A 72089-nucleotide genomic window follows, 5' to 3' on the forward strand; every position below is an offset into this window, starting at 1 on the left:
GTCCTCTAGCCTGTCAGTGTTATCTATACCCATGTGGTAGCTGTGGTGGTCCTGTTGGTTGGTCTCTAGCCTGTCAGTGTTATCTATACCCATGTGGTAGCTGTTGGTCCTCTAGCCTGTCAGTGTTATCTATACCCATGTGGTAGCTGTTGGTCCTCTAGCCTGTCAGTGTTATCTATACCCATGTGGTAGCTGTTGGTCCTCTAGCCTGTCAGTGTTATCTATACCCATGTGGTAGCTGTCCGTGTTGGTCCTCTAGCCTGTCAGTGTTATCTATACCCATGTGGTAGCTGTTGGTCCTCTAGCCTGTCAGTGTTATCTATACCCATGTGGTAGCTGTTGGTCCTCTAGCCTGTCAGTGTTATCTATACCCATGTGGTAGCTGTTGGTCCTCTAGCCTGTCAGTGTTATCTATACCCATGTGGTAGCTGTTGGTCCTCTAGCCTGTCAGTGTTATCTATACCCATGTGGTAGCTGTTGGTCCTCTAGCCTGTCAGTGTTATCTATACCCATGTGGTAGCTGTCCGTGTTGGTCCTCTAGCCTGTCAGTGTTATCTATACCCATGTGGTAGCTGTTGGTCCTCTAGCTTGTCAGTGTTATCTATACCCATGTGGTAGCTGTTGGTCCTCTAGCCTGTCAGTGTTATCTATACCCATGTGGTAGCTGTTGGTCCTCTAGCCTGTCAGTGTTATCTATACCCATGTGGTAGCTGTTGGTCCTCTAGCCTGTCAGTGTTATCTATACCCATGTGGTAGCTGTTGGTCCTCTAGCCTGTCAGTGTTATCTATACCCATGTGGTAGCTGTTGGTCCTCTAGCCTGTCAGTGTTATCTATACCCATGTGGTAGCTGTTGGTCCTCTAGCCTGTCAGTGTTATCTATACCCATGTGGTAGCTGTTGGTCCTCTAGCCTGTCAGTGTTATCTATACCCATGTGGTATCTGTTGGTCCTCCAGCCTGTCAGTGTTATCTATACCCATGTGGTAGCTGTTGGTCCTCTAGCTTGTCAGTGTTATCTATACCCATGTGGTGGCTGTTGGTCCTCTGGCCTGTCGGTGTTATCTATACCCATGTGGTGGTGGCTGTTGGTCCTCTATCCTGTCGGTGTTATCTATCTATACCCATGTGGTGGCTGTTGGTCCTCTAGCCTGTCAGTGTTATCTATACCCATGTGGTAGCTGTTGGTCCTCTAGCCTGTCAGTGTTATCTATACCCATGTGGTGGCTGTTGGTCCTCTAGCCTGTCAGTGTTATCTATACCCATGTGGTAGCTGTTGGTCCTCTAGCCTGTCAGTGTTATCTATACCCATGTGGTGGCTGTTGTTGGTCCTCTGGCCTGTCAGTGTTATCTATACCCATGTGGTGGCTGTTGGTCCTCTAGCCTGTCAGTGTTATCTATACCCATGTGGTAGTGCTGTTGGTCCTCTAGCCTGTCAGTGTTATCTATACCCATGTGGTAGCTGTTGGTCCTCTAGCCTGTCAGTGTTATCTATATGGTAGCCCCTCATGTGTGTAGCTGTTGGTCCTCTAGTGGTGGCCTGTCAGTGTTATCTATACCCATGTGGTGGCTGTTGGTCCTCTAGCCTGTCAGTGTTATCTATACCCATGTGGTAGCTGTTGGTCCTCTAGCCTGTCAGTGTTATCTATACCCATGTGGTGGCTGTTGGTCCTCTAGCCTGTCAGTGTTATCTATACCCATGTGGTAGCTGTTGGTCCTCTAGCCTGTCAGTGTTATCTATACCCATGTGGTAGCTGTTGGTCCTCTAGCCTGTCAGTGTTATCTATACCCATGTGGTAGCTGTTGGTCATCTAGCCTGTCAGTGTTATCTATACCCATGTGGTAGCTGTTTGGTCCTCTACCCCTGTCAGTGTTATCTATACCCATGTGGTAGCTGTTGGTCCTCTAGCCTGTCAGTGTTATCTATACCCATGTGGTAGCTGTTGGTCCTCTAGCCTGTCAGTGTTATCTATACCCATGTGGTAGCTGTTGGTCCTCTAGCCTGTCAGTGTTATCTATACCCATGTGGTAGCTGTTGGTCCTCTAGCCTGTCAGTGTTATCTATACCCATGTGGTAGCTGTTGGTCCTCTAGCCTGTCAGTGTTATCTATACCCATGTGGTAGCTGTTGGTCCTCTAGCCTGTCAGTGTTATCTATACCCATGTGGTAGCTGTTGGTCCTCTAGCCTGTCAGTGTTATCTATACCCATGTGGTAGCTGTTGGTCCTCTAGCCTGTCAGTGTTATCTATACCCATGTGGTGGCTGTTGGTCCTCTAGCCTGTCAGTGTTATCTATACCCATGTGGTAGCTGTTGGTCCTCTAGCCTGTCAGTGTTATCTATACCCATGTGGTAGCTGTTGGTCCTCTGGTCCTGTCAGTGTTATCGGTGTTATCTATACCCATGTGGTAGCTGTTGGTCCTCTAGCCTGTCAGTGTTATCTATACCCATGTGGTAGCTGTTGGTCCTCTAGCCTGTCAGTGTTATCTATACCCATGTGGTGGCTGTTGGTCCTCTAGCCTGTCAGTGTTATCTATACCCATGTGGTAGCTGTTGGTCCTCTAGCCTGTCAGTGTTATCTATACCCATGTGGTAGCTGTTGGTCCTCTAGCCTGTCAGTGTTATCTATACCCATGTGGTAGCTGTTGGTCCTCTAGCCTGTCAGTGTTATCTATACCCATGTGGTAGCTGTTGGTCCTCTAGCCTGTCAGTGTTATCTATACCCATGTGGTAGCTGTTGGTCCTCTAGCCTGTCAGTGTTATCTATACCCATGTGGTAGCTGTTGGTCCTCTAGCCTGTCAGTGTTATCTATACCCATGTGGTAGCTGTTGGTCTCTCTAGCCTGTCAGTGTTATCTATACCCATGTGGTAGCTGTTGGTCCTCTAGCCTGTCAGTGTTATCTATACCCATGTGGTAGCTGTTGGTCCTCTAGCCTGTCAGTGTTATCTATACCCATGTGGTTGGTCCTCTGCTGTTGGTCCTCTAGCCTGTCAGTGTTATCTATACCCATGTGGTAGCTGTTGGTCCTCTAGCCTGTCAGTGTTATCTATACCCATGTGGTAGCTGTTGGTGTTGGTCCTCTAGCCTGTCAGTGTTATCTATACCCATGTGGTAGCTGTTGGTCCTCTAGCCTGTCAGTGTTATCTATACCCATGTGGTAGCTGTTGGTGGTCCTCTAGCCTGTCAGTGTTATCTATACCCATGTGGTAGCTGTTGGTCCTCTAGCCTGTCAGTGTTATCTATACCCATGTGGTAGCTGTTGGTCCTCTAGCCTGTCAGTGTTATCTATACCCATGTGGTAGCTGTTGGTCCTCTAGCCTGTCAGTGTTATCTATACCCATGTGGTAGCTGTTGGTCCTCTAGCCTGTCAGTGTTATCTATACCCATGTGGTAGCTGTTGGTCCTCTAGCCTGTCAGTGTTATCTATACCCATGTGGTAGCTGTTGGTCCTCTAGCCTGTCAGTGTTATCTATACCCATGTGGTACCCATGTTGGTCCTCTAGCCTGTCAGTGTTATCTATACCCATGTGGTAGCTGTTGGTCCTCTAGCCTGTCAGTGTTATCTATACCCATGTGGTAGCTGTTGGTCCTCTAGCCTGTCAGTGTTATCTATACCCATGTGGTAGCTGTTGGTCCTCTAGCCTGTCAGTGTTATCTATACCCATGTGGTAGCTGTTGGTCCTCTAGCCTGTCAGTGTTATCTATACCCATGTGGTGGTAGCTGTTGGTCCTCTAGCCTGTCAGTGTTATCTATACCCATGTGGTAGCTGTTGGTCCTCTAGCCTGTCAGTGTTATCTATACCCATGTGGTAGCTGTTGGTCCTCTAGCCTGTCAGTGTTATCTATACCCATGTGGTAGCTGTTGGTCCTCTAGCCTGTCAGTGTTATCTATACCCATGTGGTAGCTGTTGGTCCTCTAGCCTGTCAGTGTTATCTATACCCATGTGGTAGCTGTTGGTCCTCTAGCCTGTCAGTGTTATCTATACCCATGTGGTAGCTGTTGGTCCTCTAGCCTGTCAGTGTTATCTATACCCATGTGGTAGCTGTTGGTCCTCTAGCCTGTCAGTGTTATCTATACCCATGTGGTAGCTGTTGGTCCTCTAGCCTGTCAGTGTTATCTATACCCATGTGGTAGCTGTTGGTCCTCTAGCCTGTCAGTGTTATCTATACCTATACCATGTGGTAGCTGTCCTGTTGGTCCTCTAGCCTGTCAGTGTTATCTATACCCATGTGGTAGCTGTTGGTCCTCTAGCCTGTCAGTGTTATCTATACCCATGTGGTAGCTGTTGGTCCTCTAGCCTGTCAGTGTTATCTATACCCATGTGGTAGCTGTTGGTCCTCTAGCCTGTCAGTGTTATCTATACCCATGTGGTAGCTGTTGGTCAGTGTCTCTAGCCTGTCAGTGTTATCTATACCCATGTGGTAGCTGTTGGTCCTCTAGCCTGTCAGTGTTATCTATACCCATGTGGTAGCTGTTGGTCCTCTAGCCTGTCAGTGTTATCTATACCCATGTGGTAGCTGTTGGTCCTCTAGCCTGTCAGTGTTATCTATACCCATGTGGTAGCTGTTGGTCCTCTAGCTTGTCAGTGTTATCTATACCCATGTGGTAGCTGTTGGTCCTCTAGCCTGTCAGTGTTATCTATACCCATGTGGTAGCTGTTGGTCCTCTAGCCTGTCAGTGTTATCTATACCCATGTGGTAACTGTTGGTCCTCTAGCTTGTCAGTGTTATCTATACCCATGTGGTAGCTGTTGGTCCTCTAGCCTGTCAGTGTTATCTATACCCATGTGGTAGCTGTTGGTCCTCTAGCCTGTCAGTGTTATCTATACCCATGTGGTAGCTGTCCGTGTTGGTCCTCTAGCCTGTCAGTGTTATCTATACCCATGTGGTAGCTGTTGGTTCCTCTACCGCTACGGAGTCCAGAAAGTGTTACTTCTATATCACCATGTGGTCCAGACTTTTCCCTGTTTCAATATATACTCTCCCAAAAAAGAAACGCATCATGAAAATAGCAATTTAATGTAGCAATGAATTAAAACGTGATTCATTTTACAAAAGCTTTTGCTCTGTTTATGAGTCCTATGGTGTTTATGTTTTGAAACATCACAACAAAACGCACCATCCGTAAAATACCCGTATTTAACAGCATGATTTTCAATTTAGGCGTGTAGTGTCACAGAATACACAATTCACATGCAATGCACGTGAAAATTGGGGATCAGATAGTCTCAATGATGGGTATAAAAGGTTGATCGCTGTCTGTCGATTATTCACTGTATTTGGAATATTGTTGACGAACGCAAAATGCCACGTCGAAGTGAAGCCAACCGTCATATCGCCATTGGTTTGCTTGAAGCTGGCCAGTCTCAACGTGCAGTTGCCCGACGCATGAATGTTCACCAAAGCACCATTTCACGGCTCTGGGAGAGATATCGCCGACAGAATGCGGTAGCAGATACCCCTCGTAGTGGGCGACCTCGAGCGACCACTGCGGCGCAGGATCGATACACCCGGGTACATCACCTGCGTCATCGAACAGCTACGTATACGGCGACCAGTACCGCTCGACAAATACCCGGATTGAGGAGGCTTTCTGCACAGACCGACAGAGTCGATAGACGGAGTCAACGCGACACAGACCAAAGCCAACGTAACGCAGATCAAAGAGAACGTGACACCGATCAAAGAGAACGTGACACAGATCAAAGAGAACGTTACACAGATCAAAGAGAACGTGATACAGACCAAAGCCAACGTGACACAGACCAAAGAGAACGTGACGCAGATCAAAGAGAACGTGACACAGATCAAAGAGAACGTGACACAGACCAAAGCCAACGTGACACAGACCAAAGCTAACGTGACGCAGGTCAAAGAGAACGTGGCACAGGCCAGCGTGACACAGACCAAAGCCAAGGCGACGTGACGCAGGTCCCTACGTGGTCTCTGACAGATGAAGCATTTGAACCACGGAATGGAGCCCGACTGACTTTACTGCTTCATCCGACCCAGAAATCAACGTCTAGCATCCGTGGAACCTCCTGGCCAGATGTTCAGTACCTTCTGTACCTCCAGTATGGAGCCGGGACTGAGGAAGTCCCCTCTATACCTCTCCACCCTCACTTCTATTCATAATATCGCCAGATATATATGGACATATCTCTAATTTCCCTCCATGAGGGAGACATGCACGGGTTACAGAAGACCTGTGCTAACCCGGGTCATCCTGTGGTGGGCTGTGGGTGGTGGACCTGCATTTCTGAAGTTCTTACCCGGATCTTCATGGGGAAACAAGCAATGGGTTATTGAAGACCAATCAGTGGTTCATGGGTTGCTGAAGATGAATAATATTCTGGATCCTCACATTGGGAGACCTGCATTTATTACAGAAGACCAATTGACGGGTTGCTGAAGACCTCTAATCCGGATCTTAAAGGTAACGGTGATGTATGTCCCATTTACTATGATCCTGACAACAAATGGGTGAACGTCTGATAACATCTGTTGCACCTTTTCAAAGAATTTATTCATGTTTTATAATCTCAGCAGTTTCAGATTAATAATCAGCTGATGAAAGAACGCCCTACTTCAAAGTGCGTGTCTGTGACTATTTTCCAATCAAGTATGGCAATCATTCCCTTCAGGTAAAGGTATCAACACCCCATACATAATGCAGTCGGCCTAATTGTGTCTGAACAAAGCCTAACTACAAAGCAATTAACGACAAGGTCTACCACACGATTGCGAGACGTTGCCGATATCCAGATACGCGGGATTTGTTTGGCCGCTGGCTTGCTGTACACCTGTACATCTGCACACCTGTACGCCTGTACACCTGTACGCCTGTACATCTGTACACCTGTACATCTGCACACCTGTACACCAGTACATCTGTACACCTGTACGCCTGTTCTCTGTAGTGAACGACATATGAGTACACGAAAACAACTCATACACAGTCCCGTAGTATTGGCTGACATGTCGTAAACGACCTCGCCTTTTTCTCCTGTCTAATTGCACACTTGATGGAATAATAAAATTGGTTTTAGGCGTTCTGTTGCCAGTACTTGTGTATAGGTGATGGATGAGCATACCACACATGTTCTCTCTACAAACGTCCGTAAATATCAGAAACATTTCCAACCACACCTGTGTACACTGATATGGGACACTCGATATGTCTGCAGAGACTCACAATCAAACTCCACATATCCCCAAACTCCACACAAACAGCGAACTATAAAACCATGTATTAAAAACCACGTACACAGACCGACGCCCAGTCTTAGCCGGTTGCGTGCTGACCCCGCGTTAAGGGAAGCAGGGATCATCAAGGCTTGCCACAATATGGCTGCATCAATAACAGGCGGGTCACCTGGTGTTTGTACAGACACCGGGGATACCCTAGAGGAGGTAACATCGATTATGTAGAGTGTGTCAGCTGTGCATGTTACGTTATATAATGTATTCAGTATGCACGCGACAAACGGACCCGATGACCGGGTATCTTGAACCAATCGAACAGTATCACTCTAACATCAGCCAGAATGTCTATTAAACCGTAATTCGGCAGTCCCTGAAGAAGAATGGCCTTCACCAATTGTACCTTATAGATTCTGTCAAAAGGCTCAAATTTGTTGAGCAGCCAGGGTAACGACACAGATGCTGAAGGGTTGTTCTGGAATGGGGGACCCACGCTGACTGGGGGAGACTAGATTAGATCGGGCTGCCCTGGTTTACTAGTTAGGTCATTGTAGCCCACAGTATGACAAAAGTAACTAGCCAACCAACCATCCAACCAACCAACGTACTAACCATCCAACCAACCATCCAACCAACCAACATACTTACCATCCAACCAACCAGCCAACATACCAACATACTAACCATCCAACCAACCAACATACTAACCATCCAACCAACCATCCAACCAACCAACATACTAACCATCCAACCAACCAACCAACGTACTAACCATCCAACCAACCATCCAACCAACCAACATACTAACCATCCAACCAACCAACCAACCAACCAACCAACATACTAACCATCCAACCAACCAACCAACCAACCAACATACTAACCATCCAACCAACCAGCCAACTAACCAACCAAACAAAGATACCTTGCAACCTACCAACCAACATATTAACTTAGCAACCAACCAACCAATATACTAACCAACCACCCTTCCAACGTACCTGACAAACAGAGGATAGTCCTCAGTAAAACATATTTCCTGCCTCTGATGCACTGTGACATGAGATACCCACCCACACTGTCTGAAGACCATGAGGACGGAGGTTTGAACCAAGAATTCTTGCCGATTTGCCGTGGTATGTCAGCGTCATGCTGGAACATTGTGTTTCCTGTCGCTGTTTAAAGCGGTACTCACCCATATTCAAGTAACTGGCGACAGTTTGGAAACTATCGAGACTTGGCAAGCCTGGCATGTGCGTGAAATCGCCACTAATTAACGCAAGTGGGAAACGATGACAATCTTGAACTTTGCCTGACCGCCGGAATATTTTATCGCCCTTCATGACAAGGTTACTGAGGACCCGGAGCGGCGGTATGTACAGCGAAGTTGTGAAAGCGTTCACTGACGTCACGTTAAAGGCCCGTGTTCCTTCCCAAATGGGTTCAATGTGTGAAGCCAATTTCCAGTGTCTCGCATCGTGATATTGCTGGAATATATCTAAAGTCGGTGTAAAACAATACTCACTCACTGTATGGGACCCATATCCTTACCCGGAGTCTGGGTTGTCTCTACCATACCAATGTGACATTCTTTGTTTAACTGAAATCCTGACTGTGGGGGATGGCTCCCCCTCACTAACCCGTCACTGTTTGCCCCCGTCTGGAGCTCCCCCTCACTAACCCGTCACTGTTTGCCCCCGTCTGGAGCTCCCCCTCACTAACCCGTCACTGTTTGCCCCCGTCTGGAGCTCCACCTCACTAACCCGTCACAATTTCGTCTGGAGCGTCTCGCACTGTTTCGTGATATCCCTGGAATCACTGTTTGCCCCGTCTGGAGGTCACTAACCCGTCACTGTTTGCCCCGTCTGGAGCTCCCCTCACTAACTCCGTCACTGTTTGGGACCCCCCTCACTAACCCACTGTTTGGATCTGGGCTCCACCTCACTAACCCGTCACTGTTTGCCCCGTCTGGAGTCACTAACCCGTCACTGTTTGCCCCTTTGTTCTAGCCTCACTAACTGAAATGCCCCCGTCCTGACTGTTGGTGATGGCTCACTAACCCGTCACTGTTTGCCCCCGTCTGGAGCTCCCCCTCACTAACCCGTCACTGTTTGTCCCCGTCTGGAGCTCTACCCGACGACGCACTGCCCGAGTCAGTGTTGCATGTCTGTGTTGAAGCAATAGGGTCCTTAAGTGGATTTAACCATACATCATATCAACTGACAGCTACTCGACAGTCTATTTTTAAACCGGTTAGACGTGGCTGTTTCTGTCCAGTGTTGTCTGGTAGAGAGGCACCAATCAGGACAACCTCACGTGACGTCACAGACATTTCAAGTGAAGCCAGTTTAATGGTTTGTTTAGACACTCTAGTTTCACTGAGTACTTAGTAAAAAAAACTACAACAAGTCGACCTCATACACCCGCTGTCATAAATATGCACATTGTAACTAAGGTAGACATTTGACGGCGTGGTGAAGGCTACTTTATTTAGAACATAACAGAAAGAAGTTAAGAGAAATTCTCCATTTTGAGGCTGGAGAAATAATGACTTGCCGAAAATGTGCAACTTGTTGTTGAAATCTGAAGTAACCTATACATATAGAGGTCTTTCCTGTTTACTGATCTATTAGTGAGCCAAAAATAACTACCTCACTCACTCAACCACCCTCCCAACCACCCACTCACTCACTCATTCACTCACTCACTCACTCACTCACTCTTTAAAGGAATAGGTATTCCCTGTCCCTTGGCGTGACCAATATGGTCGATACTGTGTCTGTTTGGGAAGCACAACTTTACCATCCACAGTTCCATTTGGTAATAGTTCATTTTATTACTCTCTTTTTTTTAAATCAATAATTTGCAATGTTCTTGTTTATGGTCAGCTTCATACAGAATTTGATGACACGTGTATTGTGTTGCTAAACAGGCTCTCATATCAGTGTATACCGTTGAAGTGTTTGAAATAAAATGCTTGAGTGCTGTTGACAGGCTCCAAGTGACACCCCAGGCAGGTGAAACACGATATGAACAGATGAGTGAGTGATCGTAAAACACTTTGTCCACGATCGTATCACTCTGAAAGCCCACTCAACTCGGATGACCTTCCAGATCACGTAACATTGAACTGAAGTCGGATCACCTGGAGCGGGAGGTATTTGACGAACATGGCCCGACACGCGAGGTGGTATCCACGCGAAAGTTAGCTGGGTCGTATACACGGGAGCAGTCATTAACAATAGGTGATCACACAAGGAATAAAGCTTATTGATTACCGCCGTTCGATTGTAAAGTTGCGCATAATCACCGCTCCCTAACAACAGCAATTAGTCCTAGAATTGCCTACCTGGATACGCTGAGAACTGCGGCAGGGGGTCGCTACACAGACATACCTGTACAGATGTTGTCAGAATAAGTCAGTATATGTACATTTCCATACATTTAATTTGTCGAGTTACATCAGAGCTCCAAGAATGGGCTTAAATGGACTATTGGAATGTAATGAATGCGCTTAAAAACAACCTTGGGTGATGTCTGTACTAAACGGCCTGTGATCAAAGACGACATCAACGGCTGCTGAGACGACCCCTTCGTCTACGACGGACATCCCTGAACGTCGTTGAGGAAGATGCGGTGGAATTATCTAAATACTGTGAGTACATACATTGTACCTTCCATGTTCCTAGTGAACAGAATCACAGGTAGCAACACTGCGATATAGTTGGTGATGTTTGTAACAACATTCTATCATTAAAGAAATTCAGTGTAGTTTAAACGATAGATCGATAGATCGATAGATCGATAGACCCCTTCTGTCAAATCTTCTTAACCTTCATGTGCCTATGCACTCAATCCACGAAAGCATCCTAATCGATAATCCTAACATTGCAAGTATTACATCGCTCTCCTCTCAAGTGACCCTTGACCTTTCACGTGGCGCCAGAAAAAGAAACTTTCATTCTCTCAAAGGTAAACTACCTGGTAAACGACAGTTTGTGATCATTTTGGTTGGTGCCACGGGTATTGTACAGGAATATACAGCCATATAGTACAAATTGTCATACTCTTGAAAATGCTCTTTGAAATGGATTTTTTTTATCTATCTCACATTCTAATTAAAAGTGAGAAATATTAATTGTGTTATTAATATGTAAATTTAAAATGATGTGAGTCCAGTGTGTAGTATAATAGACTTGGGTGAGAGTCCCGCCTGTCCGGGACTACGGTCACCGCTACGTGGGATTAGGATTCAAGGGTGGTTGTTTGAGGTCAATCGTTGAATCAATCAACGAGAGATGCTTTCTTACGTCGCCGTTTAGGAAACCCAAAATGGCCTCATACATTATACCTGTAATCGAACGCTTCCACCGCTGTGCCTCCATAGAGGCCACTTCCTTAATGTAATCCATTTCATGCTGAAGTTGAAGAGTTGCGTCCCGTGGAAGTGGTATAAGCGAGGGTTCGAATCTCTGACCATTCTTCTAGGGTTGTCAGCACTGTGCCCGAACTTTCTGACAAATGTATAAAGGAGTAATTTGTCACCATGTGTGCGAGACTCACAGCTGGTTGACACTTCGCGTCAATAGACATCGGAGGGTCACCATTTAACAGCGGCCGGGTACGCGCTGAGGGAACAGTACTAATTTAAACCACTCGTCATCCGAGGCAGATATCGACACACAAATACCTGTGATTGATTACACGGGTCTGATTACCCCCAATCGACTGATCGATCACATAACGCATGCGCAGTGATCCGTTGCTGATTGAGGATGATTGACAAGAACTCGGGGGCGGCTGTCCCCACAATTCAGTTCCTGGGAATTACGCCACTGAATCTGTAACTCCACACCGCCAGCCCGCCGTGTACAGATAACAGATCCACCCCCTGCTTGGCCCCCCTCTACTGGCAGATCACAGCTGATGATACCCCCAGATTACCTGTTCTTTATCACACATACAGGTACACTTCAACACAGGTAGATATTATCCTATTAATATTTAGAGATTATTATACCTGTAAGAATGCAGCCCCACACGCTACCCGTATCATTAATGAAGGTAATTTGCCATGTACATAATCTAAGTTAGGGAAGAAGTTAGTTCACTGTGAATAGACAACTGCCTAACGACATGCGAAACCCTGGGTGTACTCTCATTGTAGTAATACAGGCACACACGTGCACGCACACACACACGAAATACAAGCACAAGCACCCCGACACATTACACGACTTATTCAATTTACTAACAAGTGTTTATTGTTCATATTTTTCTCTCCCAGAATGGTTAGTGTTTAGGAGTTCGATTCCCACGAATTGATCAAATTACGACCCATGATATGTTAGCATCACACCCGTGGTTGGTTGCACCTTCATGTGAGACATGTTCCCCATCACGTGACAACGGACAGGTGGGTGTGTCAGGTATCCTTGCAGTGATGCTGTGCTGTTGTTGAACTATGAATCCATTTATCCCCAAATGTGATAATCTGAAACCAATAACACACTGTCGACAAATCGGAGGATCCAAAGGAACGTGTCTATCCATATAAATGGACATTTGATTGTGCAGTCAGCAGAGCATGTCCCAATCGTCAGCGTGAAGACGGTAACAACAGCATCATCAGCATCAACAACCTTGAGTAGTCAAAACGGAGCAAACTCTGAGCCCGCTTGTGTCTCATGTCACCAATTGTTTATCTATATCACGGGTGAAAGGTTCTATCGACTCTGCGTTGTCAACGATCCTGATTACCACAGTTAACCTCTATTGTGATAAGCGGGTACTTTGTGTAAGAACGGCTTCGATGTTTTTTAGGTTAATCTGTATATGACCACGTTTGTTCCACATCAAATGGTGTTCTCTGATTTACCACTGATCAGGGATTATTGATAACCCCTGATAATCCCCGACTTGCCGACTATAAGTCTATTATATCCCCTCACCAGCGTACAGTCTTATCACCCAGCTATCGAGCGAGATAACACTGCATTCCCCAGTGATTCAAACACCTGGGACTTGTATACTGAAGCAGTTCACGACAACGGTAATATACAAATGTACTGTGTAGTCATTGTGTACTTGTGGGGCGGGTGGCCATGTTGTCAAAGGCCCAGTTGCTGGGGACTCTGTGATTGTTGGTTCGAGTCTCAGATTCTCCATGATCATTATCTTCAGTGTATTCTCTCTTGCACGAGAGTGTGGGTTCGAATCCCGGATGGGACTCAATCTTACAAAAGTACCAGAATCTTTACTGAAAAAGGTTAATCCCAAATATTACATGTGTTACTTTTGACCACTTTCTAAATTACATTGTGTATTCTTTGTAATAGTGGGAAAAAACTTCACAAACAAATGTGCACCCACCTGTTAGGCAGAAATAAACGAGTGTGAGAAGGTTAACGTGTGGTTAACGTATGCATCGTCCGCTTGTGCGTAAGCGTGCGTGCGTTCATGCGTGTCTACCTGAAGTAGTCAGTTTTACAGTGCTAGTCCAGTTAGACACCACGCCACAGATTCATGTGAATACACCACCGACCATCACCCCCCAGACCCTCCATCCGCTAGCCAGAGGTGGCTTTCAGGAGGATGCAGGCGTTCTCAGCAATGTCAGATTAGCATAACCCCTCAAGTAAAAGTAGATTAGTACTCTGATCTGCTGGATAGATGTATATTTCAAAGATCCATTTAATGTTTAATGTTGTGTTTGCTTTCAGCCATCGCGAGACTATCGATGAACGCCACACCTTCAGGGAGCCACAACAGGACGCCCGGATATCGACGCCCCACGTCATGGAAGGCCCATCCATTATTCAGCAGGAAGTAGACCACACACGTGGAAGGACACACGTTTGTATGTTAGGTAACAGCGTGTTCTAACACGGCCAACCACGACACATCTCCACCACAGCCGACACAGACATCTACATCTGCAACACTGTAATCATATGGGCAGCGTCTGGATGAAAACACTGTGGACAAGAACCCTCTCTGTATAAACCGTTGTAGTTCTGTAATCACAAACTTTGGAACATAGCGGGAAAGAAAACACACAAGCTTGTTGCTCGCAAGAATACCGGAAAGAGGATCCACTACATTGATTTCTGTCGAATCATTCGGTTGGGAAACGGGAAATATGCCTGTGAAGTACGAGAGACGTACCCCATATTGAGACCGCACAGGAAGCGTGCCAAGAAAGTAGTAAAGGATCTCGTTTTGGAGAATTTGAAAAGTGATCACCATGCCCAAAGCCACCGGTCTTCAGTTTTTCAGGAAGCGCCAATCTTTGGCCAACTTAGACTTCGAGAGGCCACAGAGTCTGCCGGCGGTGTACGAAGCTGTCAAAGAAGCCGTGCTAGGCATTGAGGAGCGTCTGGCCATGTTGGAGATGTCGTTCTACGGTCCTGGAAAGACAATAGAGGAGGAGGTGAAGAAGTGGCTACCTCAGATAGAAGCCGTCATCAAGCCTGCCCGCTACACAGAGCTTAGCTGTCGTCGGCAGGTGGTGGAGATCACGGAGAGGGTGCACAACGCGGCGGACAAACTGATGGTGGACATGCACTGTCTGTCCGCTGTGCATGAGTGTGTCAGGAAGATTCTTACTACTTTAAGACTTGCATTCTCGGACATGATTCTCGTCACACAGAAACTGCAGTCGTACATGAATAAATACATGCTGAGCTTCAGTGCCTCTCTCGGTGACTCCTACATGGAGACCGCCACAAACTACGAAAAACAACGTCAGGAACTGACACAGGCCATTCAGATGAATGTGGACAATATCACAGATATGGCAGACAAGTTTGAGCGGGAAGAATTGCACATCAGTCACTTCGACTACTGGGTAAAGACGGTGGCGGAGAGGTGTGACTGTATGCATGCGTCCATACTCATGGCATTTCCGGCGGCCTGTGCGAACATTAGGAACGTGTGCACGGACATCCGGAAGTGGCTGGAGGCCGATAGCTCGTACTCATCCTATCTGACCTTTGACATCGAGGCTCTGGAATCACAGCGCGAGACTCACATTCGGAAGGTGCGTGACCTGCAGGTGAAGGTGTGCAATGCCGAGTACAAGGTGAAGGTCATCAAGAAGGACATTACTGACGCTGATGAGGAGTTGGTTCGCGTCAGCAGCAAGGAGAAGGAGCTGCAACAGGAGGAGAGTTATCTGATGGTCGCACACCATGACGTGCTGTTCGACCTCGAGATCAAGGACTTCAGGTGAGCGGTAGGGTGTTTACTGCCTTAGTTTCACGCACTGTTATCTGCATCCCGCCAACCCGCCATAATGATAACGGTGTGAACCAAGTATCTGTAGCTGGATGGTGTTCTGAATCCCATACATCTCCAACCTTTCGGAATGAGTTTGACAGATTATCAGAGATGTCATTGTCATTTAAACTCAGTAGTGTTAAAACGCCACCGTCAGAAAATATCCAGTCTCCATTGGAAGAAAAAGAGTAAGTTTTACTGCCAAATAGCGATGAAAGTGATAAAGATGAAAACATCGAGTTCCGAGACATGCCTGTTTGTACCAAGTCCCAGTACAGTTTCAGGGATTTATTTGTAGCATGAGCACGTTGTTACCCAAGTTTCTCATGAGAGGTTGTAACACTTTTTAGTTTTGTCAACACGTAATGTCTACAGGGGACAACAGTTCAGAATTAAGTCGAAGGGTACGTTGAATCTTTAGTTGGTTTTCGAATACACAGTTTCAACCACAGGGTGTTTCTTCCGGGCGATACCCGTGAAGATCCAGGTTAGAATTGGTCTCCAGCAACCCGTGCTTGCCGTAAGTGGCGACTAACGGGATCGGGTGGTCAGGCTCGCTGACTTGGTTGACACTTATCCCAATTGCGTCATCCCAATTATCCCAGTCCCATGCTGTTGATCACTGGATTGTTTGGTCCAGACTCGATTACTTACAGACCGCCGCCACATGGCTGGAATATTGCGGAGTGCGGCGTAAACCACACCCTACGAGCGGTACGCCATGCTCATGGTCGTATTTACACAGGCAGTCGGGGTACCGGACTCACAACAGTGTAATAGTATAGAAATGGACAACAAAGGACAGATGAAGAAGCAATGACGTAGCTGGATACTGGGGCTTGTGGGCGTGATCACCGACAGAGCTCAGGGGATATCCGATTAAGGCTGTACATGTAATAAACAAGATTCTGTTCTGTCAGAATATACATAAATAACAGTAATTAATGGAAGAGACCGAGTGGCGCGGGTTGGCTGACATGTCAATAGACAATTAGCATCATATGGATAATGACATGTGCTGGCTATATATGGCCTTTGAAATTTGTCAGTGTATTAGGACAATGGCGGCCCTGAATCAGTCGCTATAACATTATCTTGTGTTACACATAAATATATCCACACAAAAACACCCCCCACAAAAACACACACAGCACATACTCACGTAGGGACAACACAACCGTCGATCTATCCATGTATAACATGGCGGTTTGATACATTTAGACAACATTGACATATAAGACTTAGACTCTTACTTAAGTGTGATATAATTTTCAGTGTAACTTTTCTTAGCAAAGATGTAAATATTTATGTTTGGATGAACATTTGCTTGATGTGTCTAATTCTTAAAGTTGTACAAGCCGGACATACAAGAAGATGCTGATCTTCTACTACATCACAATTACACAGTAGTTAGTTACATATTATACGCTGTGCAGGATAGAGGACATGAAGCGACAGTCCACGAAGAACAACAGCCGTGAGTTCAACGAGGCCTATGAGCGTTTGCTGAGTGAGATCAACGCACTGAAAGACAAGAAGCCCGCCATTGACCGGAAGTTGGGTGATATCAACAAGAAGATGGCGTGGATCCGCGAGAAGCAGGAGAAAGGGAGACAGAGGTCCATTCAGCTTGAAGAGGCCAAGACCGGCCTGAGACATGCCAAGAAGGTAAGAAGCCGAATGACGCGCCACCTGGTGGGACACATTGGAATGAGGACATGTCAATGCTATTCTGGAACCATTTGCACAAAACGGTCTCAGCGCTCCGACTCTCATAAGTCTCTGTCAGAGTATGGGAGCTACAATCAGCGTAACACTAAAGTCGCTTTGTGCACGCGTGGGCCAAGGGCTGGTTCCAGAAATAGGTTTAATGAGGACAGTAAATTAGTATAAACGATAGCACTTTCAATAGTCAAAAAGAAATATTAAAAGCAGTTGGTTGTAATATTTTGACTATTTCATTAACATTTGTGTATCAAATAGTGCTGGTACGATGCATTCACTAAAAGAAGGGCTTAACCATGTTCAAAACGCCAAGCGATTGTATAGGAGTACACAACGAGTACACAACACAACAAGTCAAAACAGGGAGATGCCCCATATAGTGTTCTAGTATTAGATGCGTCATCCTCATCTCGATTATATAACGCCGTCGTACCATAACTGGAATAGTGCCCTGTGCAACACACACGCAACCACGCACATGCTCACACACAGTTGTTGTCCCAGTAAATATATAAACATGTGTTTGTGTCTGTGTCAGACGGCGCGTAAGGCGGAGGTGGAGTTGGAGAGGGTAGAAGCATGTGTAACAAAGCTGAAGGACATTCACCGCATCAAAACTAGCCCGGAAACTCTCAAGAAAATCTTCCACAAGCTGCCCTTCACTCCTCGGAAGTTCAATGCCACAAAGAAAGCGGGTATGTAGATAATTGTATATGTACGCTGCCAGGAAAGCGACATGTAGATAGGAATATACGGGAGAGGACATACGTTAAACATGCTTAATACAATATACAATGTGTAATACAATATTTAATACAATACAATCCCCATGTGCAATGAGTCTGTGATATGCCTCGCTGTCTCCAGTAGCCCTGCACCGCCTCCTAGGTGTGGTGGGTGCAGTGTCTGCCAGGAGAGACTGAGGTCGGTGGTCCTACTACAAGATAGGATAACCCTGGTTGTTTCTCTTTCTTCCGACTGCGGGGCGGTGGGGTAGCCTAGTGGTTAAAGCGTTGGCTCGTCACGCCGAAAACCCGGGTTCGAATCCCCACATGGGTACAATGTGTGAAGCCCATTTCTGGTGTCCCCCGCCGTGATGTTGCTGGAATATTGCTAAAAGCGGCGTAAAACCAAAACTCAGTCAGTCAGTCAGTCTACTGACTGCACTATTTACTATACTGTGTTTATGTTGAGTGCATACTGTTAAACTGTGGCGTGGCATCTCAGTGGGATAGCATTAGAATACCCACATTAGTCCGGATTAGTACAAGCAGACAAATGCACACACGCAGACACACACACACACACACACACACACACACACACAGAGAGAGAGAGAGAGAGAGAGAGAGAGAGAGAGAGACACAGAGAGAGAGACAGAGAGAGACAGACAGACAGACACACACAGACAGACACATGCACACAGACACACAGAGACGACAGCACGCAGACACAGATACGAAGAGACGCAGACACACGCAGACACAGACACGCACGCAGATGCATGCGCGCGCGCACGCACGCACGCACGCACACACACACACACACACACACACACACACGTGTAACCCTCTCTATGACCTCTGTACCTTGTGTGTACATCCCCAGATAAGCTGGAGCGAGCCTGCCGCATCACTGCTGCCTGGGTGGAGGGAGACTGGGTAAAGTTGTACCGGACCCTCCCCTTCTACCCCGCGCGGGGGGAGGAGACCGTCGGAGCCGATATTGACAACATCTTCAAGAACTACATGAGACACACGGTAGAGGAACAAGCCAAGCAGGCACTATGTCGCTGGCGGCGGATGCACACACGGGCCAAACTGGATGACCTTGTGGGCACTTTACATGACATTCGGCGGAAGGATATTGTTGACAAAATTGAGGAAGACTTCAATGCGAGGAAGAAGCCCCATATTCAGACGCCTCTTGTAAGGACTGTCCACTTCCCTAAACTTCCGGTAAGGTAAATTCAGACTGAGTGTATGCCTGACGTGTCGACACTGTGTTGAGCACATGCGCATGAAGCAGTCGGTGATGTCACTTCCGGAAAAAAGTTTCCTCTAATTCTTGAACCCTTTTAAAGGATGTGCGTTTTCGAAAAGATGTCTCACGGTTTCAGCATTTTCGAAACCTACTCAGTAGTGTTTTTTTTTGTTGTGAGAAGAAAGTTCAGGTGTCTTGATGTTACCACGGCCTCGAACAGTATGTCAGCAATGATATTGTGAATAATGGGGAGCCCGAGCACAGTGCTGACAAACGCTAACATTCTCCACACTTCAAGGACGTCCCACTGATGTCGGCCCATTGACTGTCAAACTAAACTGTGTACGATTAAAGTGTTTGATGGAGAGCCAGACTCCTCTGTCAAACTAGACTGTGTAGGTGTGAAGTGTTTGATGGAGAGCCATATTACCCTCTGTCAAACAAGACTGTGTAGGTGTGAAGTGTTTGATCGAGAGCCATATTACCCTCTGTCAAACTAGACTGTGTAGGTGTGAAGTGTTTGATGGAGAGCCAGATTCCTCTGTCAAACTAGACTGTGTATGATTAAAGTGTTTGATGGAGAGCCAGACTCCTCTGTCACACTAGACTGTGTAGGTGTGAAGTGTTTGATGGAGAGCCATATTACCCTGTCACACTAGACCGTGTAGGTGTGAAGTGTTTGATGGAGAGCCATATTACCCTCTGTCAAACTAGGCTGTGTAGGTGTGAAGTGTTTGATGGAGAGCCAGATTCCTCTGTCACACTAGACTGAGTAGGTGTGAAGTGTTTGATGGAGAGCCATATTACCCTCTGTCAAACTAGACTGTGTAGGAATGAAGAGTTTGATGGAGAGCCAGACTCCTCTGTCACACTAGACTGAGTAGGTGTGAAGTGTTTGATGGAGAGCCAGACTCCTCTGTCACACTAGACTGTGTAAGTGTGAAGTGTTTGATGGAGAGTCAGATTCCTCTGTCACACTAGACTGTGTAAGTGTGAAGTGTTTGATAGAGAGGCAGACTCCTCTGTCACACTAGACTCTGTATGTGTGAAGTGTTTGATGGAGAGCCAGACTCCTCTGTCACACTAGACTGTGTAGGTGTGAAGTGTTTGATGGAGAGCCAGATTCCTCTGTCACACTAGACTGTGTAAGTGTGAAGTGTTTGATAGAGAGGCAGACTCCTCTGTCACACTAGACTCTGTATGTGTGAAGTGTTTGATGGAGAGCCAGACTCCTCTGTCACACTAGACTGTGTAGGTGTGAAGTGTTTGATCGAGAGCCACATTACCCTCTGTCAAACTAGACTGTGTAGGTGTGAAGTGTTTGATGGAGAGCCAGACTCCTCTGTCACACTAGACTGTGTAGGTGTGAAGTGTTTGATGGAGAGCCATATTACCCTCTGTCAAACAAGACTGTGTAGGTGTGAAGTGTTTGATCGAGAGCCATATTACCCTCTGTCAAACAAAACTGTGTAGGTGTGAAGTGTTTGATGGAGAGCCAGATTCCTTTGTCACACTAGACTGTGTAGGTGTGAAGTGTTTGATGGAGAGCCATATTACCCTCTGTCACACTAGACTGTGTAGGTGTGAAGTGTTTGATGGAGAGCCAGATTCCTCTGTCAAACTAGACTGTGTAGGTGTGAAGTCGATCGAGATCGAGAGGCAGATTCCTATGTGGTCATGGTATAGCTGCATGAAGAAGCCGCCGGGAGTGCAGACAAAACCGGGAACTGGGGAACGCAATTCGCCACTACAAATGTCGGCGCTCTCGACTGGATCAACCGGGAACAATAGGAATGATCGGCACGTGATTATTATTACATTCAGCACCGATCTGTCTCCGGTTTGGAGTGGTGGGGGTAAAATACTTCACCATTCTTACAATAAACCGATGGAAATACAAAAAAAACCCCACATCTTTACGAGCCCTACATTTTGAGTTCACAGACCAGCGAGTGACAACTAACTCTGTGTGTGTATTATACATTATTCAGGTATCAGAATCAGAAAAACGTTTGACCTCCGCAACTGAGGTTTGTTTCTGTTAGTAGAGATAAGACTTCACATTCTATATATTGACCAGTCAGAGAACTGTGTGCTGTCATCGCAAGTGTCTACCTCTTTCAATGAATCACGCGTTGCATGTGTTTGAATAAAGTACCACCAGGTTAAAAACATCTACACTTGAAACTTTTGTTTTCAAGCCGTCAATGGTTACATTGTTGTGATTAGATAGAGACTGGCCACATATGCTGCTTAAAGATGTTCTTTACATACATGCAGTATGTGCGTGTGCGCGCTTATGTGTGTTTCCGGTCTGTTCATATGAGTGCGCATGTGTGTATGTGTGTGCATTTGTGTATATGGGCGTGTGCATGTGCATTAAAGTGTGCGTATGTGTGTATGTTTATGCATGTGTACCTACATTTGTTTTGCGTGTATGTCAACGTGTGTGTGCGTGCGTGCATGCATGTGTTTATGTATGTGTACCTGCATGTGTTTTGCGTGTATGTAAAAGGGGGTGTATACGTGTGCGCGCGTGTGTGTATCGTCCCCCTGGCATATACTGAAATCTGTTTGAGTGTTCTTATATCTCTGTGTAGATACCATTAGAATGGTGAAACTATTTCATGGCGGCCTTCAGAAACGGAATTGTCGCTACAGAATAATCCACCGAGATAGTCCTTCTGCAGGTCCTTCTGACTTTGGATGGGGGGTAATTTGTCACAATGCATGGTACACATGGTTGAGCTCCCTGATAGAACACGTGCTTATACATCCAGATACTAGTAGTCGAAACGATAGTACACAGCCCAGAGGGTAAACATAACAGTACACCCTGAAGATACACATTCAGTTACTCTCTTAGAATGGTAAGTACACTCAAGCAGTAAACGGGACAGCACTTTTGGATGGTAGATTTTTCAGCAGTCTCTGGAGGTATACTTGAGAGTACAGTTTGGTGGTAGGCCTGACAGTACACCCTGATGATAGGCCTGAAAGTACATCTTGGCCTTAGGTGTGACGGTACACTCTGATGATAGACCTGACTGCACACCTTGGTCTTAAGTGTGACAGTACACCCTGATGATAGACCAGACAGTACACCTTGGTGGTAGGCCTGAGAGTACACCCTGGTGACAGACTTGAAAGTACGCCTTGGTGGTAGGCCTGACAGTACACCCTGATGATAGACCTGACACTACAACTTGGCCTTAGGTGTGACAGTACAATCTGATGATAGACGTGACAGTACACCCTGATGATAGACCTGACAGTACACCTTGGTCTTAGCTGTGACAGTACACCCTGATGATAGACCTGACAGTAAATCTTGGCCTTAGGTGTGACAGTACACCCTGATGATAGACCTAACCGTACATCTTGGCCTTAGGTGTGACAGTACACCCTGATGATAGACCTGACAGTCAAACTTGGTCTTAGGTATGACAGTACACTCTGATGATAGACCTGACAGTACATCTTGGCCTTAGGTGTGACAGTACACTCTGATGATAGACCTGACAGTCAACCTTGGTCTTAGGTGTGACAGTACACTCTGATGATAGACCTGACAGTCAACCTTGGCCTTAGGTGTGACAGTACACCCTGATGATAGACCTGACAGTCAACCTTGGTCTTGGGTGTGACAGTACAATCTGATGATAGACCTGAGAGTACACCTTGGTCTTAGGTGTGACAGTACACCCTGATGATAGACCTGACAGTCAACCTTGGCCTTAGGTGTGACAGTACAATCTGATGATAGACGTGACAGTCAACCTTGGCCTTAGGTGTGACAGTACACCCTGATGATAGACCTGACAGTACACCTTGGCATTTGGTGTGACAGTACACTCTGATGATAGACCTGACAGTACACCTTGGCCTAAGGTGTGACAGTACACCCTGATGATAGACCTGAAGTCAACCTTGTTCTTGGGTGTGACAGTACACCCTAATGATAGACCTGACAGTCAACCTTGGCCTTAGGTGTGACAGTACACCCTGATGATAGACCTGACAGTCAACCTTGGTCTTAGGTGTCACAGTACAATCTGATGATAGACCTGACAGTACATCTTGGCCTTAGGTGTGACAGTACACCCTGATGATAGACCTAACGGTACATCTTGGCCTTAGGTGTGACAGTACACCCTGATGATAGACCTGACAGTCAACCTTGGCCTTAGGTGTGACAGTACACTCTGATGATAGACCTGACAGTACACCTTAGCCTTAGGTGTGACAGTACCCTCTGATGATAGACCTGACAGTACACCTTGGCCTTAGGTGTGACAGTACACTCTGATGATAGACCTGACAGTCAACCTTGGCCTTAGGTGTGACAGTACACCCTGATGATAGACCTGACAGTCAACCTTGGTCTTGGGTGTGACAGTACACTCTGATGATAGACCTGAGAGTACACCTTGGCCTTAGGTGTGACAGTACACCCTGATGATAGACCTGACAGTCAACCTTGGTCTTGGGTGTGACAGTACAATCTGATGATAGACCTGAGAGTACACCTTGGTCTTAGGTGTGACAGTACACCCTGATGATAGACCTGACAGTCAACCTTGGCCTTAGGTGTGACAGTACAATCTGATGATAGACGTGACAGTCAACCTTGGCCTTAGGTGTGACAGTACACCCTGATGATAGACCTGACAGTACACCTTGGCATTTGGTGTGACAGTACACTCTGATGATAGACCTGACAGTACACCTTGGCCTAAGGTGTGACAGTACACCCTGATGATAGACCTGAAGTCAACCTTGTTCTTGGGTGTGACAGTACACCCTAATGATAGACCTGACAGTCAACCTTGGCCTTAGGTGTGACAGTACACCCTGATGATAGACCTGACAGTACATCTTGGCCTTAGGTGTGACAGTACACCCTGATGATAGACCTAACGGTACATCTTGGCCTTAGGTGTGACAGTACACCCTGATGATAGACCTGACAGTCAACCTTGGCCTTAGGTGTGACAGTACACTCTGATGATAGACCTGACAGTACACCTTAGCCTTAGGTGTGACAGTACCCTCTGATGATAGACCTGACAGTACACCTTGGCCTTAGGTGTGACAGTACACTCTGATGATAGACCTGACAGTCAACCTTCGCCTTAGGTGTGACAGTACACCCTGATGATAGACCTGACAGTCAACCTTGGTCTTGGGTGTGACAGTACACTCTGATGATAGACCTGAGAGTACACCTTGGTCTTAGGTGTGACAGTACACCCTGAAGATAGACCTGACAGTCAACCTTGGCCTTAGGTGTGACAGTACACCCTGATGATAGACCTGACAGTCAACCTTGGTCTTGGGTGTGACAGTACACTCTGATGATAGACCTGAGAGTACACCTTGGTCTTAGGTGTGACAGTACACTTTAATGATAGACCTGACAGTCAACCTTGGTCTTAGGTGTGACAGTACACTCTGATGATAGACCTGAGAGTATACCTTTGTCTTAGGGGTAACAGTAGGCCCTGATGATAGACCTGACAGTACACCTTGGCATTTGGTGTTACAGTACACTCTGATGATAGGTGTAACAGTACACTCTAATGATAGACCTGACAGTACACCTTAGCCTTAGGTGTGACAGTACACTCTGATGTTAGGTGTGACAGTACACCCTGATGCTAGACCTGACAGTTCACCTTGGCGTTAGGTGTGACAGTACACTTTGATGATAGACGTGGCAGTACATCTTGGTCTTAGGTGTGACAGTATACTCTCATGATAGCTGTGACAGTACTCTCTGATGATAGACCTGACAGTACACCTTGGCCTTAGGTGTGACAGTACATCCTGATGGTAGACCTGACAGTACATCTTGGCCTTAGGTGTGACAGTACTTTCTGATGACAGACGTGACAGTACACCTTGGCCTTAGGGGTAACAGTACGCCCTGATGATAGACGTGACGGTACACCTTGGTCTTAGCTGTGACAGTACACTCTGTTGATAGACCTGACAGTACACCGAGAAGGTTTACCTGACAGTACATCCTGATGGTTAACCTGACAGTACACCCTGATGGTTTACCTGGCAGTACACCCTGTTAGATTACCTGACTGTAGACCCTGATGGTTTACATGGGAGTACACACCCTGATGGTTTACGTGAGAGTTCACACCCTGATGGTTTACCTGACAGTTCACCCTGATAGTTTACCTGACTGTACACTCTGATGGTTTACCTGGCAGTACACTCTGATGGTATACCTGGCAGTACACCCTGATGGTTTACCTGACAGTACTCCCTGATGGTTTATCTGATAGTACACCATGTTAGATTACCTGACAGTACACCGTGATGGTTTACCTGACAGTACACCCTGATGGTTTACCTGACTGTACACTCAGATGGTATACGTGATAAAACACCCTGATGGTTTACCTGACAGTACACCCTGTTAGATTACCTCACAGTACACCCTGGTGGTTTACCTGAGAGTACACCCAGGTGGTTTACCTGACAGTACAATCTGATGGTTTACCTGACAGTACACCCTGTTAGATTACCTGACAGTGCACCCTGGTGGTTTACCTGACAGTACACCCTGATGGTTTACCTGACAGTACACCCTGATGGCTTACCTGACAGTACACCCTTATGGCTTACCTGACAGTACACCCTGATGGTTTACCTGTCAGTACACCCTGATGGTTTACCTGACAGTACACTCTGCTGGTTTACCGGACAGTACACCCTGATGGTTTACCTGACAGTACACCCTGATGGTTTACCAGACAGTACACCCTGATGGTTTACCTGACAGTACACCCTGATGGTTTACCTGACAGTACACCCTGGTGGTTTACCTGACAGTACACCCTGGTGGTTTACCTGACAGTACACCCTGATGGTTTACCTGACAGTACACTCTGCTGGTTTACCTGACAGTACACCCTGATGGTTTACCTGACAGTACACTCTGCTGGTTTACCTTACAGTACACCCTGATGGTTTACCTGACAGTACACCCTGGTGGTTTACCTGACAGTACACCCTGCTGGTTTACCTGACAGTACACCCTGATGGTTTACCTGACAGTACACCCTGATGGTTTACCTGACAGTACACCCTGATGGTTTACCTGACAGTACACCCTGATGGTTTACCTGACAGTACACCCTGATGGTTTACCTGACAGTACACCCTGGTGGTTTACCTGACAGTACACCCTGATGGTTTACCTGACAGTACACTCTGCTGGTTTACCTGACAGTACACCCTGATGGTTTACCTGACAGTACACTCTGCTGGTTTACCTTACAGTACACCCTGATGGTTTACCTGACAGTACACCCTGATGGTTTACCTGACTGTACACTCAGATGGTATACGTGATAAAACACGCTGATGGTTTACCTGACAGTACACCCTGTTAGATTACCTCACAGTACACCCTGGTGGTTTACCTGAGAGAACACCCAGGTGGTTTACCTGACAGTACAATCTGATGGTTTACCTGACAGTACACCCTGTTAGATTACCTGACAGTGCACCCTGGTGGTTTACCTGACAGTACACCCTGATGGTTTACCTGAGAGTACACCCTGATGGTTTACCTGACAGTACACCCTGGTGGTTTACCTGACAGTACACCCTGATGGTTTATCTGACAGTACACTCTGCTGGTTTACCTGACAGTACACCCTGATGGTTTACCTGACAGTACACCCTGATGGTTTACCAGACAGTACACCCTGATGGTTTACCTGACAGTAGACCCTGGTGGTTTACCTGACAGTACACCCTGTTAGATTACCTGACAGTACACCCTGATGGTTTACCTGACAGTACACCCCCATAATATACACAATGCTTCTCCCTAGTTCAAAATATTAACTAATGTCACTTCGGTAATAAATATATGTCATGGCAACTTGTATTCCATTGTTTATCTCTGTCATCTTGCTCTACTCACTACGCTATCTTAGGCCAGGCTAATCGTACACCTATTTTAGGTTCAGCTGACGCATGTTTGGATGACTGCCCTGTGATTCTCACCGTCCAATCTGGTTCAGCTGTTAGTCGTGTCCTTAAACTCATCAGTGTGTAGTTCACATTAATAAACATGGCCACCAGTCTCACGTGACATTGTGGACATGGGTATGGATGAAGAGAGAACGAAAGACGAAGCCGCTGCGAATTCATCAACAAACATCCTCACTTGCAATCTCACTCACCCTATCCACTACCACACCATCACGACCACTCGTCACACCATCACGACCACTCGTCACACCATCACGACCGCTCGTCACACCATCACGACCACTCGTCACACCATCACGACCACTCGTCACACCATCACGACCACTCGTCACACCATCACGACCACTCGTCACACCATCACGACCGCTCGTCACAGACTCGTCACACCATCACGACCACTCGTCACACCATCACGACCGCTCGTCACACCATCACGACCGCTCGTCACAGACTCGTCACACCATCACGACCGCTCGTCACAGACTCGTCACACCATCACGACCACTCGTCACACCATCACGACCACTCGTCACACCATCACGACCACTCGTCACACCATCACGACCACTCGTCACACCATCACGACCGCTCGTCACACCATCACGACCACTCGTCACAGACTCGTCACACCATCACGACCGCTCGTCACAGACTCGTCACACCATCACGACCGCTCGTCACACCATCACGACCGCTCGTCACAGACTCGTCACACCATCACGACCGCTCGTCACACCATCACGACCGCTCGTCACAGAATCGTCACACCATCACGACCACTCGTCACACCATCACGACCGCTCGTCACACCATCACGACCGCTCGTCACAGACTCGTCACCATCACGACCGCTCGTCACAGACTCGTCATCACCATCACGACCGCTCGTCACACCATCACGACCGCTCGTCACACCATCACGACCACTCGTCACACCATCACGACCGCTCGTCACACCATCACGACCGCTCGTCACACCATCACGACCGCTCGTCACAGACTCGTCACACCATCACGACCGCTCGTCACAGACTCGTCACACCATCACGACCGCTCGTCACACCATCACGACCGCTCGTCACACCATCACGACCGCTCGTCACACCATCACGACCGCTCGTCACACCATCACGACCGCTCGTCACACCATCACGACCGCTCGTCACACCATCACGACCGCTCGTCACACCATCACGACTATCAAGACCACTCGTCACAGACTCGTCACACCATCACGACCATCACGACCACTCGTCACACCATCACGACCGCTCGTCACACCATCACGACCGCTCGTCACACCATCACGACCGCTCGTCACACCATCACGACCGCTCGTCACACCATCACGACCGCTCGTCACACCATCACGACCACTCGTCACAGACTCGTCACACCATCACGACCACTCGTCACACCATCACGACCACTCGTCACACCATCACGACCACTCGTCACACCATCACGACCACTCGTCACACCATCACGACCGCTCGTCACACCATCACGACCGCTCGTCACACCATCACGACCGCTCGTCACACCATCACGACCGCTCGTCACACCATCACGACCGCTCGTCACACCATCACGACCGCTCGTCACAGACTCGTCACACCATCACGACCGCTCGTCACACCATCACGACCACTCGTCACACCTTCACGACCACTCGTCACACCATCACGACCACTCGTCACACCATCACCACCACTCGTCACACCATCACGACCGCTCGTCACACCATCACGACCACTCGTCACACCATCACGACCGCTCGTCACACCATCACGACCACTCGTCACACCATCACGACCGCTCGTCACACCATCACGACCACTCGTCACACCATCACGACTATCAAGACCACTCGTCACAGACTCGTCACACCATCACGACCGCTCGTCACAGACTCGTCACACCATCACGACCACTCGTCACACCATCACGACCGCTCGTCACACTCGTCACACCTTCACGATCACTCGTCACACCATCACGACCACTCGTCTCACCATCACATCCACTATCACACCCATCACCCATCACCACACCACCACGACCTATCGTTTTATCCGAAACCACCCCTGATTTACTTTTTCGATTGAATAATAGGGGGAGGCCAGATTTCAAATTAACAATTATTTGCTTTGTATATCCCCTTGACAGGGTCAAACGTGGCCAACAATCTCCGAGTTTTCCTTTACATATTCTAATGTAAGGCAGCCATATTGGAATATTTATTTGCAGCTTAATTTACAGTTCGTCCCATTCTGCAGTCTGTCCTCGGCTGATAAACGAGAATCACTAGTCTGTAGAGTGGACGTGTTACATTAAGATGCAGGTTTTGTGGAGAATTTCTTGAGTATTTACGGTATCTTGTGTTCGTAGATTGAAAGAAGCGTACACCACATGCTAGTTTGAAGGACTGAAAACATTCGGAGAAACTGTTAACTGTGATGACGAAATCGAGGCCGGTGTCGCTATCTATGTAGTGTGTGTACGCCAGCACATGGCCTTGGTCAAGATAACACTCGCGTCACCTATGCGGTACCATTTCTTGATTGCAGGTGTGTCTTTGATAGGACCAACTTCAGGACTCTACCGGTGCACATCGACCACAATGTTGACATATACACTTGCTGCTTTCTGTGCCACTGTTCTGGTGTCAGGTAATTATACAACCAAGCACATTAGACATTAACTCTATATGTCCTATGCTACACTCTTACAGCGTTCAGTCCAGGTTCCATTCCCTACATGGGTACATTGAGTGAAGCCCATTTCTGGTGTCCGCCGCCGTGATATTGCTGAAATATTGCGGTACATTACGCTGTAAAACTAAACTCACTCACTCACACATACATTACGGGGAACCATATGTCTTTAATGAGTTTGGTAAATTCCACGACCACAGTGGTGAAAGTCATCTAAAGATCACAGCATTGCACAGTGATTTACGGCGCATTTTGTGAACCTGTAATGTATTGTCGTTTGTAAACACGTTGATCAAAGTCTCGTCCATATGTTCTTTCTCACTCGTGAACCAGCCGAATTGCGACTATGGAAAACAATAATGCAAATTTAATGACTGGACGTCAGTGATATCAAAAGTTAAAGATTTTAACATATCTCTGTAATCCTGTAACATATCCTTGTAATCCTGTAACATATCCTTGTAATCCTGTAACATATCCTTGTAATCCTGTAACATATCCCTGTAATCCTGTAACATATCCTTGTAATAATGTAACATATCCTTGTAATCCTGTAACATATCCTTGTAATCCTGTAACATATCCTTGTAATAATGTAACATATCCCTGTAATCCTGTAACATATCCTTGTAATCCTGTAACATGTCATTGTAATAATGTAACATATCCCTGTAATCCTGAAACATATCCTTGTAATCCTGTAACATATCCTTGTAATCCTGTAACACATCCTTGTAATAATGTAACATATCCCTGTAATCCTGCAACATATCCTGTAATCCTAAAACATATCCTTGTAATCCTGTAACATATCCTTGTAATAATGTAACATATCCCCGTAATCCTGTAACATATCCCTGTAATCCTGAAACATATCCTTGCAATCCTGTAACATATCCTTGTAGAAATGTAACATATCCTTGTAATCCTGTAACATATCCTTGTAATCCTGAAACATATCCCTGTAATCCTGTAACATATCCCTGTAATCCTGTCACATATCCTTGTAATCCTGCAACATATCCTTGTAATCTTGCAACATATCCTTGTAATCCTGTAACATATCCTTGTAATCCTGTAACATATCCTTGTAATCCTGCAACATATCCCTGTAATCCTGCAACATATCCCTGTAATCCTGTAACATATCCTTGTAATCCTGCAACATATCCTTGTAATCCTGCAACATATCCTTGTAATCCTGTAACATATCCTTGTAATCCTGCAACATATCCTTGTAATCCTGCAACATATCCTTGTAATCCTGTAACATATCCTTGTCATCCTGTAACATATCCTTGTAATCCTGTAACATATCCTTGTAATCCTGCAACATATCCTTGTAATCTTGCAACATATCCTTGTAATCCTGTAACATATCCTTGTAATCCTGTAACATATCCTTGTAATCCTGCAACATATCCCTGTAATCCTGTAACATATCCTTGTAATCCTGTAACATATCCTTGTAATCCTGCAACATATCCCTGTAATCCTGTCACATATCCTTGTAATCCTGCAACATATCCTTGTAATCCTGCAACATATCCTTGTAATCCTGCAACACATCCTTGTAATCCTGTAACATATCCTTGTAATCCTGTAACATATCCTTGTAATCCTGCAACATATCCCTGTAATCCTGCAACATATCCTTGTAATCCTGCAACATATCCCTGTAATCCTGCAACATATCCTTGTAATCCTGCAAGATATCCCTGTAATCCTGCAACATATCCCTGCATTCCTGTAACATATCCCCGGAATCCTGTAACGTATCCTTGCAATCCTGTAACATACACAATGCCAATATAACATGTTTTACCTGGTGTCAGATGAATACACAATACCAATACAACATGATTTACCCGTTGTCAGATGAATACACAATGTCAATATAACATGATTTACCTGGTGTCAGATGAATACACAATGCCAATATAACATGATTTACCCGTTGTCAGATGAATACACAATGCCAATATAACATGTTTTACCTGCTGTCAGATGAATACACAATGCCAATATAACATGATTTACCTGGTGTCAGATGAATACACAATGCCAATATACCATGATTTACCCGTTGTCAGATGAATACACAATGTCAATATAACATGATTTACCTGGTGTCAGATGAATACACAATGTCAATATAACATGATTTACCTGCTGTCAGATGAATACACAATACCAATAAAACATGATTTACCTTATGTCACATGAATACACAATGCCGATGTAACATGATTCACCTGCTGTCAGATATATACACAATGTCAATATAACATGATTTACCTGATGTCAGATGAATACACAATGCCAATATAACATGATTTACCTGGTGTCAGATGAATACACAATGCCAATATAACATGTTTTACCTGCTGTCAGATATATACACAATGCCAATATAACATGTTTTACCCGCTGTCAGATGAATACACAATGTCAATATAACATGATTTACCTTCTGTCAGATATATACACATTGTGAATATAACATGGTTCACCTGCTGTCAGATATATACACAATGTGAATATAACATGTTTTACCTGCTGTCAGATATATACACAATGCCAATATAACATGTTTTACCCGCTGTCAGATGAATACACAATGCCAATATAACATGTTTTACCTGCTGTCAGATGAATACACAATGCTAATTAAACATGATTTACCTGGTGTCAGATAAATACACAATGCCAATATAACATGATTTACCTGATGTCAGATGAATACACAATGCCAATATAACATGTTTTACCCGCTGTCAGATGAATACACAATGCCAATATAACATGTTTTACCTGCTGTCAGATGCATACACAATGTCAATATAACATGATTTACCTGGTGTCAGATGAATACACAATGCCAATATAACATGATTTACCCGTTGTCAGATGAATACACAATGTCAATATAACATGATTTACCTGGTGTCAGATGAATTCACAATGACAATATAACATGATTTACCTGATGTCAGATGAATACACAATACCAATATAACATGTCAGATGAATACACAATACCAATGTAACATGATTTACCAGATGTCAGATGAATACACAATGCCGATGTAACATGATTTACCTGCAGTCAGATATATACACAATGTCAATATAACATGATTTACCTGATGTCAGATGAATACACAATGCCAATATAACATGATTTACCTGCTGTCAGATGAATACACAATGCCAATATAACATGTTTTACCTGCTGTCAGATATATACACAATGCCAATATAACATGTTTTACCTGCTGTCAGATGAATACACAATGCCAATATAACACCTGTTGTCAGATGAATACACAATGCCAATATAACATGTTTTACCTGCTGTCAGATATATACACAATACCAATATAACATGATTTACCTGCTGTCAGATATATACACAATACCAATCTAACATATTTTACCTGCTGTCAGACATATACACAATACCAATATAACATGTTTTACCTGCTGTCAGATATATACACAATACCAATATAACATGTTTTACCTGCTGTCAGATATATACACAATACCAATATAACATGTCAGATGATATTTAACATGTTTTACCTGCTGTCAGATATATACACAATACCAATATAACATGTTTTACCTGCTGTCAGATATATACACAATACCAATACCAATATAACATGATTTACCTGTTGTCAGATGATATACACAATACCAATATAACATGTTTTACCTGCTGTCAGATATATACACAATACCAATATAACATGTTTTACCTGCTGTCAGATATATACACAATACCAATATAACATGTTTTACCTGCTGTCAGATATATACACAATACCAATATAACATGTTTTACCTGCTGTCAGATATATACACAATACCAATATAACATGTTTTACCTGGTGTCAGATACACTAAACGCCAAAAGAAACGTTACCCTACTTCCTTATGACAAGGGTACCTATCTTCAGCTGGAGTTGTGATGCGTGGACGTCCACTTCTTGGTCTGTCTTCGGTGACCCCAGTCTATCTGTAGCGCTGAATAAGTCTTATAACCGTGATACGGCGGCATCCGAGGGCATTGGCAACAACATTGTATGTCGACCCCTATCTGCAACATCCCAATGGCTCTTTCCCTCTCTTCAGCTGTTAATCGTGGCACATTTCTCGTACTTTCGCTATCATATCATGCATTTCTCGTACTCTCGCTATCATATCATGCATTATGAATCACTTCACAGGTGAAATCGATGCAAATACTGCTTGAATATTGCTATGTTTTGGCGATTGATATTGCTATGTGTTAACAGAAAAGGGAAACAAATGTTACTTTACAAGCAAAAATGTTAACAAAGATAATTTCAGATGTTCCAAAACACCTTTTCACAATATCAAAGACACGTTTTACTTATTTTTTGTAATGGAAATCAGCGGAAAATGTTTCAGAAGACTGAATCATACGAATGATACTTTTACAATTTTACACACTCTACAACAGTTGTTTTTGTTTTAATAGTTGACAAATGGTGACTTTAGATGTTTTATTTTTGTCTCAAAGCAGAATTTTATTTCAACCTATCTTTTTGACATCTAAATCAGTGTTATTGGTTTATTTCTGCATGGTCGAAAATAGGACAATTAAACATTTCTGAAAAAGATGCATTTCACCTAAATATTAATTCAATTGAGAATTTGTTTTCGTGATTTGCTTAAAGTGTGTTGATAAGCTTTCTTGTAAACTAATACGTTCAAACATATCTATGATAGTTTTTAAGTAATTCATAAAGTTTTGAGGGTAACGTTTCTTTTGGCGTGTAGTGTACTTGTATACATCTATGTAGGATACATGCAACATGCTGATCGCCCCCAGGTGGGTCACATGTAACCCGTGTTGTAAGGTGGGTCACATGTAACCCGTGTTGTAAGGTGGGTCACATGTAACCCGTGTTGTAAGGTGGGTCACATGTAACCCGTGTTGTAAGGTGGGTCACATGTAACCCGTGTTGTAAGGTGGGTCACATGTAACCCGTGTTGTAAGGTGGGTCACATGTAACCCGTGTTGCAAGGTGGGTCACATTGGAATAACCTTTAAGCTTGATCCGGGCCAAGTAAACCAGGTCATGTTTCTTACTGTTCAGTATTCTGCATGAGAGACTAGAACGGTGGGGCACCTGTTCAGTGTGTGATCTACACTGGGTCTCACTGCTGGATAACACTGGGGGCCGACGTGTTGAACTTTGAACGTTGTTGACCCTGATATTCGGATGTTTTGTCCACTGTTTTTTGTGCGAAGTACCATCTGTGTAGGGAGGCATTTAGAAGTTTGGGCAGTAAGGAAGGATAACACTATATGGACGAACAACTACTTTATTGCTGTGAGAGCAACGTTTCGGTGTAGGTTCTAACACCGTTATCAAGCAAGTAGTTCATCCATATATTGTTATCCTTCCTTGTTTTGCCTAATACGACAATTTTCTGAGACACGTCATCTTTAGTGGGCAGCAAGTTTAACAGGTGTCAGTGCTATTAGGCGGAGGTTTCATCAAGTGACTGTGTTGGGCAGCAGTTAAATTTGTACAGTGTTTAAAGCAGTATTTGTAACGGGTATATCACGTTCATAGTATCCTGAATATACACAACATAAATAATGCAACCTTACCGTACATGTATATTGAAATATGTAGTTTTACATGAAGCTCTACTACCAACCAAACTTGCGCTACCAGTACAGAGGGATAGGGTTATGACTGTCAAATGTGCGGGTGAAATCTTAGACACTATAGGACATACGTTCTGTACAAATGTTCTACATACACTGTTATATGTAACTAGAAAAGATATGTATTTTTGTTAATAACCCTGCTTTAATAATTAATATAATTTATTACAAAGTGATTGTTTGTATTCATTACTGATTAATGGATTATACCATTACAGACTGGGGTAATCAGTATGCTAAAGTGTGTGCAGTCAACCAGAAATGTTGTTGTTATAAGCTGTGGAAGTTTTGGGAGGATACCTTTGTAACAACTGGCATCTGCTCCAGCGCCAGCTCCAGCTTCAGCTCATGCCATCATCTCCAGTTATTCCTATCAGCACCTATTTGGTATCCCGTCATAAACAGTTGGCTTCACTCTTCATCTCATTTGCATTCCCATATTTTGTTCTTGCTAATTCCTATCACATATATACACATGGACAAAAAGCATTGCAACACCCCGTATTTTTCATAGTACCAATATGCAACCATAGCACAGGAACATATTTCCAACCTTCGGTTTAGCTGTCTGGTGGATTTGGCCCTGGAGTAATAACGAATGGCAAATCAAAACGCAAAAAGGATGAAAAAAAAATTTAGGCAGAGAAGCAAACATCGAAAAATGTATACTCATTTTGTAGTGCTGATAACTATGGTCGTATGTTTTTAACAAGTGCGGTCATTTTCAAGATTCTGGAGTACAATCTTCAAACATTCACATGAGTGTCACTAACCGAGCACAATGTCAATATCTGGCGAAACCAACTGCAATAACATCCCTGACCTTACTCTTCTTTGACTGTCTTATACGTTGTATTTGACGTTGAGGTATTGTGTTCCATATTTGATGGACGGCTTGTTCCAATACAATATGAGTTTGTCCTGGAGGATGTCTCTGGCGTATTGTGCGATCAATAATATCCCAAACCTGTTCTATGGGATTGAGATCTGGATTCCTAGCGGGCCAAGTTAGAGTTGCTAGCGCGTCTTCACGTATGATATAACATCACCAACGGCACGTGCACGATGCGGCCTACCATTGTCGTCCTCATCTTCAGAAGATGGTCATCGATTGTGTCTGATTGTCACAAGGTCAGGGCGGTGGGGTAGCCTAGTGGTTAAAGCGTCGGCTCGTCACGCCGAAGACCCGGGTTCGATTCCCTACATGGGTACACTGTGTGAAGCCCATTTCTGGTGTCCCCGGCCGTGATATTGCTGGAATATTGCTAAAAGTGGCGTAAAACTAAACTCAGTCAGTCAGTCAGTCAGTCAGTCACAAGGTCAGGTTTACAGTCATGTGAATGAACTTTCTTCCGACCAGGCGACCTTTCCCCATGACGTCAAATTCCTGTTGTCCATTGACACCAAGCTGGCGTTGTTGCTTTGTGCTCTGGGGATAACATGGAACGTCTGGCTCCATACCCTGTCGACTGGAGACGATTTCTGTTGGGCAAACGACGATTTGGAAGCCACACTTTGTTTAAAACGCTAGTTAACATGAACGGATGAAGTCTTGTGATTCTGAGAAGAGCTGTATCCTCCCCAGAAGTCGTCACGTGTGGTCGACCTGAACGTTGGCGGAGTTTGCTTTGACGTCATTAGTTTGCTGGTGTTTTCTGGACCATCGGCTGATAGTCGATGGATGACAACCAGCATCTTCTCCAATAATCCTCAGTAACATTCCACACACCAATAACTTGCCATCTTTGACCCGCTTTCAGCTGAGGAGGCTCCATATTTCCTTATCAACAACGAAATCAATTTTTTCCCAAGTTATCGAGTTGTAGGGAAAGTGTACTGAAACTTAATTTGCTAAATGACGAGTACACAAATAATTATTGAACAAAGGTCAACATAATCCAACCAACACACCTAATTATCACATGACTATATATGGCAAAATGGGGTTTAGTACAATAGGTCTTTCAATACTCTGTATACATTTACTTGTAAGGATTTATTTCGAAACGTCGCATCGAAACAGAATGAAGACAGTTTGCCTGCATGGAATAGCGATACATTATATCAACAATGAATGTTGCCTGTGATGCAACAGCTATACTGACATACTAATAAAGCAAGATGTGTTATGGATGACAACTGTTTTATTATATATGATGCTACGTTTCGGTGTAGACTCTTATACTGTTGCTTCACATCCATTAAGTATCTTACTTTCGTATTACTCACCAACTTCTATAATGCCAATCAAAGAGCTATATTGACATATGTTCGTGTTTATGTCTTCAGTTACGGAAGCGGCAGATCCCGCTAGTCTCACAGATTTGATAAAGGTAAGTACACTGACGGGTTTGGGCGACCAACAGCTGACAGTATGTTATGTGGGCGTATTGGAGGTGATCGTGATCGTGGAGGTGGGTGTGGAGGTGGAGGCGCATCGTACCACTTATTACGACCTCAGATACTACACAGATTCAGCAATATCTTATCTCATAACTTTATTTACTGTGACATAATTTTCGTGCGTGTTATAAAGTGGACACTGTTTTGGGAACCGTTCCAGTGATATAGCTATAACCATGACGCATGCCTGTTCCAGTGATATAGCTATAACCATGACGCATGCCTGTTCCAGTGATATAGCTATAACCATGACGCATGCCTGTTCCAGTGATATAGCTATAACCATGACGCATGCCTGTTCCAGTGATATAGCTTTAACCATGACGCATGCCTGTTCCAGTGATATAGCTATAACCATGACGCATGCCTGTTCCAGTGATATAGCTATAACCATGACGCATGCCTGTTCCAGTGATATAGCTATAACCATGACGCATGCCTGTTCCAGTGATATAGCTTTAACCATGACGCATGCCTGTTCCAGTGATATAGCTATAACCATGACGCATGCCTGTTCCAGTGATATAGCTATAACCATGACGCATGCCTGTTCCAGTGATATAGCTATAACCATGACGCATGCCTGTTCCAGTGATATAGCTTTAACCATGACGCATGCCTGTTCCAGTGATATAGCTATAACCATGACGCATGCCTGTTGCAGCTTCAGATGCCCTGCCCTATATTTGACTGCATGTACATCGCGTGTCCGAGCGGTCAGTATAAAACTAATTATGTCACGCTGAACGGCCGCAAGTGTCCATCATGCCAGACATGCGTTGCGACATCGTCAATAACAGCCAGGAAAATATCGGTAAGATTATAAGGTGATTAATGTTGGAACATGGGCGGCCAGAGCCCGGGTGAAAAAAGCCATCTTAGAGAAACGATTATCGTATGACAGTCGTACAATATGGCAGGTAACCTGCCATATTGTACGACTGTCATACGATAATCGATTGTCTTAACATTTTTTTACGATTATCGTCGTATGCAGCTGCCATTTTATGTCCTACGATTGTCGTAAGCCAATCGGAAAGTAAGCTTTTTAAGACCGTTACGATTGTCTTAGCTCAGAGATCGATCAGGCTGTCAGGAGATCGATCAGGCTGTCAGGAGATCGATCGGGCTGTCCGCAGGCAACACACACTGGCTCCCTGTACACTGGGGAGCAGCCAGTCAGAGAGTTTAACGTCCTACACCCTGTACACTGGGGAGCAGCCAGTCAGAGAGTGTAACGTCCTACACCCTGTACACTGGGGAGCAGCCAGTCAGAGAGTGTAACGTCCTACACCCTGTACACTGGGGAGCAGCCAGTCAGAGAGTGTAACGTCCTACATCCTGTACTCTGGGGAGCAGCCAGTCAGAGAGTGTCACGTCCTACACCCTGTACTCTGGGGAGCAGCCAGTCAGAGAGTTTAACGTCCTTCACCCTGTACACTGGGGAGCAGCCAGTCAGAGAGTGTAACGTCCTACACCCTGTACACTGGGGAGCAGCCAGTCAGAGAGTGTAACGTCCTACACCCTGTACACTGGGGAGCAGCCAGTCAGAGAGTGTAACGTCCTACACCCTGTACACTGGGGAGCAGCCAGTCAGAGAGTGTAACGTCCTACACCCTGTACACTGGGGAGCAGCCAGTCAGAGAGTGTAACGACCTACACCCTGTACACTGGGGAGCAGCCAGTCAGAGAGCGTAACGTCCTACACCCTGTACTCTGGGGAGCAGCCAGTCAGAGAGTGTAACGTCCTACACCCTGTACACTGGGGAGCAACCAGTGAGAGAGTGTAACGTCCTAAACCCTGTACACTGGGGAGCAGCCAGTCAGAGAGTGTAACGTCCTACACCCTGTACTCTGGGGAGCATCCAGTGAGAGAGTGTAACGTCCTACACCCTGTACTCTGGGGAGCAGCCAGTGAGAGAGTGTAACGTCCTACACCCTGTACTCTGGGGAGCAGCCAGTGAGAGAGTGTAACGTCCTACACCCTGTACACCTGGGAGCAGCCAGTCAGAGAGTGTAACGTCCTACACCCTGTACTCTGGGGAGCAGCCAGTCAGTGTAACGTACACCCTGTACTCTGGGGAGCAGCCAGTGAGAGAGTGTAACGTCCTACACCCTGTACACTGGGGAGCAGCCAGTCAGAGAGTGTAACGTCCTACACCCTGTACTCTGGGGAGCATCCAGTCAGAGAGTGTAACGTGGCTCCCTGTACACTGGGGAGCAGCCAGTCAGAGAGTGTAACGTCCTACACCCTGTAAACTGGGGAGCAGCCAGTGAGAGAGTGTAACGTCCTACACCCTGTACACTGGGGAGCAGCCAGTCAGAGAGTGTAACGTCCTACACCCTGCACATTAGGGAGCAGCCAGTCAGAGAGTGTAACGTCCTACACCCTGCACATTAGGGAGCAGCCAGTCAGAGAGTGTAACGTCCCACACCCTGTACACTGGGGAGCAGCCAGTCAGAGAGCGTAACGTCCTACACCCTGTACACTGGGGAGCAGCCAGTCAGAGAGTGTAACGTCCTACACCATGTACCCTGGGGAGCAGCCAGTGAGAGAGTGTAACGTCCTACACCCTGTACACTGGGGAGCAGCCAGTCAGAGAGTGTAACGTCCTACACCCTGTACACTGGGGAGCAGCCAGTCAGAGAGTGTAACGTCCTACGCCCTGTACACTCGGGAGCAGCCAGTGAGAGAGTGTAACGCCCTACACCCTGTACTCTGGGGAGGAGCCAGTGAGAGAGTGTAACGTCCTACACCCTGTACACTGGGGAGCAGCCAGTCAGAGAGTGTAACGTCCTACACCCTGTACACTGGGGAGCAGCCAGTCAGAGAGCGTAACGTCCTACACCCTGTACTCTGGGGAGCAGCCAGTCAGAGAGTGTAACGTCCTACACCCTGTACACTGGGGAGCAGCCAGTGAGAGAGTGTAACGTCCTACACCCTGTACACACTGGGGGGAGCAGCCAGTGAGAGAGTGTAACGTCCTACACCCTGTACTCTGGGGAGCATCCAGTGAGAGAGCGTAACGTCCTACACCCTGTACTCTGGAGAGCAGCCAGTCAGAGAGTGTAACGTCCTACACCCTGTACTCTGGGGAGCAGCCAGTGAGAGAGTGTAACGTCCTACACCCTGTACACTGGGGAGCAGCCAGTCAGAGAGTGTAACGTCCTACACCCTGTACTCTGGGGAGCAGCCAGTCAGAGAGTGTAACGTCCTACACCCTGTATTCTGGGGAGCAGCCAGTGAGACAGTGTAACGTCCTACACCCTGTACTCTGGGGAGCATCCAGTCAGAGAGTGTAACGTGGCTCCCTGTACACTGGGCAGCAGCCAGTCAGAGAGTGTAACGTCCTACACCCTGTACACTGGGGAGCAGCCAGTCAGAGAGTGTAACGTCCTACACCCTGTACACTGGGGAGCAGCCAGTCAGAGAGTGTAACGTCCGACACCCTGCACATTAGGGAGCAGCCAGTCAGAGAGTGTAACGTCCCACACCCTGCACATTAGGGAGCAGCCAGTCAGAGAGTGTAACGTCCCACACCCTGTACACTGGGGAGCAGCCAGTCAGAGAGTGTAACGTCCTACACCCTGTACACTGGGGAGCAGCCAGTGAGAGAGCGTAACGTCCTACACCCTGTACTCTGGGGAGCAGCCAGTCAGAGAGTGTAACGTCCTACACCCTGTACACTCGGGAGCAGCCAGTGAGAGAGTGTAACGTCCTAAACCCTGTACACTGGGGAGCAGCCAGTGAGAGAGTGTAACGTCCTACGCCCTGTACTCTGGGGAGCATCCAGTGAGAGAGTGTAACGTCCTACACCCTGTACTCTGGAGAGCAGCCAGTCAGAGAGTGTAACGTCCTACACCCTGTACTCTGGGGAGCAGCCAGTGAAAGAGTGTAACGTCCTACACCCTGTACACTGGGGAGCAGCCAGTCAGAGAGTGTAACGTCCCACACCCTGTACTCTGGGGAGCAGCCAGTCAGAGAGTGTAACGTCCTACACCCTGTACTCTGGGGAGCAGCCAGTGAGAGAGTGTAACGTCCTACACCCTGTACACTGGGGAGCAGCCAGTCAGAGAGTGTAACGTCCTACACCCTGTACACTGGGGAGCAGCCAGTCAGAGAGTGTAACGTCCCACGCCCTGTACACTCGGGAGCAGCCAGTGAGAGAGTGTAACGCCCTACACCCTGTACTCTGGGGAGGAGCCAGTGAGAGAGTGTAACGTCCTACACCCTGTACACTGGGGAGCAGCCAGTCAGAGAGTGTAACGTCCTACACCCTGTACACTGGGGAGCAGCCAGTCAGAGAGCGTAACGTCCTACACCCTGTACTCTGGGGAGCAGCCAGTCAGAGAGTGTAACGTCCTACACCCTGTACACTGGGGAGCAGCCAGTGAGAGAGTGTAACGTCCTACACCCTGTACACTGGGGAGCAGCCAGTGAGAGAGTGTAACGTCCTACACCCTGTACTCTGGGGAGCATCCAGTGAGAGAGCGTAACGTCCTACACCCTGTACTCTGGAGAGCAGCCAGTCAGAGAGTGTAACGTCCTACACCCTGTACTCTGGGGAGCAGCCAGTGAGAGAGTGTAACGTCCTACACCCTGTACACTGGGGAGCAGCCAGTCAGAGAGTGTAACGTCCTACACCCTGTACTCTGGGGAGCAGCCAGTCAGAGAGTGTAACGTCCTACACCCTGTATTCTGGGGAGCAGCCAGTGAGACAGTGTAACGTCCTACACCCTGTACTCTGGGGAGCATCCAGTCAGAGAGTGTAACGTGGCTCCCTGTACACTGGGCAGCAGCCAGTCAGAGAGTGTAACGTCCTACACCCTGTACACTGGGGAGCAGCCAGTCAGAGAGTGTAACGTCCTACACCCTGTACTCTGGGGAGCAGCCAGTCAGAGAGTGTAACGTCCGACACCCTGCACATTAGGGAGCAGCCAGTCAGAGAGTGTAACGTCCGACACCCTGCACATTAGGGAGCAGCCAGTCAGAGAGTGTAACGTCCCACACCCTGTACACTGGGGAGCAGCCAGTCAGAGAGTGTAACGTCCTACACCCTGTACACTGGGGAGCAGCCAGTCAGAGAGCGTAACGTCCTACACCCTGTACTCTGGGGAGCAGCCAGTCAGAGAGTGTAACGTCCTACACCCTGTACACTCGGGAGCAGCCAGTGAGAGAGAGTGTAACGTCCTAAACCCTGTACACTGGGGAGCAGCCAGTGAGAGAGTGTAACGTCCTACGCCCTGTACTCTGGGGAGCATCCAGTGAGAGAGTGTAACGTCCTACACCCTGTACTCTGGAGAGCAGCCAGTCAGAGAGTGTAACGTCCTACACCCTGTACTCTGGGGAGCAGCCAGTGAAAGAGTGTAACGTCCTACACCCTGTACACTGGGGAGCAGCCAGTCAGAGAGTGTAACGTCCCACACCCTGTACTCTGGGGAGCAGCCAGTCAGAGAGTGTAACGTCCTACACCCTGTACTCTGGGGAGCAGCCAGTGAGAGAGTGTAACGTCCTACACCCTGTACACTGGGGAGCAGCCAGTCAGAGAGTGTAACGTCCCACACCCTGTACTCTGGGGAGCAGCCAGTCAGAGAGTGTAACGTCCTACACCCTGTACACTGGGCAGCAGCCAGTCAGAGAGTGTAACGTCCTACAGCCTGTACACTGGGGAGCAGCCAGTCAGAGAGTGTAACGTCCTACACCCTGTACTCTGGGGAGCAGCCAGTCAGAGAGTGTAACGTCCCACAGTCAGACAGCCTATAAGAGAAGCAGTTCAGGAAAATATCGAAGTAGAGCTGAAGTTCATACAGTTTAAGTGAACATTTGTGTAGGACTTGTAATGGATGTATGTTGTGCATTATAGTAGAGCCACAGAAAACTTGCAAAACAAATACATTCATAACACGAATGCCAATCGGAGAAGACAAATAAAAGTGAATTTAAACTCCGAAAGGTTAAAGAGTTATTAAAGACGCAATGCAAAATATATACTTCTGCAGAAAGCAAATCCCGACCATATTAAATCCCTCACTCACTCTATCTTACACTTCAGCCAAATATGCTGCCGTGTCCTATTTTCGAGTGCAAGTTCTGCCCAAGTGGACGCTACACGCCAAACTACGTCACCGTGAATGGTCAGTCTTGTCCGACCTGCGGCACTTGTGAGGACATCCTCTCCATCGCGGGCAGGGAAACACAGGAAACGGTAAATGTTGACACGTGATGGCACTGTACTGACGTCATAGCACTAAATCTAGCTGAGTATCTATACGTTACACCCTGACGTACCCAGAGGTAAGTTCCATGATGTGAAGATGGAGGTGGAGCTCCATACCTGTTGTACACCTACACGTGTGCATCCTATACATGACAGGTATTTAGTCAGTATTGTCACATCAGCAGGGCACTCATTATCATTGTTACATTCGAACTTTCAAGGAATTTATAGACCACGCCCCGATTTCTCAAAACAAACTTAAGTCTGAGTTTTGAGTAAAAGTTAGAGATTTTACTCAAATTTCAGAAAATGCATTTCAAAGAATTAACTGAAATCGACATTAAACCCAAACATAGTATACAATTTGACTTTGGTGGATAGATTTCTTAAGTTGTTTGGGATATTTTATTCTAAAAAAGCAGTTGAGTTAAAATTCAGCTGTTTCAAATTGTCAAACACAATTTGAAATTTGAGTAAAAACCTTAGTTTGTTTCGAAGTCGGGGCCAGAACACATGGGAACAGAATACTGTGGAGGCTGCCATCTTGTTTCTTACAAATTGGGATTGGTATGCGAAAGATTAAAACTAAAACGGAACAACATTAATCTGTAGGTCTAGTATCCTTCATAACATTGAATGTGTGAACGTATGTAGCAGTAATTGAACAAAACAATAATTGGATTCAATCTTCAGTATTGGCGTAGTTGTAGTGACAGAAGATTACTTGTCTCTCAGCTTTTAAAGGAACAGGATTGACTTGTGTCATTAGTACACGTGTCAATTGCTATGCTATTCTGAGCTCCTTGCCTCCGAACAATGTGTATGTACTGTCTGACAAGGTTGGCACATATGCAGGTTGTATGAGTGAGTTAGTACAGCTGTGACGTCACTTCTTCAGTGTTTCAGCTGTATCGTGACTGAACCAAGTTATCCGTTCGGCTGTATACAACATGTCGATGGTTGGCTGTATTATAACTCATCCCAGAATTCTATGTAAAAAACCCGCACGAGAGCTTCAATTAGATGTAGCTTTGACATGACAACAATACTCTTATATATATCCATGTGTCCTGCTGTATATATTCATGTGTCCTGTTGTATATATCCACGTGCCCTTCTGTATATATCCATGTGCCCTACTGTATATATCCATGTGCCCTGTTGTATATATCCATGTCCTGTTGTATATATCCATGTGACCTGCTGTATATATCCATGTGCCCTGCTTTATATATCCATGTGCCCTGTTGTATATATCCATGTGTCCTGCTGTATATATCCATGTGCCCTGTTGTATATATTCATGTGTCCTGTTGTATATATCCACGTGCCCTTCTGTATATATCCATGTGCCCTACTGTATATATCCATGTGCCCTGTTGTATATATCCATGTGTCCTGTTGTATATATCCATGTGCCCTGCTGTATATATCCATGTGTCCTGCTGTATATATCCATGTGCCCTGCTGTATATATCCATGTGCCCTGCTGTATATATCCATGTGCCCTGCTGTATAAATTCATATGTCCTGCTGTATATATCCATATTTCCTGTTGCATAGATCCACATGTCCTGTATATATCATGTACCCTGCTGTACATATCCATGTGCCCTGCTGTATATATCCACGTTCCCTGTTGTATATATCAGCGTGCCCTGTTGTATATATCCACGTGCCCTGTTGTATATATCCATATGTCCTGTTGTATATATCCACGTTCCCTGTTGAATATATCCATGTGCCCTGCTGTATATATCCACGTTCCCTGTTGTATATATCCACGTTCCCTGTTGTATATATCCATGTGCCCTGCTGAATATATCCATGTGTCCTGTTGTATATATCCATGTGTACTGCTGTATATATCCATGTGTACTGCTGTATATATCCATGTGTACTGCTGTACATATCCACGTGCTTTGCTGTACATAGCCATGTCCTCTGCTGTACATATCCATGTGTTGTGCAGGATACAGAGTGCCCAGCCCCCATGTGCGCGCCGACCAATGAGTGTGACCAGGCGGACCTCGTTGTCAGCTACTTCGACTTCAACGGCAAAGAATGTCCCGGATGTAAATCGTGCCCGATGTAAAGTTGGATACAGATACATGTTCGACACACAAATACAATATAAGTACATATGTATGATCGAACTGTTGTCATTAAAACCAATACATAATACATGACAGTGACGGATCTGTTGCCTTAAGTCAGCTGTACAATATATACTCTGCCAAATAAGAAACATGAATGCATGAATGTATGTATGATATACATAATGAACAGAAGTTGGCAGAAGTCATTGTAAAAGGCCGAGGCATGGATGAAACAATCGAATGTCAAGGTGAAGGTCACCCATGTCTTGTGCGGGACCATGAGAGTCTTGGCATCGTCGCCCCATGGAACTAGTCGGATTACGAATTGTGGCATGAGGAATGTTCACCCACTCTACTGGCAGTGATTCTGCAAACTGCTGGAGGTTCCGCGGCCGTTGGTGACATGATCGCAGAAACTTTGAGGGCCATGGCAGTACTTGGATGTTGTGGGTCCTTGACTAGGTCACTGTTTGCCGTGTGAGGTCAAGCACTGTTGTGTTGAAAAATGACGTTTGTTTGTCGCATAATGTGGCCGAAGAATTTCATCTGTGTAACGCTGTGCCGTTTCAAATGCTATGGATGTGTACCAAGTTAGTTCTACTGGCATGGGAGATGGCGCCCCACATCATTTCTCTACCGCCACCAAACCTGTCCACTTGCTGTATCAAGTGTCGAGCATAACGTTGCCAACGACGTATGTCTGTACGCTGACGGTTCCTCACAGTCTGGGCTGAAATCCTAGTATTCCAGTAGGTGTAGAGGTGGCCGTGGTGAGTCTATCCTGTAACTGGCGAACCCATATGAATGCTGCATTTGTCTGACACGAGGTCGATCAGATCTGTGTAGGTCTTGTGTTCACCCCTGCGTCGGATGGCGTTTCCATAGTCCTGTAATGGTTCCTGACGATACGTGGAGAAACCTGGCTACGACCGAAGCCGATTCGCCTGTCTGCGTCGGTCGATGGCGTTGTTGCGTTGAGCCTTTGTCAGTCGTGGCATGTTTTCACTTTACACTTCTGCACAAACAAACATCCGTAGTTTTCATAGCACAACAAATCATGTTGCACGTTCGTTTCATGCTGGTGTTTGGTCGCGACGATCCCACGTGGTTGTGTTTTACTTCCTGGCCGGGCAGATCACTCCCGGACATGAGGAGTTTATACTTCACACCGTTGACCAGGAAGCCTGCAGGGGTAATGGAGGCGAAGAACGATTTTGATTTGCCAGGAGCGGCGCTTAAAATGTTGAAGTAGATATATTGTACGTGAGTAAATATTAAATATGAGGTTGGAAATCTGAGAGCACAACTCTGTGAGCAAATGGCCGTCTACCTGTGAGGGAGGCGATATTTTATTTTGATATTAAAATGTTTTTCTAACCGAAGCGAGGGAAGTACGTTGCCAACCTTTGCTTGCTTCGTTCGCATATAGAAAGACTGGTCATTCTTTTCTCTGTGCTGCGCAACCCTATTTGCGCTACAGTTTGCCTGTGGTTGAATCATGGATAGGTCGTCTTAAATAGCTTGTCTCTCAGTACAACGAATGAAAACCACGCGTCAGCCTTACCATCTGTAGTATCTTCATGGGCTCTCTTGTTGACACACACAAGGGACAACACGACATGCGAGTAGTTCCAATCACCCGCTTTATTCTGACGTAGCACACAAGTCACGTGATCCACATAAAGTTATCACGGAGATAATATAGGCTGTGCAACTCATTGAGAATACTACAGTCCTCCCACAGTTAGTACTGAAAATACCAATTATTTTCAAATATTAAGTTTGAAAATATTAAAATCTACCACCATTCAAACACGTAATAAATAATATGATTCAACAAATAAATATAACATCAAACATATCCCACTTTCACAATTACACAAGTCACCATAATGATAAATCATAATGACTTACCGGTAATATAGAATATTTAAATGTTCATTTCTTTACATAGTCTCAAATAGAGAGATCTTCTTAAACAAGCAGTATTTGCTGATTGTGTAGCAGATCCACTCAGTTCATTTTCTTCTTCAGGTTCAGTCACATTAGTACTGAGATCTACAGCTAAATCAGCACACACGTTATCTTGTTGAACAGTAGAGTTCTCTGTAGGTACTGAAGTTGCTTGTACTTGTGACTCAGTTCTGTCTAATACCAAATTTCTCGGAATCATATCTTCAGGAATCTCAACATTATCAAAGTTCACTGGATCGTCACATGGAGCATGTCTAAGAAATTTAGCATTTCTTACACTGATAACACCTGTATCACAGTTCACGATCTGGAATGTATCACGTTGTTTCCTGTTGATGATCACATGTTTTACAGGTTTGTACGTTGGAGTTAACTTACCACGCACAAAATTGGCAATGTACACTATATCACCAACACTAAACGTATGATGTTTTACACTGCTCTTCACATCTGCATATGTCTTCATCTTCTCTGCATAACAGAGTTCTCTTGATAATAATGGATCAGGTTTCGATGAACACAGTACTGGATATTTAGTTTTAATGTTCCTATGAAGGAGTTTCACCAGTAGCTCGATGTGGAGTAGCTCTATACATTTGTAGAATTCTCGGTAATTGTCGTTTCCAGTCATTCCCATCAGTTGATGCTGAACGGAATGCTTTCTTCAGAAATCTATGGAAACGTTCAATCTTTCCATTGCTCTTGAAAAATATGTCGAGGAACGAATATGTTCAATCCCTGCCATTCTCAAATATTTCACAAACTGTGCACTCACAAATTGACGACCATTATCTAAAACTATGCTTTCTGGGAAACCATGTTCAGAAAATATTCTTTCCAAAACTTCAATGATAGCACTTGATGTAATGTCTTTAATCACCACAGCAAATGGATATGAAGAAAAGTAGTCTATCAACGTAAACACGTAGGCTGAGTCAATAGGTCCAATGATGTCTATACCGACTTTCGACCAAGGTCTCGGAGCTGGATCTACAGGTTGTAATGGAGAGTCATTTCTTAAAGGTTGATTCAAAACACAGGCTGTACACTTGTTAACAAGTTGTTCCACGTCAAAATCCATATTTGGCCAATAGAATCTAGTCCGAAGGAATTGTTTAGTGCGTACTATGCCTTGATGTGTCTCATGAGCAATACTCAAAACTTTCGACCTTAGTGATCGAGGAATCACTATTCTCTCTCCTCTCAAAAGAATAGAATCATACGTTGAGAGTTCGTTCTTGAACTTCAGATACTGCACTGAATCATCATTCAGTCATCTGTTTCTAAAGCACTTAATACTTTCACAATTTCTCCCTCTCTTGATGAACAGTTTCTGATTTCATCCATTGTAACTGAATCAATATCTAGCACACATGTGTCAACCACAGATCTGATATAATAATCAGCCACATTGTCACTTTTCTTTGATGATAAAGATTGTCTTGAGAAAAAGTCTGCAATATTAGATTTGCCAGCTATGTGTCTAATTTGGAAATCATATCCCTGTAACTTCAAAGCGAATCTTTGAATTCTAGGGGGTAACTGAACTGTTTACTCTTGAGTAAGCATGTGAATTAACGGACGGTGATCAGTTTGTAATACAAACTTCCTTCCCCAAAGATACTTATGGAAATGTTCCACGGACCAGATACATCCTAAAGCTTCTCGTTCTATTTGTGAATACCTACGCTCAGTTTCTGTCAAAGAACGACTAGCAAACGCAATAGGTTGAAAACTACCATCATCTTGCTCTTGAAGTAAAACTGAACCCAAACCAACTGGACTAGCATCACTAACCACAATAGTTGGAGCCTCAACATCATAGAAAGCTAAACATGTGGCTTTACCAATAACCTTCTTCAAAGATACAAATGCTGACTGACAAACATCGTCCCATTTCCATTTCACTCCATTCTAGTGAGAAGACGTAATGGCTCACAAAGATCTGCAAAACCAGGAATAAACTTCATCAAGTAATTGCACACTCCTAAGAATGAACGTAACTCTGAAACATTTCCTGGAGGATTAGCTAATTCAACAGCTGAAACCTTCTTAGGATTAGGTCTAACACCCTCAGAAGAAACTACATGTCCTAGCACCTCTATCTCTGTCATGCCAAGTTTACACTTGTCATTGTTGAGCTTTAAATTGTACTCTCTACATCTTTTGAGAACTTTTCTGAGCAAAATTTCAAGTTCTTCTAGAGAATTTGCATAGCAAATCAAGTCATCAATATATTTCTCCAAACCTGAAATATCATGGAAAACATAGTTCATAGCCTCTTGATATGCTTCAGAAGCTGAATTCAAACCAAAAGGAAGTCTTTTGAATCTAAACATACCTCTGTGTGTAACAAAACTTGTCAAATCTCTAGAATCCTCTGCCAATAAAGTCTGCCAGAATCCCCGTTTACAATCAAGCCTGGCAAAGTAACGTGCTGACTTCATAGCATAGAGTGTATCATCTACAGTAGGAATAGGAAACCTCTCACGAACAACAGCCTTGTTGACCTCACGTAAATCACAACAAACTCTAATCTCAGAAGTACAGTAGAACATGGTTATAGCGAACACGGATATAGCGTACAAACGGATATAGCGAACAAATTTGGTTTCGGAACGCAATGTATATTTGAAACCCAAGGTGTAGCATGATGTACTTCTTCAATAATATCATCATCAATCATCCTGTCTAACTCAGAATTGACTGCTTCCACCATAGAATAGGGTAACCTACGGAGTGGTTGTGTAACTGGTGAGACTGACTCATTAACCTTGATAGTATGAGTAAAATCTTTAATTTGACCCAAGCCATCAAAAACATCTGAAAATTCATCAAATAGATGATCTAGGTTTGTTGAAGAATTGACCTTATTGATGTTGATCTGAAGCAAAGACAACTCAAGACTAGACTTCCTTCCTAGCAAAGATACCTCATCACCAGACATGACATAAATCCTGTCTTCAACTTGATTATCACTACCTTTCAAAAGAACATCAAAATAACCAAGACATCCCATTGGCTGCTTCTGACCATAAGCCTTGAAATGTTTAACTGTAGGAGAAAGTGGAAAATGTTTGAAGGATTTATCATAAATCACCTCTGAAATAATGTTCCTATATGAACCTGAATCTAAGAACATCTCAAATCTCTACCATTGACATTCACAGATGTAAACAAATCTGAATCAAGATAATAAACAAATTCTGCATCTTCTGAAAAAGAATCTGACTCAGAACATGTCTCATCAATCAACACTGCATTCAATTTCTGCTTATCATTCTGTTGCTGAAATTTAACCTTACCATCCTTTTTCTTCTTTCTACCAGCCTTCTGCTTTGAATGACCTTGCTTATCAGTAACTGACTTACCTCACTGAAACCGAAACTGAACTAGACCTACTACATGAGGTTGAACTACCACCTGACTGTCTAGCTTTACATACCCTAGCCAGATGACCCTTCTTTTTACAGAACAGACAGTTAGCATTGATAGCACCACAATCAGAAGCCTTGTGATCAGGAAAACCACATCTGTAACACCGGTTATACGGCTGATTACCAGACTGAGTAAAGTTAAAATCAACTTTATTAACAGAAATTCCTGCAATAGCCTTAGAATTCTCCATGGCCATCTCATAAAGCCTCGCAACCTTAAGAGCAGAATCTAAAGTTAAATCATCTTTCAGCAGAAGTTTCTCTCTCAAATGTTTCGATGCACATTTCTCAACAATCTGATCTCTAACCATCTCATCATGCAAAGCACCAAACTTACAAGTCTTGGCAAGTTCTCTCAAATCAGTAACATAAATATCAATACTCTCATCTGACCCTTGTGCTCGAGAACGAAATCTATAACGGTCTGCAACAACGTTTCTTTTTGGGTTGAAATATGCACTCAAAACAGCTTTAGCACTATCATAAGTATCTTTCTGACCCGGCAATGTAAGAAATATTCTTTGACATGAAGTACCTAGACAATGCAACAAAGTAGCCCTTCGAACCTTGTCCCCTTGCGTCTCTAGACCACTAGCAACCTCATAAATAGAGAAAGATTCCATCCGGACCGTCAATTCATTACTCAGATCAGTGGAATTCATATTTAGAGCTGGTGGAGGACGTAAATGTAGATTAAAGTTCACAGGTGCTGCGACAGGTTCAGGGTCAGCCATATTGGCTATACACTGTTGACACAATTTGAAAAAGTCAAAGTTTGTGAATGTCAAGGCAAATGCGACTAGGCAAAATATGGAAAATGTTCTCAATATCCAGTTCATGATGACAAATGTTCATGTTGAAAACATACTGTAGACATGGTGTAGGAGGTGGGAGGACTGTAGTTCCACTGTAAACCAGACTGTAAAGCAGACTTGCGACATACCATACCGTGACACTGACAGGTGAGATACATGTGATGCACGAGAATAAATGGCGTCTTCACGACGCGAGTGCAAAAGTTCTCACTCAAAGTTCTGTTTGAAAGTTCCACCAATTAGTGAGAGTTCATATCACTAACAAAGTTCATGTCGCGTGTGTATACCACCTTCCCTTGAGGCAATACGACAGATCCCATCCTCGTCGCCATTGTAGTATCTTCATGGGCTCTCTTGTTGACACACACAAGGGACAACACGACATGCGAGTAGTTCCAATCACCCGCTTTATTCTGACGTAGCACACAAGTCACGTGATCCACATAAAGTTATCAAGGAGATAATATAGGCTGTACAACTCATTGAGAATACTACACCATCTAATCGAAGAAGCTCTCGTAAAATATGCGATGGTGGTCCCATATCTCAATATGACTGCGTATGTGATCCCGTCAAAGCGGCTTGTAAAACTGCAAACGAAAGTGCATTATGCAAATGTGAACGTTGATAACGTTCTTCTGATCTCAGTATGTCATGGAAAGAAACGTCGTGGACAGTCCGGAGGAGAATTGCCGTATGTTCCCATGAGGCGACGAGGGTACAGAGAGATGACTTTGACTCGGTTATCTGACCTGCGGCGTGTGGGTGGGTGTGGGTGTGGGTGTGGGTGTGCTCATGCTATTAACCACATGTTTGCTTCAACCAGACTCCAATAGTACAGGATGTCTGAGCTAGCCCGGGGAAACCGAACTCGCTATCAAAGTTAAATCATTTCAGAAACGAAAGTAGATCAACGCTGCCAATCGCTGGATTGTTTGGCTCACTGTGTTCAGTGTTTCATTTGTCTACTGTCTATTTGATAGGTAAGATGTTTCGGGTCAATGACGGAATTTGGTTGGTTTCAGATTCGGCTAATGCATGCCCGTGATACAGTTGGTGAGGCGTTGGGAAACAGTGAGCCTGATCATTTTTTTACCTATTACCAACGAGAACAGGTATCGTGCTGACAACCTAGAAACTTTGGTTCGAACCCACTACAATAGGTTTCTGATACCCCGAATGGACACGCCCCTGTATGTTGCATGGTGACGCAATACATCGTTGTTTGTTATCTGGAGAAACACTTACAGGTAAAGCCTAAGTGCCCTGTGGTTGTAGTCGTTATGCTGCCGGAGCTGTCAACAACATCATCTTCCTTACCTGCGTCACTTCCGGCTTTCCTAACACATTACATTTCAATGTTCCTGAAACAGTAGCCCAGCCATTCTATCAGTGGAGCTGTATCCACGTCGCTCTTCTATCTGAGAAGTGAATTCATTACTTTGGTTTCTCATTTTACACAATATCGTGCAGCACGTGCGACCTCGCGTGTTCACGTTTCGGGTAAACGCTTATCAAGGTTCAGGGTCGAGGTCACGTGACCGACCTCTTGTGCAATGGAAATCTCAATTTATTTCAACATCACTTCACAAGACGTTTAGTTTGTTGTTTGATGCTAGCCTACACTCAGTAAAGTCTAGACCAGACAATCCAGTGATAAACATCATCAACTTCGATCTATAGTCTGTTTGCAGTGAAAACGTACCGATGAATTTCACTTTAAACAAAAACGTAAATCAAATAAAGTGAAATTAGAAGTACGAATCCTCATGATTTTACCTTGCCAATTGAACATTTAAATCTCAGAATTTTATTCAACTTAAGATAAAAGTTGTTTAACAAACGATCATAGTTTCAAATCGCTATTGTTGGTTTGTATTACAAGGGGGTATGCACATTAAATGAAACACCGAGAAGTAGGGTTGGTCTAAGTTAACGCTCATCACGTACTGCACGTGCATTTGTACCACTGTTCCAATTACTGCGTTTACTCCCTTGTAATACAAACCAATAATAGCGATTTGAATCTCAGCTTGGTTCCCCGGGTCCGTTGCGCCTGCGCTACGCTCCGACACTGACCCAGGCAACCACTGCCGAATGGCGGCCTTCGCTGCAGCCATACATTTACTATAGGAAAATCCGAGAATCCATTTTCTGGTTACTATTACTGGGCGTTCAGTTTATTTCCAACACACAAAACAGGAGAAATGGGGGCCAAATCATCGAATTACACGTGATCACATTTGCTAAAATAAAGATGCTAACAATATTCAATGAATGTGGTCGTTCAGATTCATGTTTTATATGTACGATTTCGTGGCAATAGCGAGCTGACACGAAATATCAAAGCACATGTCGGTGATGAAAATAGGGTGTGTGTCATTGTTTACATATCGCCAATGTAACGACGATTTTCGTTTCTCGAAACTGCTTAAATAACATGTTTGTACACTGAAAGTAACGATGGCCATTGTTCTGGTGACGTATATTTTCCCATAGTATCGATGAAAATGCTATGAAAAAATTCTAACCACCCGTTCTCGGATTTTCTTATAGTAAATGTATGGCGCGTCTCCCTGCAGCGAAGGCCGCCATTCGGCAGTGGTTGCCTGGGTCAGTGTCGGAGCGTAGCGCAGGCGCAACGGACCCAGGGAACCAGGCTGTTTGAATCTATGATCGTCTGTTAAACAACTTTTATCCTAAGTTGAATAAAATTCTGAAATTTATATGTTTAATTGGCAAGGTAAAATTATGAGGATTCGCAATCTTAATTTCACTTTATTTGATTTACTTTTTTGTTTAAAGTGAAATTCATCGGTACGTTTTCTCGCAAACAGACTATACACAATTGAGATACGATGGCGTGTATCAACAAAGTTAGCGAGCCTGACCACCCGATCCTTTCAGTCGTCTTTCATGACAAGCATGGGTTGTTAAAGACCAATTCTAGCCCGGAGTCTTCTCAGGAGGGGACAATCATGGGATTTTGAAGATCAATTCCAATCCGGATCTTCATGGGTCACATCACATGTATGGGTTTATGTATAACCACTGTGACTTTAACATTGGATTTTACAGTGAGCGAGTGAGTGAGTGAGTGAGTGAGGTTTACGTCACTTTTAACAATATTCAACGTTTAACTTTTAACACACTGTATCCAGTGTACATTTACATAAATATGGTTTTCAGAAATAGATTAACATGGGTGAACATCTCTAACTTTACGCCGGTCTGTAACACCGGTCTGTAACACCGGTCTGTAACGCTGGTCTGTAACACTGGTCTGTAACACCGGTCTGTAACTCTGGTCTGTACACTGGTCTGTAACGCCGGTCTGTAACACCGGTCTGTAACACCGGTCTGTACACTGGTCTGTAACGCCGTTCTGTAACGCCGGTCTGTAACTGTGGTCTGTAACACCGGTCTGTAACACTGCCTGTAACACTGGTCTGTAACACTCGTCTGTAACACTGGTCTGTAACGCCCGTCTGTAACACTGGTCTGTAGCACTGGTCTGTAACACTGGTCTGTAACGCTGGTCTGTAACACCGGTCAAATATCCCTGGTACTGTATATAGTGTTGGTCTGTTACCTGAGTATGTGTGGGACGTACATGTGGGATGTACATGTGTGAGGTATGTGGGACATTGTGCAGAGAATCAGCAATGACTGGACAGGAGCAGGGTAGATAACCAACCACAACCAACTTGAGACTGTTACATGATACTGGGGCATACGTGAACTGGATACAGCCATCCGCTGGTCGTACTGAACAGTCATCAGTTATTTCAAATTTTGCATCCTCTTGTTTCAGATTGTTACTAAACAAACTTGTGAAGACGTTGTTAGCATTGGTGAACTCTACAGTAAAGATACGCCAAATCGTTTGAAAAGTGACAAGTGGAAGCTGATCAGCTCACGTCAATGTTTTCCACCCGAGTCCAAGACTTACTGTTCAGTCAATAGCCACAATAGTGTTCGCAAGTGTATGGAGTGCTCGCAGTGGTATATGGCGCAGTATTTTGAGTTAGAGTGAGTGAGTGAGTTGCGTTTTACGTCGCTTTTAGCAATTTTCCAACAATAGCACAGCGGGGGACACCAGAAACGGGCTCCACTCATTGTACCCATGTGGGGAATCGAACCCGGGTCTTCAGTGTAACGAGCGAACAGGGTTAGAGATACTCATATTATAACGTCGGCGTTTAGCAGCCGTACACTACTGAAGGTTTGCATAGGATCATCACTTTAAAATGTAACACGTCAAGTTGTGTGCATCTGTTGAAAACGGCAATATTAATGAACAAACGGCCGATGCCATGTAACCATACAATACCAACAAACAACATGTGAACCATAATCTTTCCAAACCTCAAACGTAAAATAATCAGAAACATATTCACAAGTAACCCCACAGCGTTATGTGTACATGTGTATACATCCACGGAGACGGTTACGCGATTAGAAACGTCAACACCATGGGTCATTTCTGAGGTGAGGTGAGATGAGGTGAAATTGGGTTTAACGTCGTGCTTGAGAATATTTCGCTCATGTGACGACGTGCATGCGTGTGTATGTCTATGTGTGGCTGCTTGTACTAGTCCAGACTTGAGCTGATTTTATAGTGCTAGCCCACTGAGATACCATGACGCAGTGAAGCATGAATACCCCACTCAGACACATTATACTGACTCCCGAGCCGACCAGTCCTTGTTGTACCCATTAATGCCGAGCGCCAGGCAGGGACCAACAAGTATCATATTTTAACGTGTTTTGGTATGACGCGGTCGGGGTTCGAACCCGCAACCTTCCGCTCTCCGGGCGGACGCTCTAACCACTACACCACGGAGGCGGTCGGGTCATTTCTGGGTGTTGTGGGAGGTGATGACGTAACCTGGAGAAACCTGGAACTGTGTCGACCACCTGCATGTCGCTGGGGAACTGATCCAAAGGTCGGCTATCAGTTCCATGTTTTTGTTCATCTCACTCTGGCTGACACCAGAGTTCGTAACTCTACGTTGTGTTGACCCAATATGTATTTTTGTGCTCTCTGCTGGTGGTGTGGATATGTGAACTATAAGCGAGCTCAGAACTACAAGTTAGCACTACGGTGTCGTAAGTCCATGTTGAAGTGTAGGAGGAACAATAGTCTTAACATTACGATGACGTAAGTTAATGTTAAATTATGAGAGTAAAGATTGTCTTGGCATTACGATGACGTAAGTCCATGTTAAATAATGAGAGTAAAGATTGTCTTGGCATTACGATGACGTAAGTCCATGTTAAAGTGTGGGAGTAAAGATTGTCTTGGCATTACGATGACGTAAGTCCATGTTAAATTATGAGAGTAAAGATTGTCTTGGCATTACAATGACGTAAGTTTATGTTAAAGTTTGGGAGTAATGATTGTCTTGGCATTACGATGACGTAAGTCCATGTTAAATTATGAGAGTAAAGATTGTCTTGGCATTACAATGACGTAAGTGTATGTTAAAGTTTGGGAGTAAAGATTGTCTTGGCATTACGATGACGTAAGTTTATGTTAAATTATGAGAGTAAAGATTGTCTTTGCACTACGATGACGTAAGTTTATGTTAAAGTGTGGGAGTAAAGATTGTCTTGGCATTACGATGACGTAAGTTTATGTTAAATTATGAGAGTAATGATTGTCTTGGCATTACGATGACGTAAGTTTAAGTTAAATTATGAGAGTAAAGATTGTCTTGGCATTACGATGACGTAAATTTATGTTAAAGTGTGGGAGTAAAAATTGTCTTGGCATTACGATGACGTAAGTTTATGTTAAATTATGAGAGTAAAGATTGACTTGGCACTACGATGACGTAAGTTTATGTTAAAGTGTGGGAATAAAGATTGTCTTGGCATTACGATGACGTAAGTTTATGTTAAATTATGAGAGTAAGATTGTCTTGTCACTACGATGACGTAAGTTTATGTTAAATTATGAGAGTAAAGATTGTCTTTGCACTACGATGACGTAAGTTTAAGTTAAATTATGAGGGTAAGATTGTCTTGGCATTACGATGACGTAAGTTAATGTTAAATTATGAGAGTAAAGATTGTCTTGGCATTACAATGACGTAAGTTTATGTTAAAGTTTGGGAGTAAAGATTGTCTTGGCATTACGATGACGTAAGTTTATGTTAAATTATGAGAGTAAGGATTGTCTTGGCATTACGATGACGTAAGTTTATGTTAAATTATGAGAGTAAAGATTGTCCTGGCACTACGATAACGTAAGTTTATGTTAAAGTGTGGGAGTAAAGATTGTATTGGCATTACAATGACGTATGTCTATGTTAAATTATGAGAGTAAAGATTGTCTTGGCACTACGATGACGTAAGTGTATGTTAAAGTGTGGGAGTAAAGATTGTCTTTGCACTACGATGACGTAAGTTTAAGTTAAATTATGTGAGTAAGATTGTCTTGGCACTACGATTGTCGTAAGTTTATGTTAAAGTGTGGGAGTAAAGATTGTCTTGGCATTACGATGACGTAAGTCACTAGACCCGTTGCTCTTGGGATCGACAATGCCACTATCATCAAGGATCTCTGTTGTAAATGTTCTACTTATTAGTGTTTGCTTTCTGCATTGAATGTTAAAGACCGCGAAATATCAGGGATGCTACTGAACCGCATTCAGACGTGTAGCTGGAGGTTGTTATAACACGGAGGGCGTTAACTGTACGTAAAGGAGGTAATTTGTTTGATAAACTGTCGCAGCCCTGTAGAAATTGCTTCCCAATTTCATTATAAAGTGTTTATCGAAGAGCGCACTTTATAATACCGCCATCGATCTGGAGCAGTTAGGACGAACAACATTGTCTTGTGGTATGAACAACATTCGTTGAAACAACATTGAGGAAAACAATTCTAAGGATTACTATATGAGATTTTCTTGGTGATTTATTGAACCAATTGTTATGCGGGACTCTCTCGCATATTCTCGTGTTACTGTTGGTGGGAACAGTATTGTATTTATTTGCAAAATTGTCTAGGTAAAGGTTCCTTGCTTTGAAAACCAAGACTGATTGGCTGTCGATGTTCTGTGTGTTGGCAAAGGTTTGTTTTATTAAGTTGTTTGGGATCAGCAGGCGTCTGGAGCTCTTGTCATGTGTGTAATAATCAGGATATTTCCTTCATCGCCTAGTACCGAACTGCTTGTTGTGTTCGAATCCCTTGGTTTGCCAGCACCAAGGTAGAGGCTTTCATCACAGCGGTCCGAGTCAGTCCTCCCACATACAGCTGATACTCCATGCTATACATGTATTCGTTACTCACGACACATACCCTGTAATCGATACAAGACCGACTGTGATCAACAGTCCTTTATAACTCTCGTGGTTTAACGCGTGATTTGAAAGACGAATGTCATCACCTCGCGGAACAAATACAAATGCTGCTCCAAATAGGAGTCTCACACAAAGAAACAACGGTCAAGTCACAATAAAGGGTTGAACACGGACATTTTGTCGTGAATTACAGGACATATTTATATCATTATATGCATTTTCGATCATTGTTGGTGGAGTTTCGATCTTCCTTAGACTGTTCGGGTTGGGTTTATGACGGAAGCGAGGTTGTTCAAATTAGTTATCAATGAAGTCAAGGGGGCTGTGGGCGAGGCAGTCGATGCTGACTGTGATGACGCGCGTGGTCGGCACTGATACACCACTACAACACTACCATACTGTGTGTAGAGGTGAGCAGGCTGCCGTCTTAAGGTCGAGTGGCAAATACCGGCTAGCGATAAAAATAGGAGAAAAGGTCTACCGGATAGCGAGATGCATTTGGTATGGGTGGATAGCTTGGAATCAATGGTTTCCAGATTTGAATTTCTTGCACGGCTACCATGTTATTTTGGAATCAGAGTATTCGATATCAACGGATATTTTTACAACATATCCATAATCTGGTTCACGTAGGTCAGAGGTCAATTTCCTGTAAAACCAATTTCTGTTGCTAAAACTGAAAATGCATAGTGACCATGGATACCCAAAATGTCACGAGTCCTAACCGAGATGAATTACTATGATGTTTCTAATGATACTCAGTACTTGGTGCTACACATATAATGACCTCAGTCGGTAAGAATGATACTCAGTACTTAGTGCTGCACATATAATGACCTCAGTCGGCAAGAATGATACTCAGTACTTAGTGTTACCCATATAATGACCTCAGTCGGTAAGAATGATACTCAGTACTTGGTGCTACACATATATGACCTCAGTCGGTAAGAATGATACTCAGTACTTGGTGCTACACATATATGACCTCAGTCAGTAAGAATGATACTCAGTACTTGGTGCTACACATATAATGACCTCAGTCGGCAAGAATGATACTCAGTACTTAGTGCTACACATATATGACCTCAGTCGGTAAGAATGATACTCAGTACTTAGTGCTACCCATATAATGACCTCAGTCGGTAAGAATGATACTCAGTACTTGGTGCTACACATATATGACCTCAGTCGGTAAGAATGATACTCAGTACTTAGTGCTACGCATATAATGACCTCAGTCGGCAAGAATGATACTCAGTACTTGGTGCTACACATATATGACCTCAGTCGGTAAGAATGATACTCAGTACTTGAGTGCTGCACATATAATGACCTCAGTCAGTAAGAATGATACTCAGTACTTGGTGCTACACATATAATGACCTCAGTCGGTAAGAATGATACTCAGTACTTGGTGCTACACATATAATGACCTCAGTCGGTAAGAATGATACTCAGTACTTAGTGCTACACATATATGACCTCAGTCAGTAAGAATGATACGAGATGAAAGTTTCGAGCAAAAGCTACTTGGCTGCGTTTTTCGATGTTATTTTCTCTCTTTCTCTGGTTCAAATCGAAAAGATCATTGGCTAGATTACCAATAAAAGAAAAGCCATGTCATCTTTTCCTGTAAATATATATATTATAATTTCTTAATTTAGTGCTTCATTTGACGTCTTTAGATAATTAATTTCTGCTGTTGAGATATTATCGCTACTATAGGTTACCCTTGGCAGATGAAAGTATACGCTCATATTTAATAGTGGCTAAACATGAAACCCACGAACAATGCATGGTTCTTATATGGTGATGAGTTTGATCCAGCTATTTTGTCTTGACTGCTGCGTTATAACGGGTGTAACATCCGTAACGTCTGTAATATCTGTAACATCCGTAACGTCTGGAATATCTGTAACATCCGTAACGTTTTGAACCAATGTTCACGTCTTTACTTTCTTTTGCCTTGCAGTTAGGGTACAATGATAATGGCAATGGTCATCATATATTTATGGTTGAGAAGTAACTGCATCAAATATTTCATATCCATGTTTTGTTCGTCGTCGTTGTTCGTTGCACAGAACTTATAAATCTTTATGGTTTGCAAACATATTTCATTATTACAAGCAAGAGCTAAACGCTGGACTCTAAATGTTCTGGACAACCCCGTGACACACTGGGAGCTGGTGTTACATTAAAGTCTGAGCTGCCTGGTAAATACCGACAATTAATTCTGACACTGCACGGAATACAAGCATCTACAACATCATCATGTCTGCTGCTGTGATAGACCTCTCACACGACAACTGCCCGTACTACCAGTGTCCAGTATACACATCATCATCAACTGGTCACTTACCTGACAGCCCCAGCCGGAAACATTCTGGATGCTGGCCTTAATAGAGGACGGAGAATGTGTGAGTTGGTGAGTGAGTTTTGGGTGAACAAGTGAATATATGAGAGAGTGAGTGAGTTTTGTGTGAGCGAAATATGAACCCGGGCCGTCTGAATGATGAGCGAACGCGGCACCCGCTGGACCATACCACCACCGACCCTTGGAGAAACGGACTTGTGATGACTATACCCTGATGGAGGAGTGAAACATGGCTGATATTGTTTGGAAGACTCACGGAAACCCGTGAAACAAATACGGTATGTGTAATTTCCAATTACAATTATGGAAAATATTATCATTTGCTATATGAGGTTGGTTACCAGATAAGTTCTGTAGGTTTGATCACGTATCAACAGTTTTTTTGGGTGCATGTCTTCATTCCCAATAGGTCTGGTTTTAAAACCATGCTGTTGACCAGACAGGTTTCACTTGTCGCTGAAATATAGTACGCTATCCATTACATCATGATGCCATCGGTAACATTTCTGGACATGAAATATTCAATAACAAACCAGCAAAATATTAAAACCCAAAATGTAATACCAATATAGAATATCCATTGTTTCTTGTCGTCGTTGATGGAAAATCCTCCCTCCCTCAGTTCATATCTCTCTCCTTCTCTCCCCGACACACTTTATTCACAACCTCCACTCAACTTTTATTGGTACGTAATCGGTGTGTTTTCTGTTTAGATGTCAAGTGCATTCTAGATTTTTAACCTTATCAAACACGAGAAAGAAATTTGGTACAAAGCCCATTCAGTCATAACGTGATTATTTAAATCTGTGTATTGACAAGAAACAGACTCTCAATTACTTACATCATTTGTATGACATACACGCCTCCTTGTCCCCAGTGGATGGACAGGGGAGCTGGCTAGGGGAGCCCGGGGTCATTTCTACAGCGCAGATGATACTCCGATCAGTGAGGCTTCTCAATTAGGTTGTAGTGTTATTTCACATCGTACTGGCTATCCCCAAAGGTCAAGCGTCCAGGCCAACAATCACCTGCCCTAGTTACCACACTGCCCTAGGGTGGGGCAGGATAATACACAAGCAGCAGCCTGACAATGTCTTGGTTCAGGAAACACACAAGGTGCTGTGTCTTGTTCTAGAAACACAGAGAGGCACTCCGTACTGTTGATGAAGAGGTACTTACTGCCAGGAAGTCTTGGTAGAACACACAGAGGAAACACACAGAGGCACTGAGCAGCCTGACAATGTCTTGGTTCTAGAAACACACAGAGGCACTGAGCAGCCTGACAATGTCTTGGTTCTAGAAACACACAGAGGCACTGAGCAGCCTGACAATGTCTTGGTTCTAGAAACACACAGAGACACTGAGCAGCCTGACAATGTCTTGGTTCTAGAAACACACAGAGACACTGAGCAGCCTGACAATGTCTTGGTTCTAGAAACACACAGAGGCACTGAGCAGCCTGACAATGTCTTGGTTCTAGAAACACACAGTAGTACAGTGGCGGATCCAGGATTTGGAGAAGCACTGAGCAGCAGTTCTAGAAACACACAGAGGCACTGCAGCCTGAAGCAATGTCTTGGGGGGTGAGGTGGAGTGGCAAATAAATCATATTTGGGTAGTCACGTGCATTTATTGTGAATATGTTTTGCCAACCACTATCACATATTTGGGTAGTCACATGCATTTGTTGTGAATATATTTTGCCAACCACTATCACATATTTGGGTAGTCACGTGCACTTATTGTGAATATATTTTGCCAACCACTATCACATATTTGGGTAGTCACATGCATTTGTTGTGAATATTAATTTTATTTTGCAAACCCCTATCACATATTTTGGTAGTCACATGCATTTGTTGTGAATATATTTTGCCAACCACTATCACATATTTGGGTAGTCACATGCCACCACTATCACATATTTGGGTAGTTGCATTTGTTGTGAATATATTTTGCCAACCACTATCACATATTTATTTGGGAATATATTTTGTCACGTGCACTTATTGTGAATATATTTTGCCAAACCACTATCACATATTTGGGTAGTCACGTGCATTTATTGTGAATATATTTTGCCAACCACTCACATGCATTCATATATTTGGTTGTGAAATATAGTCACATGCATCACATTGTTGTGAATATATTTTGCCAACCACTATCACATATTTGGGTAGTCACTTATTGTGTCACATATTTGGGTAGTCACATGCCAACCACTATCACATTTTTGTGAATATTGTGACTATATCACATATTTGGGTAGTCCAACCACTATCATGTCATATTTGGGTAGCAGCACACCTGTTAACAATACTACTTGTGTAGTGATATAGGTACTGTTATGAACACTTGGGTGTTGACAATTGTCCTGTTAGAATTTCTTGAGTAGTGTGCCATATGTACTGTTATTGAATATCCACTGACATCACTTAGGTTTGCAATGACGTCATATTAGCATGATGATATATGTTATATTACTTTTTAACACGAGCAAGTCAGGATCGGGCTCTCTGATGATGGAGGTGAGTCACGGCAGTTGTTGCAATATATATTGCATAAATTTGGGTAATGTTTGACCGTGATCGGGTTTGGAGACAGTAATATTTGAGTTTGTTAGCTGGCAGAGTGCTGCCACACGGGCACTTTAATGCTCCTTCCTGTGCTGCTTGTCTACCGTGAAGCACATTTCACGTGTTGGTTGTTCAGGAATATCACACTGGGACGTGTGGGTGGAGTAGGTTTGAATTGAATAGGTTGTGATGGGCAATAATTATTCACAGATGTTATCGGTATCAGCAAGTATTCAGTTTGAATGTTATCATTATGTTATGGCAAAGTAATTTTGAATAGTTAATTTTCGACACCTATAATAGGCATATCAAATCATTCCTTAATTGCTTAGATCTTTTCATTGTTATTATAACATTAAATCGTTTACTGTTAATCTATAGAAACTACTGAAATGCTGATTTGAGTATTAATACGAACATGATTTGATTATATTCCCTGACATCTCAGTGAAGGGCATCTCTATGTAAGACGCGAAGTTTAGTGTGTGTGCGTTTGTGTGTGCGTGTGTGTGTGTGTGTGCGTTTTGTGTGAGTGTGTGTGCGTGTGTGTGTGTGAGAAAGTGTGAGTGTGAGTGTGAGTGTGAGTGAGAGACAGTCAGCAGTGCATCTCCTTGTACTTCTCATACCAACCCATCACCTGCCTGAAGCGTCCTTTTATATCGCGTAATGGAGAATCAACTTTGTAATTACTAATGAACGTGTCCTGATGTTGTGGGGTTTGATGTGAGAATGGTGTTGTTTCTCTATTGTTTCCCTGTAATAGTGTCTGGATGCTGAGATCGCCAGATGAATGAATACAAGTGTGTCGATTAGTCCGTCTGTAGCCGATACACTGTCAAATAAAACATGAATGAATGCCCTCCATGTTTGAAGCTACCTCTGTCCTGGCTAAATCGAGTGTCTTGGATCTTTCATTTGAACACAGACCACAACGCAATGGTTGTTTTTGTCGGAATCTCACTTTACCTACATCGCATCCTACAAAAACACACATGGTATGTTTATCTATCCCACAAAACTCACACAGTAACTTTGATCCTAAAATATACGCTAATATTGTGAGTGTCTTATTGATGTTGCGTGATAATATTGCGCGTCAAACGCTACTCTGTACATGGAGAAGGAGTGAGGTGGAAAGGGATGTTGGGATACAAGGGTTTAATGCTCGGACCTCACCATTCTGACATTATGTTTGTTTGTTGTTTAACGCCGCACTCCGCAATATTCCAGCTATTTGGCGGAGGTCTGTAAATAATCGAGTCTAGACCAGGCAATTCATTGATCAACAGCATGAGCATCGATCTATGCAAATGGGAAAGGATGACATGTGTCAACCAAGTCAGCGAGCCTGACCCATCGATCCTGTTAGTCGCCCTTTACGACACGCATGGGTTACTGAAGAGCAATTCTAACCCGGATCTTCACGGGTATCTCACTTCATTTAGTTTAATCTGTAAACAGTAATATCATCGATATTCTAAAACGTGCGTGTTACCGCGTAAAAAAGTAAGACGTCAACGCAAGGTGAGTGAGTGAGTCTAGTTTTACGCCTTTTTGATTCCACTGGTTGTAAAAGACTAAACTGGGCACGTAATGGGGTGAACATTCTGCATAGGTCAGTGAAGAAATATATTTTAACACCGGATGTTCGCAGAAAAAAGTTCTGACGCCCTTCTCAACCTACCAGGCGCACCCGTCACAGACACTCTCCCCTACAGCAGGTGCGACATGAAGTCACTTCTCTAGCTCAATAGGAAGAGGAATATTGAGATCTAAATCAATACTTTCCTCCTCATGAATACTACGTGTTGATGAGTTGCATCGGTGTACTATTGGGATAACGTAATATTTGGTAAGAATTCGGGAACAATATGATAATAACGGGGTAACGTAATATTTGGTAAGAATTCGGGAATAATATAATAATAATAGTCCATGTATCATGTGCATTACTCCATGCACAATGCATGCTCGAAGCGCCCAAACAATCTGATTATTACCACCCCGGATAACCTAAGCTGCCTGTGAGGCGCTAGAAGGTTAGTGTTTACATGACTTATCCCACCGGGTACCCATTTTCTGCTTGGTGAACAGAGGCAGTTTTGAACAAACTCACTTGCCTAAGGTGAGACCACATGTCTCATGTGCTTCGTTGTGGGGCAGGACTGAAGTCCTAGAATCTCTAACAAGTCAAGTTGTCGTCACCCATCCGAGTACTCTCCGAGTCTAACGTTGCTTAGCTTCACCTGACTGTGACCTGAACTCTGTGCACAGGACAACACGCCACCACAATATGGAGGACAGGAGACTGGCCTGACGGAACCTGATGTCATTCTGACATCAGTGGCAGCGTTCACCGTGTTCTGCTTCTACAGGGAGGTTGACGGTGCAGCCAACACTACGGGTCATCTTTTAAGTTGTTTTTGTATTAGATTCGTAGATTCTTAATACTCTTATGTGTTTCTGCACTTTAGATGTACTAGCGGGTTACAGCAAAGCGGCTCCCCTCACTCTGGGACTGATATACTGCCCAGTTACAGGTTAAACCCACTACACTCACTTCTGAGGGGTAGCCCAGTGGTTATGACGTTCGTTCGTCACGCTGAAGACCAGGGTTCGATTCCCCACATGGGCACATTGAGTAAAGCCCATTTCTGGTGTCGCCCGCCGTGATATTGCTAGAATATTGCTAAATCAACGCAAGAACCTAACCCACTCACTCACTTCACCTCACGCTTGGTGGGAGTTTGGGTGCCCTATTCCCTAGCCGCCACACCCCGAGTTTAACTCTCAACACTGGGACATGGTGTGAGGTCATGATGCCCTCTGTGGCGTTACAACCGGAACGTTGTTAAACGTGAGCATACCCGCACGCGTACACGCACTCACACATGCATGCGATGGTAGATTGGGAACAGCGAATAATAATTTAAAATTTATAAGGATTTTAATTTTCTTCATAATTATCAAATTGTTCACGTTTTGCGCTGAATCCCTAGCCATACTTTACACGTTGTGGTTTTACACCAGGACAACAGCCAGTGAGTGCTCTCTACCTCAAAGACTGTGATCTCGTGTCGGTTCTGTATTGGAATGTAATCCTGGAACTGATTTCCTGCCTTCGGCTGCTTTATTAATCGTTTGCTTTTCGAAACACTGAATAATGTCATATTGATTTTGTTTCCTGAATCAGTCTTGATCCAAATTTTTTACTTTTTTAGTAGCCCTGTCCCTTGTTTCGTAATAATTGAATCTTGGGATTCTACAAAAGTCCTCTTTGATTTCAAACTTGCCTCACAAACTACAAAAGGGAAACAGATTTTGAAAAGAACTAGAATTTGAACTCTGAAATATTTTTTTCAAAGCGAATTAGTTTTCCAGCGATTGCGGTCAGTGGAAAGGTGTCACCCATAACGTGATAGGCCCGCGCGTGCAAATTGTTTGTCACGTGAGTGGAAATATCTAAATTCTTTGAAACCAATGCTATGTACGGCTTTCTCTTTGGGATACTGTGTTATCAGTTAAACTATCTGCCCATCTCTGTGCTTCTACATTTATCACTTTCTCCTTCCCTCTCTCTCCCTTTCTCTCACCCTCTCGATCTCCTTCAGGAGGCCGCCTGAGAGCCTCTGGTACAGTCGGTGTTACGGGCGTCACCGCATCCGGATGGGAAGGGTATTTCGTTTATCTAATGTACAATGAATACATCATAGAAAGGATTATACAATGTATAATGAGCATGTCATAGGAAGTATGTATAGAATACAGAACGTGTATATCATAGAAAGGATTATACAATGTATAATGAGCATGTCATAGGAAGTATGTATAGAATATAGAACGTGTATATCATAGAAAGGATTATATAATGTATAATGAGCATGTCATAGGAAGTATGTATAGAATATAGAACGTGTATATCATAGAAAGGATTATATAATGTATAATAAGCATGTCATAGGAAGTATGTATAGAATATAGAACGTGTATATCATAGAAAGGATTATATAATGTATAATGAGCATGTCATAGGAAGTATGTATAGAATACAGAACGTGTATATCATAGAAAGGATTATATAATGTATAATGAGCATGTCATAGGAAGTATGTATAGAATACAGAACGTGTATATCATAGAAAGGATTATACAATGTATAATGAGCATGTCATAGGAAGTATGTATAGAATACAGAACGTGTATATCATAGAAAGGATTATATAATGTATAATGAGCATGTCATAGGAAGTATGTATAGAATACAGAACGTGTATATCATAGAAAGGATTATATAATGTATAATGAGCATGTCATAGGAAGTATGTATAGAATAGAGAACGTGTATATCATAGAAAGGATTATATAATGTATAATGAGCATGTCATAGGAAGTATGTATAGAATACAGAACGTGTATATCATAGAAAGGATAATGGATAGGAAGTATGTATATAATGTATAATGAGCATGTTATAGGAAGTATGTATAGAATACAGAACGTGTATATCATAGAAAGGATTATACAATGTATAATGAGCATGTCATAGGAAGTATGTATAGAATACAGAACGTGTATATCATAGAAAGGATTATATAATGTATAATGAGCATGTCATAGGAAGTATGTATAGAATACAGAACGAGTATATCATAGAAAGGATTATATAATGTATAATGAGCATGTCATAGGAAGTATGTATAGAATACAGAACGTGTATATATCATAGAAAGGATTATATAATGTATAATGAGCATGTCATAGGAAGTATGTATAGAATACAGAACGTGTATATCATAGAAAGGATTATATAATGTATAATGAGCATGTCATAGGAAGTATGTATAGAATACAGAACGTGTATATCATAGAAAGGATTATATAATGTATAATGAGCATGTCATAGGAAGTATGTATAGAATACAGAACGTGTATATCATAGAAAGGATTATACAATGTATAATGAGCATGTCATAGGAAGTATGTATAGAATATAGAACGTGTATATCATAGAAAGGATTATATAATGTATAATGAGCATGTCATAGGAAGTATGTATAGAATACAGAACGAGTATATCATTGAAAAGTTGCATGCCAGAAACGATAAACAGAAAGTCTCTACTGGAAGATTTTATAAAGCGTTAAGATTTTATAAAGTGTGATGAGCACGGTATTTTCTATTTAAAAAGGTTCTTATATGCCTTTGTAGATATTTGTTTTTGCTATTTATTAGAAGAGTAGTTGACCTATTCATGTTCTTGTTCATATGAAACAGAAGAAAACAACCGTTATTCCATGGTTTGATACATGACATGGAATTTTCTTTATACGGACCCTGTTGGTTGCATTGTGAAAAAGTAAACCCTTGTTGGAGGGAATTCATTAAAATGATCGTTTGTGCGCAAATGTGTGAATATAAAATAAATATTCTTGAATGTTATTACAAGAACAAAGAAACATTTCACTTTATTGGCATGCGTAGTTTTTGCCTTCAATAGTGAGATCACAAGTTAATCTTTCAGATCAGCTGATTATGTTCTGTTTGTCTTAATCACTGACTTTGTCCACGTCAAGAATCAGCCACTGTCGTACCCTGATGACGTGTTGCATGTCATTGTGGTCTTGTAGTTTCCTTAAAAAACCAAAGAAACAAGGAATGACGGAAGAATAAATGTTTGTCTTTCTTTAGAACGTGCTTTATATGTACCTGAAGCGTGTCGATCCTCACACGGTGCCACCTGGGTACCGGTTGCAGTCAGGTTTCTCCTGTTGGCAGTACTCCAGCAAAACAACAGCGAGGCTAAAAGAAATTGGCTTCACACATTGTGCCCGTGTGGTAAATCGAACCCTGCTTCAGGCGTGACGGGCGAACGTTCACAACGAGGCTACCTCACCATTAAAAGAAGAATTTCGATATTTGAGGAGTAATTAACAAAGGCAACTATGTTTGAGTGGTGGTAATCTTGATTTGATAACACCGGGTGTCTTTGTGGTCACATTGCACCGTCCTATATCACACAGTATATACGTAGTAGCGTTACACCAACACAGTCACCCTGTAATATACAATACGTCATACGAATGATCAAAGTTTCAAATACCTAATTGGTTTGAAGACACCGTCATGAATATAAACAGAATGTTGAAACTCTAGATGCTTCACGGAACACACAACTGCCCGTCATGGCAGACGTTGTGCCAACACGTTCAGTAATACATGTATAATAATAATATGTCATATTGTAAAGTGAGTGAGTGAGTTTAGTTTTACGCCGCACTCAGCAATATTCCGGCGGCGGTCTGTAAATAATCGAGTCTGGACCAGACAATCCAGTGATCAACAGCATGAGCATCGATCTGCGCAATTGGGAACCGATGACATGTGTCAACCAAGTCAGCGAGCCTGACCACCCGATCCCGTTAGTCGCGTCTTACGACAAGCATAGTCGCATTTTGTGGCAAGCATGGGTTGCTGAAAACCTATTCTACCCCGGATCTTCACCGGTCCATATTGTAAAGAGCCTAATATCCAATAACACCTAGTACTTGCTGATACACACTACACTATGGAAGAAAGACAGCTGCGTGGAATATAATGTGACGAATTAAAGTGAAAGGTGTCTTGAAGAGAAGTGTTTAATCCTGATTGAAAGCTTGACAATGGGCAGGTTGTCCCACAGAGAGGCAGCTTCAGAAGAGACAGTTCTCCCTCCAAATGACCTGACAGCTGTGTTATGCTGCAGGGTGCTGTTTCATTCACCACAATAGCAATGGTATGTTTCTTGACAGCACCTCATGTGCAAAGACAACCTAGTTTATGTCACATGGTTTATTACGAGAACCACTGTGAGTCTGTACCAGCCAGTCCAATCTGGTATGACGAGAACCAGTATTACTCTACCAGCCAGTCCAGTCTGGTTATAACGACACTCTGGTAGCTAACAATGTGTTGTAGTGTGTTAAATACTGCAGGCAGGCTAAGGTGAAGCAGTAAACTGACTTGACCTGAATCTGTAACTCCAATAGGTACATACAGGACTTCTTTAGAAGTGGTTTTACAACATCATATTTCAGACATGGGGTCAGATATGCTGACGTCAAGTTGAGATTGACAAAGTTTGTGAAGACCAGTAGCCGTATGTCCATTGATTCCTACACAGGCAGTAAGGGAACTGGATCCGAGATACAGTAGGTACCCAGAACTTCAGCTTCAGTGTACGGATAAGGATCTTGGC

The 72089-nt window shown here is 44.0% G+C and overlaps 2 protein-coding genes across 3 annotated transcripts; both read left to right on the forward strand.

Moving 5' to 3' along the window:
* The first annotated feature begins 10589 nt into the window (after nt 1-10589).
* LOC124262589 lies at nt 10590-19508 on the forward strand. The gene is made up of 5 exons (XM_046697088.1): nt 10590-10854; nt 13922-15428; nt 16916-17147; nt 17743-17899; nt 18813-19508. The coding sequence occupies exons 2-5, from the start codon at nt 14446-14448 to the stop codon at nt 19169-19171; spliced, it is 1731 nt and encodes a 576-aa protein (XP_046553044.1). The 5' UTR covers nt 10590-10854; nt 13922-14445; the 3' UTR covers nt 19172-19508.
* Nucleotides 19509-29709: 10201 nt separating this feature from the next.
* LOC124262593 lies at nt 29710-46412 on the forward strand. Of its 2 annotated transcripts, XM_046697091.1 has the most exons (5): nt 29710-29884; nt 37935-37978; nt 38713-38862; nt 44102-44254; nt 46239-46412. In XM_046697091.1, the coding sequence occupies exons 1-5, from the start codon at nt 29725-29727 to the stop codon at nt 46359-46361; spliced, it is 630 nt and encodes a 209-aa protein (XP_046553047.1). In that variant the 5' UTR covers nt 29710-29724; the 3' UTR covers nt 46362-46412. The 2 variants fall into 2 exon arrangements, with proteins under 2 accessions (XP_046553047.1, XP_046553048.1); XM_046697092.1 differs by lacking the exon at nt 38713-38862.
* Nucleotides 46413-72089: the final 25677 nt, after the last annotated feature.

Source organism: Haliotis rubra, unplaced genomic scaffold (assembly GCF_003918875.1).
Source record: "Haliotis rubra isolate DU_JTF1 unplaced genomic scaffold, ASM391887v1 Scf846, whole genome shotgun sequence".
Classification (NCBI taxonomy): Eukaryota; Metazoa; Mollusca; class Gastropoda; order Lepetellida; family Haliotidae; genus Haliotis; species Haliotis rubra.

Coding starts and splice junctions, on each gene's coding strand:
- LOC124262589 (XM_046697088.1), top strand. CDS start 14,446: ATGCCCAAAGCCACCGGTCTTCAGTTTTTCAGGAAGCGCCAATCTTTG. Junction 15,429..16,915: donor CTCGAGATCAAGGACTTCAG/GTGAGCGGTAGG, acceptor TACGCTGTGCAG/GATAGAGGACATGAAGCGAC. Junction 17,900..18,812: donor CAATGCCACAAAGAAAGCGG/GTATGTAGATAA, acceptor GTACATCCCCAG/ATAAGCTGGAGCGAGCCTGC.
- LOC124262593 (XM_046697091.1), top strand. CDS start 29,725: ATGGCCTTGGTCAAGATAACACTCGCGTCACCTATGCGGTACCATTTC. Junction 29,885..37,934: donor TGCCACTGTTCTGGTGTCAG/GTAATTATACAA, acceptor TTATGTCTTCAG/TTACGGAAGCGGCAGATCCC. Junction 38,863..44,101: donor TAACAGCCAGGAAAATATCG/GTAAGATTATAA, acceptor CTTACACTTCAG/CCAAATATGCTGCCGTGTCC.